The 56,370-nt window shown below is 42.3% G+C and overlaps 2 protein-coding genes across 3 annotated transcripts; both read left to right on the forward strand.

The window, feature by feature from the left end:
• Positions 1-6,328: 6,328 nt before the first annotated feature.
• On the forward strand, positions 6,329-28,360 carry LOC116971017 (very low-density lipoprotein receptor-like). Of its 2 annotated transcripts, XM_033017802.1 has the most exons (19): positions 6,329-6,630; positions 13,350-13,469; positions 16,220-16,342; positions 17,454-17,576; positions 19,222-19,593; positions 20,412-20,534; positions 20,606-20,728; positions 21,754-21,873; positions 21,957-22,082; positions 22,690-22,861; positions 23,782-24,003; positions 24,127-24,245; positions 24,321-24,460; positions 24,904-25,045; positions 25,432-25,581; positions 26,298-26,396; positions 26,885-26,962; positions 27,222-27,391; positions 27,916-28,360. In XM_033017802.1, the coding sequence occupies exons 1-19, from the start codon at positions 6,564-6,566 to the stop codon at positions 27,949-27,951; spliced, it is 2,625 nt and encodes an 874-aa protein (XP_032873693.1). In that variant the 5' UTR covers positions 6,329-6,563; the 3' UTR covers positions 27,952-28,360. The 2 variants fall into 2 exon arrangements, with proteins under 2 accessions (XP_032873693.1, XP_032873694.1); XM_033017803.1 differs by lacking the exon at positions 26,298-26,396.
• An 18,684-nt stretch (positions 28,361-47,044) lies between these two features.
• On the forward strand, positions 47,045-53,508 carry kcnv2 (potassium voltage-gated channel modifier subfamily V member 2). Its single transcript, XM_033018790.1, has 2 exons — positions 47,045-48,355; positions 53,233-53,508. Exons 1-2 carry the CDS (start codon positions 47,045-47,047, stop codon positions 53,506-53,508), a joined length of 1,587 nt encoding a protein of 528 aa, XP_032874681.1.
• The last annotated feature ends 2,862 nt before the right edge of the window (positions 53,509-56,370 follow it).

Genomic DNA, 56,370 nt, shown 5'->3' on the forward strand with positions numbered 1-56,370 from the left:
GCACAACAGAACATAGTAGGCATTTACTACAAAACAGATCAGTGTGTCCATATACCATAATATAAATATATACACACATGAATAAATAAACTGATAAAGTGCAAATAACAGATAATGAGTTATTAATAATCAGAGTTTTGTCCGAGCCATTGGTGTTAATGATTCCCCAATGGCTCCCACCATCTGATCTCTTGGAGTCTTGATCCCTCGATGACCAACTCCCTAAATCCCCAAGGCTGTGGTCTACTGATGGGAGAGAGGCCGCAGCAAGGATTTGCAAGATTATGTCCTGGGATGGTGACTTTGTTGAATAAAGAGAAATTATGCAAACTGGGCTGAAACATTCTTGAGTAAAGAAGGCAATCTCATTGAGAGGCGCAAATTAGGTTTTGCCTGTCAGGTTTATGCTAAATGGGCATTTGGACTAGTAAGAAAATACAGGCATGTGGTGCCAGATTTTCTATCCATTTACCAATACTTTAGTCTCAGAAGTCCATATAAATATAAATAGACTGGTGATATTCTTGATGCACAGTTTCTGTCTGGCTGACAGAGCAACCCTCTCCCTGAAATTTATTGCTAGCTTATGGTATAAGTATTACTTGCTACGTTACCACCAGCCTCCCCCACACATCCACGTCTGCTGCCAGGGCAGCACCTGATTCACAAGCACTGCTACTATACCGAAACCAACGTTGCATTTCCTCTGTTTATTCAGTCCAACTCTGTATCCTTTTCTTCCACCCACTTTAAAAGTTATCACAACCCGAGTCAAAATATGAGGATAGTTTGGTTTTGAAAGCTTTCCTATTAGCCAACCCATTATCTCTCTCATTCGTGGTGCATGTCCTAGCCTCATTAGTGCTCCCAAAATGGAAGCTCCCTCAGCATCCGATGGGCCTATACCAACAGTTACTGTTGCAGATGTCAGATCTGCCTTCCTGAGAGAGAACCTGTGGAAAGTAACTGGTCCGGATGGAGTTGCAGGCCGTGTTCTCATGACCTGTGTGGACCAGCTGGCTGTGGTATCCACTGTAGTGGCCTGGACGAGGTCAGGAAAAGGCCAGACGCCAGGCAGGTTCAGAATTTGTTTAACGAATCCACGCAAACAGATAGAACCGGGAAACCCTGTGGGCAGACAATCGTCCCTGTCCCTCAAGAGCTGAGGGGAATGACCCAAGGAGTGGCCTAATCCCCAGGGACCACCACAGGACCCTCCCCCCCCCCCCCCCCCCCCCAAGAGCGGGAGGCACGAAACGGACAGGAGGGCCGATGGCCACCAAGGCTGTCCATTCAGAGAATCCGAGCTGCCCGCTCAGACTCGCTAAGGCCAAATCGCCTGACGAGCAGGGTCTTGAGGCCCTCATATTTGTTAGCTGCCGGGAGGGCGCTGAGGTAAGGTTTAACTCGCCTCGCAGTCGCTTGGTCAAGAGCGCTGACCACGTAAAAATACTTAGTTTCATCGACCGTCACCCCTCACAGAGCAAACTGTGCCTCTGCCTGCTGGAACCAGATCAGGCTCTTCGGTCCACAAAGTCGGGAGCTTCAGCGCAATGGCGTTGTTTTCCATCACGATGCGCGATGAACGACGGGGTCACCAGTTGTAGTGGCCTGGACGAGGTCAGGTAAAGGCCAGACGCCAGGCAGATTCAGAAGTAGTTTAATGAATCCAGGCAAACATACAGAACGCCCCTTGCTAGCTACCGGGAAACCCCCTGGGCAGACAATCGTCCCTGTCCCTCAAGAGCCGAGGGGAATGACCAAAGGAGTGGCCTAATCCCCAGGGACCACCACACCACAAACATTTTTAACCGCTCGCTTCTTCTTTCTGAGGTTCCCATTTGCTTTAAGAAGAAACTTTCATATCAATAGAGTGACATGCATCCTGTGGTCAGAGCAAACAGGTTGTGGGTGCCGACTTTCCTGTCGACAAATATAGTTATGAAGAAGCAGTTCCTCAGAGCTGGACAGCATTCCTTGTGGGTCGCAAGCTTTTACAGCACTGATGTAACTGCAAGATTCTCTACTGAGATGTTAAAGCGTTCTGTTAAAGGGCACAGCCTCTGGCAAGTGAGTTCATTGGAACATGAAGATCAAGGTCAAAACAATTTATACCTCATGCTGCCTAGGCAAGGCCAGCAGCATAATCAAGGATGAGTTGCCCCCTGGCCACTCCCTCTTCTCCCCTCTCTCATCAGGCAAAAGGTATAGAAATGTGCAACCCCACACATCCAGATTCAAGGACAGTTGAATCATCCTACAACATCCTGAGAGCACCTCTTTGGTGACCCTCGGACTATCCTTGATCGGACATTGCTGGCTTTACCTTGCACTAAACGTTATTCCCTTATCATGCATTTATACCTTGTAAATGGCTCGATTGTAATCATGTATTGTCTTTCTGCTGACTGGTTAGCATGCAACAAAAGCTTTTCACTGTACCTCGGTACACGTGACAATAAACTAAACTGAACTGAACTGAAAATGAAACAAATTGACCCAATGCCTAAATAAAAGGCCACGGCCCAACACACACCTCAAATATTGAGACAAATGATCGCAAAAAAGTTAGGGTGGACAGCTTTGTCTGCTATTTGTGGGCCTGTAGGAATGTGCTCTGTTCTAACTTAAGCATAGCTGCAGGATTATTCACGTGATGCTCTCATAATAGAATGCCGCATAGAGGACAGGCTTATGATACAATTACGCACCCATTCAGAAATCTCAAGAACAAATCTGAAGCCGAGAGGTAAAAGTGTTGGCGTTAAATTGACTATGCTTTCAGCCATTCCTTGGTTTTTCTTTCCAATTTTTGTTTCTGTTGATTTTAGTACCGAATACCCAGAAAGAAGTAGTTCAGACTATTTACAATAAGCATGCGATATCTGACAAAGTAAACTCAACAACTGGAAAACTTGGCCAAGACGTCTCCACTGGTTGCTGTTGATCCTCCTGTTGCCTCTACTGACAAATGAATTTGCATTTTATGTACGCAGTGCAATGCCAATACTAACCTTGAATTGGTTTCAAAGCTGCGTTATCATTGACCTTCTGTGAAATCAGTCCAAATGAATTTAGCAAGTTTACATTGGGACTTGTCCTGTATGCGTTAGACCTTTGGTGCTGATATCCAGTGATACAAACATCTCTCGACGATCATTATAAAGACAGTTTAAAACTTACCCGTGAGTGAATGTGAATAAAGAGGTGATAATGATGACTTTCTGAGAGTCCAGAACATATTGAAATGTGGATAATGCTCCTTTTTACGCCTCACATCACCCCTAAAACTCTTCCCCCTAATCTTACATTTCTAATTGATCTTATTTTATTCACCTTTAATATAGTCATACAGTGTGGAAACAGGTCCTTAATTGTATCAAAACTCACCCACAATGGCCAACAATGTCCCAGCTACCCTAGTCCCACTTGCCTGCGTTTGGTCCATATCCCTCCAAACCTGTCCTATCCATGTACCTGACTAACTGTTTCTTAAATGATGGGATAGTCCCAGCCTCAACTACCTCCACTGGCAGCTTGTTCCATACACCCACCACCCTTAGTGTGAAAAAATTACTCCTCGGATTCCTATTAAATCTTTTCCCCTTCAAGTTGAACCTATGTTCTCTGGTCCTCGATTTCCCTCCTCTGGGCAAAAGACTATGCATCTACCTTCTCTCAGCCACGACTACCACTGTGTACATTATTCTATCTCGCCTGGTCCACATCACGTCAGAGACATTTCTTGTGTTCCCTTTACCCTCCCTCAATTTGGAACTTAAAACATATTTCTCTTGAAATATGTTGAATCCATCAACATGAGAGGTTAACTCCATTTCTCTCTCCACGGACAACACCTGACCTGCTGAGTATTTCCAGCATTTGGTGCTTTTAGTTCAGATATCCAGCACCTGTAATTTCTTGTGCATTTCAGTTGCAATTTAACGGAAACCGAGAAAAACATACATAGAAATGTGTCACGCTACAGTAATTGCGGGGCACATTTGAGCATGGAAGGTAATATGAACAGAAGTCACAATGCTGTATTCATGATGTGTGGTTTTTAAGAAATATTATCAAAACCTAAGCCTTTCTTTTTGGAAAGGAGATGGCTGATATTATGAGATCCATGAGATCTTCAAGAGAGTGGATAAAGTAAATTTGGAATATTTCTAGGTAAAGACAAAAAAAACAAGCAAATACACAATGGGCAAGTGAAGTATATTTAGGGATGTTGCCATGAAGTATTTCTTCACTACATCAATAATCACAGCATGCAAGATATATCCAGATATCATTAATTCTGGCTGAAGAACGGCTGCCATAACAAATTATAAATTATGTATTACAGTCTTGAAGTTTTATGTCTCTTCGTGAAGGGTTTTTTGTCAGGTTTTCAAAATTAAGTGTATTACACCAGATTTTATAGAAGTTACACCCCAGAACTTCGGTAGACATTAAAAGCATGCATCAAAATGGCATTGTTTGGGGGATCTTTGCCAATTTCTTCTTGTGCTGATCATGCATGATTTTCAATTGCACTTTGTGCAAACATGTGTACTTTGGAGATGCTGATACTTTCCACATTTTGCTTGTTAAATGCAGGAGTCTGTTCCGAGAAGTTTTCCTACCGAAATTGACCATCACTGACGAGCAGTGATTGCAGTCTTGCTCTAAGACAGACTACAAAAACTCAGCAATGTAGAACACAAAACACATGGAGGCCATGGATAGGCGATGTTACGATGTCCTTCAGCGTTGTCCTTTAGAGAAGCTGCTTGTCCTGCTGAGTTACTCCAGCACTTTGCGTTCATCACCAAATTCCAGCATCGGCAGTTCCTTATGTCTCCAACAACTCACTAATGTTTCTTCACATAACCCACATGTTCTACCACCTGGGCCAGAATAAGAGGGCGACTCCCTTTTCTCCCCTCTCCCATTGGGCAAAACATATACAAGTGTGAAACCCCACACCTCCAGATTCAGGGGCAGTTTCTTCACAACTTTTATCAGGCACCTGAACCATCCTACCAACAACTAGAGAGCAGTCCCGAGCTACTATCTACCTCATTGGAGATCCTCGGACTATCTTTGATCAAACTTTACTGGACTTTATCTTGCACTAAACATTATTCACGTTATTCCCTTAAGGGGTTGGACAGGCTAGATGCAGGAAGATAGCTCCCGATGTTGGGGAAGTCCAGGACAAGGGGTCACAGCTTAAGGATAAGAGGGAAATCCTTTAAAACCGAGATGAGAAGAACTTTTTTCACACAGAGAGTGGTGAATCTCTGGAACTCTCTGCCACAGAGGGTAGTCGAGGCCAGTTCATTGGCTATATTTAAGAGGGAGTTAGATGTGGCCCTTGTGGCTAAGGGGATCAGAGGGTATGGAGAGAAGGCAGGTACGGGATACTGAGTTGGATGATCAGCCATGATCATATTGAATGGCGGTGCAGGCTCGAAGGGCCGAATGGCCTACTCCTGCACCTAATTTCTATGTTTCTATCATGTATCTGCACACTGTGGATGGCTCGATTGTGAACATATATTGTCCTTCCACTGACTGGTTAGCACCTAACAAATGCTTTTCACTGTACCTCGATGCACGTGGCAATAAGCTAAACTCAAACTCAAGAGGAACAGAACTCTTCATAATTTCAGTCTCTAGCTTGTTCATACATCCCTTCTGAGTAAAACACAATCGTGACTTAGAAATTCATTGCTGTTCCTCCATCATCAGTGTTTCAAAATACAGGACTTTTGCTATGGAATGGCCATCATCACACACACACACACACACACTGCAGCAGATCAAGAAGATGAGTCCTCCCCCCTCCCTCCTCATCAATATAATGTTCATAAGTGATAGGAGTAGAACTAGGCCATTCGGCCCATCAAGTCTACTCCGCCATTCAATCATGGCTAATCTATCTCTCCTTCTCAACCCCATTCTCCTGCCTTCTCCCCATAACCCCTGCCACCCGCACTATGGACAATGAACAACACAATACTGCTTTGTTCATGATGGATACACCCTGGGTAACTCTTGACTTATTATAAAGAGGCGGGTTCCTCTTGGTCTAACCTATAAATATTGGAATACGAATTAACTTTTCACTTGCACCTACCTGCCCGCTATGGAAAATCAGAACCGCAAGGTAAAACTGTACATTGAAACTCCTTCGCAAATACGGTACAAATTGGCAGTAAGAGCGATTAACCAACAAGGGGGGAGTGTTCAGCGAAATCAATCATAATTAGTCGGTTTCCAGGCAGCAGTATCGACAGGTTTGGATTTGCCATGCAGTTATTTAACAATGTAATTAGATTAGGAGGCACACACCGACCAACCAGTTGTTTCAGAGAGCAGAGGGAATGCATTCGGGCTGATAAAAGAGCACGTCCCTGCGTCATTCTGGCGTGTCCGTCTATCTTCGGTTTGCTGAGAGCGAGAGAGAGCGAGAGCGAGCAGGGGCAGAGGGAAAAAAAAAAGCCCACCTAATATTTTCCCCTTACGATACGAGAACAAGGATTAGCTTTCGCCAGCGGGAAGGCGGCGAGATGAGTCCTATCCGTGTGATCCTGTTGCTGCTAGCAGCATGTTTCTATCGTGGCAGACATGTAAATGGTTAGTAATGTGACTCCATTATCTTGAGCGGAGCTGATGGTTACTGTAAAAAAGCAGGTGGCAATGTAAGATCTACAGACGAAGGGAAGAATGCAATCTTTAGAAATTGGCATGAAACGAGTGATTTTGAGCCGCTGCTGTTTCCTGCTATTATTTTTTGTTTTATTCACCCTTTAGACGCTGTAACGTTGAGTGATCTGTGATTCGTGCCGGACTGCATGTCTGAAATGGGCTTTGTTGTGACAATCTTGAGGGCTTGTACTCATTTCCTTGTGATCGTTCGCTCTTGGCAAGCAGTCGGCTGATACTTTCTAAAGCTGCAATTAATTGTGTGTGTAGGGGGGGGGGGGTCTAAATCCTTCAGTTTAAAACTGCCCTATTAAAATAGGCAGTGGAAAAGCCAATATTAAATGTTTATTTTTACAAACTTGTAAAACTCTTTAGTGAATGCTGGAAGTCAGCGAATTTTAAGATGCCCGAATTTAAATGTGCACTTGTCAGCAGTATGCAGTTGGCTTTTGATTTTCTCTTTTAATTTGGGCTAGGATTGTGTATCCTGGTAATTCAGGAAACTCATTCAGCCCCTGAGGTGTGTCTGCTCCATTAACTGAGCAGCGTGATGCAAGTCCTCGGCAGCGTTGCGATGACCAATGAATAGATTGGGTTCCGAATTAGTCGCAGGTATAAGACGTGAATGAATCAGTCCACATGTTCGAAGGACAGTGAACTTGATGCAAGTGTTCCTACTAGTCATGTTTCAAATTTGCCTGCAGCATAGGGGGCAAATAAATTAATTGATTTATTTTAAAGTTAATTTGGCCCTCTATTTGCCTCGATTCAGCCACTTCTGATTGTAGCTGGACTTGGGAAATGGCACAATTGGGGTGTTAGACTTTAACCATTTGTCCAGAATTTGGAGCTTATCTTGTATTTGACCTTGGCATGGTAGTTTCAAGTCCGCGGGGTCTATCTATTTAAAAGGGTCGAGGCCCCACATTTGTTGGCTTGTGCGCATTTGTTGAATGTGGGTCAACATGGCATCGCCCGCAAGGCTGGAGATGGGAGCGGCGGCTGTGCCGTGCTGCCCCAGTCGGCGGCGGCGGCGGCGCTCGCTGCACCGTGAAGGTTACAGCGTTGGACTCGTGTCCTGCTCCTGTTATTTGATACCTTGAACCACGGACCCGCCTCGGCAAGACATTGGCCAGAGGCTTGTACCAACTCTCCAATGCCAACCCTCGTCGCCGCGCTTCCTCCATGGAGTCTTATTGCATTGTGATCAGTGCATTCACTTCAGATAGACGCAAAGCTGGAGTAACTCCGCCGGTCAGACAGCCTCTCTGGAGAGGTGATGCTTCGGGTCGCGACCCTTTTTCAGACTAGAGTCGGGGGCTGACACGATTTAAACCAGCATCTGCAGTCTTTCCTATGCATTAATTTCAGATATGCGTTACCATTTTTCGCCCTTCATGTGAAACGCACAGCACGGACACGGGCCCTTTGGCCTCCCTAGTTCACGCTGACCAGGATACACCATCTATGCTTAATCTCCCTTGCTCATTTTGATCCGCGTCCCTCAACACATTCCCTATCCGTGTGCCAGTTCAACTGTCTTAAATGTTATTGCACCTGCCTCAATTACCTCCTCTGGCAGCTTGTTCCATCTACCACCACCCTCTGGGGGGGGGGGGGGGGGATCTTACCCCTTGGGTTCCTGTTACAAGGTGACCTAAATTGTTTACAATACTGCAGTCTTGCCAATGCCTGTGCATCTGTAACATAACTTCCCAACATTTATACTCTGTTACCTGACTGAAGGCTAGTGTGCCAACACCCATCCACTGCCTTATTTACCTTTGACACGATGTACTTGTAGATCCCTGTACTCTACAACCCTCCCATGTTCTACTGTCCATGGAGGTCCTGCCACTGTTTGACCTCCCCAGAATGCATTACCTTGCACATGTCTAATTTAAACCCCATTTGCCATATCTCACTCACAGCTGACTAAGGTCCCACTAATTCCTGATAACCATTTTCACTGTCTATTCTACCACCTACTTTATTGCCACCTGCAAACTTACTAAACATGCCTTGTATAACCTCATCCAAACTGATATAGATGTTAAACAGCAATGGGCCCAGCATTATCCCTGAGGCACACCATTAGTCATAGGCCTCCTTCAGTCAAACCACACTTGGAAATGTTGCATTGTAATGATGGTTAATCACCCTCTAACATACTTGCATTTTTAGTACAAATCTTGTACAGTTTTGTTGCAAAATACAATGGCCCATACTTGAGTCGCGGTAAAGTACGTCATTCATTCCTAGTTCAGTGCTTGTTATAAGGAGTAGGTTTTTGACCCAGGCCACTTATGGTTTTTTTGGTGGTCATCTTGTGGCATTAACCAGATTCCATTGTGATCGACAAAAGACAAAACCTGGCTATTTGAAACTGAATTAAATCCTAATGACTGTTCAAAAACGTTGCTTTTATTGGAACCGTGCCAACAGCTCAATGGGATAAGGATTAGCAAAAGACAACTGGACGCTTTTCCTTGCTTGTGGATAAAATGGGTAATAACTTTGTAGGATCTGATTTTCCATGTACTATATTGGAATACAAGTGAGATGCTGGTTCACCTGCCAGAAATGTTTTCCATCCCCAGGTGTAAAAGGGTGGATTGCATGTTGCAGTGGGAGTGACAGTAGGAAGATGCGAGTCAAACGTTGTAGAGGTAATGGTCACATGTAATGTTGGGATAGGGGCAATAGTTTCTAGTTTAGAGATAGTGGGCTGAAGGGTCCCTTTTCCACACTGACCAATGGTCACCTGTACACTCGTTCTATCCTACACACCAGGAACAATTTGGAAGCCAATTTATCTACAAACCTGAAGGTACACAAAATTGCTGGAGGAACTCAGCGGGTGCAGCAGCATCTATGGAGCGGAGGAAATAGGCGACGTTTCGGGCCGAAACCCTTCTTCAGACTGATGGGGTTATCTACAAACCTGCATGTCTTTGGAATGTGGGAGGAAACCAGATCTTCCAGGAAATAAACCCACAGTTATAGTGAAAACATACAAACTTCCTACAGACAGCACATGAAGTCTGTATCGAACTCTGGTCTCTGCTTTAAGTATCTAGTGTTAATTTCTGACTTCCATCTATGTTTTATCTCTGTTCCAGTTCTTTTGTAGCTCTTGATAATTGATACAACCTTCACTAATCTGCAACAATCATCTACTAATTCATTTTCCTTCCATCAGCGTAAAGGGCTTGAACCTGAGGCACCTATTTGCAGTCTGGCCTGGTCATGTGGGGCTTGGCTGTTGCCATGTTTTGTTTTTGCAGGATGCTGGCAGTGGCACACTTTGGGAGCTGCTAGCTGCAAAGCCCTGTCAGTCTTGCTCGTGCAGCAATTTTGAAATTGAGTAACTAGCGAGCTATGACCAAGCTGGTAATGATGGCAAACTAACCCCACTGTCCTGATGGCTTGCTATTTCCATTATTTGTCTTGATTGTCAGAGCTATACAGCATGGAAACTGGCCTTCTGGTCTGCCTTCTCTATGCTTACCAAGTTGGCATTCTAGTCTAGTCCCATTTAGGTCACATCTCTCGTCTCTCCCTATCCATATCTGTCCAAATGTCTTTTGAAAGTTGTAACTGTATCCGTTTAGTTTGTTATTGTCACATACTGAAGTACAGTGAAGAGCTTTTTGCAAGTTATCATTGTCAGCAGAAAGACTATAAATGATTACAATCAAGCTGTCCAGAGGGTACAGACACAGGAAAAAGGGAATAACATTTATTGCAAGATGGTCTGATAAAATATAGCCCAAGGGTCTCCAATGACAAGAGATGGTAGGTCAGGGTAGTTCTGTAGTTGGCGATGGGATGGTTCAGTTGTCTGATAACAGCTGGGAAGAAACTCTGAATCTGATGGTGTGCATTTTCAAACTTCTGTGCTGTTGGCCTTGCCAAGACAGTGTGAAGTGTAGATGTCAATGGAAGGAAGGTTCGTTTGTGTGACAGTCTATAGACAATAAGTGCAGGAGTAGGCCATTTGGCCCTTTGAGCCAGCACTGCCATCACTGAGATCATGGCTAATCATCCACACTCCATACCCTGTTCCTGCCTTTTCCCCCATATCCCCTGACTCTGCTATCATTAAGAGCTCTATCCAACTCTTCAAAGCATGCAGAGAATTGGCCTCCACTGCCTTCAGAGGCAGAGAATTCCACAGATTCACAACCCTCTGTGGAAAACGTTTTTCCTCATCTCCGTTCTAAATGGCTTGCACCTTATTCTTAAACTGTGACCCCTGGTTTTGGACTCCCCCAACATCGGAAACATGTTTCTAGCGTGTCCAACCCCTTAATCTTGTGTTTCAATAAGATCCCCTCATCCTAAATTCCAGAGTATACAGGCCCAGCCGCTCCATTCTACCAACATATGACAGTCCCGCCATCCTGGGAATTAACCTCGTGAACCTACACTGCACTCCCTCAATAGCAAGAATGTCCTTCCTCAAATTTGGAGACAAACTGCACACAATACTACAGATGTGGTCTCACTAGGGCCCTGTACAACAGTAGAAGGACCTCTTTGCTCCTATACTGAAATTCTCTTGTTATGAAGGCTAACATGCCATCAGCATTCTTCACTGCCTGCTGTACCTGCATGCTTACTTTCAGTGACTGATATACAAGGACCCCTAAATCTCATTGTACTTCCCTTTTTCCCAGCTTGACACTATTCAGATAATAACCTGCCTTCCTGTTTTTGCCACTAAAGTGGATAACCTCACATTTATCCACATTAAACTGCATTGCCCAACCTGTCCAAGTCACCCTGCATCGTCATAGCATCCTCCTCACAGTTCACATTGCCACCCAGCTTTGTGTCATCTGCAAATTTGCTAATTATACTTTTAATCCTTTCATCTAAATCATTAATGTATTTTGCAAATAGCTGTGGTCCTAGTACTGAGCCTTGCAGTACCCCACTAGTCACTGTCTGCCATTCTGAAAGGGACCTGTTAATCCCCACTCTGTTTTCCATCTGGCAACCAATTTTCTATTCATGTCAGTACCCTACCCCCAATACAATGTGCTCTAATTTTGCCCACTAATCTCCTATGTGGGACCTAATTAAATATGTTCTGTAAGTCCAGGTATACTACAACGACTGGCTCTCCCTTGTCCATTTTCCTAGTTACATCTTCAAAAAATTCCAGAAGATTAGTCTAGCATGATTTCCCTTTTGTAATTTGGCGTTTCATAATTCCCTACAATTTCTTATGGTCTTGGATGGAGCAGCTCACAAATAATATTGTGATGCATCCTGATAAATGCTTTCTACAGTATCTGTAGAGGTTGGTGAGAGTTCTAACTCTAGTTTCCTCTGGCTCTCATTGTAGCTACAGATTATCTTCTAAGTAGAAATTGTTGCCCCTGAGGTCCCACTTAAATTTCTCCCCTTGCCTTGTGCCTTTGCCGTATAGTCTTAATTCTGTACCATAGGAAAAAATAGCACTTTCTTTATCCATGCCCTCATGAATTTATATACTTCAGCCTCTTGCACTAATGTCTCAGTGTATTGTGCTTCTCTCTGACTTGAGCCCACAAGTCAAGTTAACATCCTGATGAATCTCTTTTGTACCTTTCCACCTTGACATCTGTCCTATAGTTAGGAAACCAGAGCAGCACGTAGCACTCCAAGTGTGGACTCACCAACAACTTGTACAGCTGCATCATGATGTTCCAAGTTTTGCACTTGATACCCTTCCCAACAAAGACAAACATGCCAAATGTCGTCTTCGCAACCCTGTCAACCAGGCTTGCTGTACTTGGATCTGTTCTGCTACAATCTCCAAGGCTCTACCATTCACTAAGTGGTGCCCTTGCTTGACATATCGAAGTGCAACAACTCTAGTCAGAGGTGAAGCCATTTGCCATACCTCAACTTGTTTTCCTAAATTATCTAGCTCCTGTTGTATACTTGGATATCTGTACGCACTGTCCACTGTACCAAAATATTTGATATAATCTGCATTTTTTTTCTGTTATCTATTAGTAACAATTGAGTTGACAAACAGTGGATTTAACACTAACCCATGCAGGACATCAATGCTATTAGGAACAAGTGGAAGCTGGTTTAAAATTAAATTCATTACTACTTGTTAAAATGGCTTTAAAGTTGAATTCATTCAAATGGAGACTCTGCTAATGACATGGATCATGGATGACCTGCAGGGTAAAGAATGGAGTGCAAGTGTTGCTATACCCTTGGTGTACTGAACTGATGCCGAATCCATTGGCAGATCTGCAGTTTGGATGTATTGAATAACTGGTGTAATATGTGCACTCAGTAACTGAGGCTATTAGCTGTCAGCATGTTCTGGCTCAATCTTAATCAAAACTCCAGTTGATCTACATTGCCCATTTGTACCCAGCTACTGTATTTCATGGGACTCATTTTGTTTTCTCTGCTTGCATTTGAATAGTTTGCTTCAGCATGCCCAAATGGGAATGAACTCTTGGAACAAGATTTGTACCCACAACCTTGCAAATAAACCTACTTGTTATGAACCAATCTTGGAGACTGAGAAAGTTACAGAAGCTATTAAATGGAATGCTACACAAACTAATGCCAAGATCAGCACTTTTCAACTTTGGTTATTACATTTAACTTCAACATTTCTTTCTTCCAAGGCTCTAGAGTATCTTGTGAGGCGTCGCAATTTCAGTGCAGAAATGGCCGTTGCATCCCAACTTTGTGGAAATGTGATGGTGATGATGATTGTTCTGATGGAAGTGATGAAAGTTCCTGTGGTAAGTCTTTTGAACAAGTGGTTCACTGTTTAGTACTGGCAGTAGTGTTGCACATTTCAGTAGTTAACTTGTATTATTTGAAACCTATTTAATTGCTTTTGTGTCATTTTTACCCATGGAATAAAGTGTAAACTGACCCATTACTGTAATACTTCCTTAACAAACTGCTTGCAGAACCCAAATGGGATTGTACTGCAGATTGCTTAATGTTGATTTTAAACCTCGTGGTTGGTTGCACTAATTGTTGAATTGATCAATTAAAAATGTAGATTCTGCAGCCAGGAGTTAGTGAATTTCAACCAGAACTGAAGGTGGCTCTAAAGCTATTGGAGTCAAGAGTGTTTTATTGCCATATGTACTGAAACATCATGAAATTTCCACTTGCAGCAGCACAACTGTAATAAGCATAGTTCTGTCAACACCATAAACAAAGTTCAAAATATAAAAAATAAACAATAGCACTACAATGATAACGCTAACTTGTTACAGTGAAGGATAATATGAAGTTGTAGAAATTGTTTTATAGCATGAAATGTGGTAAACTGATCAAATGACCCATGTTTGTTGACCGGGAAGAGCAAATTGGTTTGTTTCAAGTAGGTGACCATGCCTGTTACTATAACGGCCCCATCTGTATGTCCAAGTTTACCTCTGCCCAGTATAGCAGAACTAAAACTTAGTGTTAACTAGTTTAACTTCTCCATGCTTCATTTCACTTGCTGAGTTTGAAAAATTGACCAGGATTAGATATCCAATCTCCCACAAATCTTTTCAGAACTTTATCTTTAATCTCATGAATGCAACCATGATTATTTAGAATTAGCGGTTTGATTGCAGACTACAACATGAGTGCTAGTATTCATCTGTTAAACTTGGGTTGTAATGACCCAAAATCAATGCATATTTTTCTGGCCAAACACTGTAATGCCTTGTGATGGATGCAGTTCATTAAGACACATGTAGACAGTTAACTGTATTGCATTGGAAACTAACTCTCCTTAAATGTGGTTGTAGTGAGCTGACATCATATTTGGATAAGATCTAAATGACTAGTTTACTTTTCTTTAACTTTTTACTTTCCCTTAACTTCTCTTTCGACTCCTCTCACTTCCCCCAAATCCAAGGCGTAGCTATGGGTCCCAGCTGTGCCTGCCTCTTTGTAGGGTACGTCAAAGAATCACTGTTCCAGGCATACACTGGCCCTATCCTCGAACTCTGCCTCCGCTATGTTAACGACTGCATCGGTGCTACCTCCTGCACACGTGCAGATTTCACTGACCATTAACTTCATGACTAATTTCCACCCTGCACGCAAATTCACTTGGACCAACTCTGACATCTTACTATTTCTAGAGATCTCACCATCTCCATCACAGGAGACAGACTGTCAACTGACCTATTTTAAACCTACTGACTCTCATATCTATCTAGACGACACTTCTTTCCACCCCCCCCTCCTTGCTTCCTGTAAAGACTATTTCCCCCCCCCCCCCCCCCCCCCCCCCCCCCCCATTCATAACAAGGACAGAGTTCCCCTTGTCCTCGCCTTCCACCCCATCAGCCATCGCATACAGCACATAATCCTCCAACATTTTCACCATCTCCGACGGGAACCCACTACTAGCCACATCTTCCCATCTCGACCGCTTTCCACTGAGACCATTCCCTCCGCAACTACCTGGTCAACTTGTCCCTTTCCACTCAAACCACCCCCTCCCCAGGAACTTTCCCCAACAACTGCAGGAGATGCAGCACCTGTCCCTATACTCCCCCCTCAACTCCAAGGACCCCAACATTCTTTTCAGGTGAGGTTGAGGTTCACTTGCACTTCCTCCAACCTCATCTGCTGTATCTACTGTGCCAGGTGTGGACTCCTGTATATTGGCGAGACCAAGCGCAGGCTCGGCGATCGTTTTGCTGAACACCTCTGTTCAGTCAGCCTAAACCTACCTACCTGATCTCCCGGTTGTTAAACACTAACTCCCCCTCCCATTCCCACACTGACCTCTCTGTGGAGGGACAGCACCTCATATTTTGCTTGGGTAGCTTACACCCCAATGGTATGAATGTTGACTTCTCTAACATCAAGTAGCCCTTGCTTTCCCTCCCTCTCCATCCCCTTCCCAGTTCTCTGACCAGTCTTGCTGTATCCAACTACATTTATCTCTACTGCCCCCTCCCCTGACAGTCTGGTCTCGCCTCAAAACGTCACCCATTCCTTCTCTCCAGAGAGGCTGCCTGTCCCGCTGAGTTACTCCAGCTTTTTGTGTCTATCTTCGATTTAAACCTGCATCTGCAGTTCTTTCCTACACAGTTACATTTCTTGTTCCATACTTAGTCGAGATACTTTGGTGGAATGTCACTTATTGTTACCACTGGGGCTGTAGTGAGCGGAGTTTTTAAATGTGGAAATTGACTGCAATGAAATAATTTCAAGCTATCTACTGGTCTTCACAGTTCTCCTTTCCACATTGTGTAGGGGAACCTAATGAAATGCTCCTAGTGAAGATGTTTGTGCATTTATAAATGGACAGGTCAATATAAATCACAAAAGATTAACTGGAGCACATTTATGACTTTAGCTTCTTGCAAACCTGAAGAATTGAGTTTGACCAAGCTTCAATAGATTTTCTAGTGTACACATCTAAGTGACTGTGGCATAACTTGACTTAATTGCTTGAAAAAAAATTGCCATTTTAATCTACCCAGAGTGTTGCACTAATCTAATAAATTGGCACTTATTTTCTCAGCTCAAAAAACATGTGGTGATACTGACTTTACTTGCCATGATGGTCATTGTGTGCCTGGAAGGTGGCAATGTGATGGAGATGCTGACTGTGAAGATGCTTCAGACGAAAGCCCAGAAGTTTGTCGTAAGTATCATTAAGTTTGAGCTCAATGTTATTAAGATATATCTGGATGTATTCATAATCAAATCCAAAGCTGTTGTTGGCGCAACATACTATTTGTTTTGAAACCTGAACTGCATCAGATGACATTTCTGCTTCAAGTTGAAGACGAGTTTAAATGCTAATTGGGAATTCTCAATTGGAATTGGTTGGTTGCAGTAGCCTGTGTTTTGACAATGCAATGTCTTCTACTTGCACATCTATCTTTATGGGAACTTGCAGTTGGATAAGTGGGCTTCTGCAGCAAGGCTAATGGCTGGCTTCTGTATACTATTATCCTGAGGTTTTTAAATTACCCAGATCTCATTAAATTACTTCCACCCACATGAAGGGGAAATGCCCTGTATTGCAGTCCTGAAAACTTTCAGCACTGCCAATGAAAATAGAAACTTAGCAGCCGCAAACTGAACAGATCAAGCAGCACATGGGACATTAACTTTTCAGATCAGATGGTGGCACAACTATCAACCAGTGATCAGTCAGACCTCTGTGCAGAGTTTTCACAAACATGTGATCACATTTCTCCCTTGATCTCAATATGATTTGGGAGTTTAATTATTCATTAAATTGTTCATGTCAGGAACAGAATTGGGCCATTCAGCCCATCAAGTCTACTCTGCCATTCAATCATGGCTAATCTACCTCTCCCTCTCAAACTCGGTCTCCTGCCTCATCCCCATAACCCCTGACATCCATACTAATCAAGAATCTGTTAATATCCACCTTGAATCTATCCAGTGAATAGCCTCCACAGCTGTCAGTGGCAATGAATTCCTGTGCTGTGTATACAAGTGTACAGCCCAGGGAGAGAATAGAAATGTGTGGAGAATGAAGTGAAGCAGGATTAGTATAGAAATGCCTGCCTGATGATAGACATGGGCTGACAACTGTAATGGGCTCTATAGGATCCTGTACCCGAGATGACAAAAATCCTTTAATTATACCTGACAATGTTCAGATTTTTTTAATGAGAATTTTTTTAATGAGATTTTCTTTTTTAATGAGAATTCTGTTGTAGTGCATTAATATTTTTTCTTTCCCATTAAATGTCTTAACTTGTCTTTTTATCCCCCAGACATGAAAACCTGCCGTGTCAATGAAGTCAGCTGCAGCCCTGCATCAACTCAGTGCATCCCTGTGACCTGGAGATGTGATGGTGAACGTGACTGTGATAATGGTGAAGATGAGGAAAACTGTGGTAGGTTAAGTTACCATTGGCCCACTTGGTCAAAATGCCTGAGGTGGTGGAGCAACTTGTGCTGTTGCCTTGCTGCTCCACAGGGCAGCATGGTGGTGCAGCAGTAGAGATTCTGCCTCGCAGTGCCAGAGATTCAGGTTCAATTCTGACTATGGGTGCTATCAGTGCAGTGTTTGTACGATCTCGTGTAACCTATGTGGATTTTCTCCAGAAGCTCAGATTTCCTCCCACACTCAAGACTTGCAGGTTTGTAGATTAATTGGCTTTAGTTAAATTATCCCCAGTGTGTAGGATAATATTAATATGCAAGGATCGCTAGTTGGCGTGGACTCAGTGGGCCAAAGGACATGTTTCTGTGCTGATCTCAAACTAAAGCTGAAAAACAAAGCAATGGGAGTCATCCTGATCCAGATGCTTGTGTCGAGGTTCCACATCCCATCTGGCCATGTGGCATTTCACCCATGCTCCAGTCTTGTAGATTCATTGGCTACTGTAACCTACCCTTAACAGCAAATGCAATTGAAGAGTTGATAGGTATGTGAGAATAAGTTGCAGAATCCTAAGAAATGGGTTGGATCCCTTGGGACACAACAAGGTCTGAGATCTCTGTTATGTTGGTACTGACCAATTGGTGCCTTGTGGTGATACTGACACAAGCCAGATGCAAATGTCTATTCTACGCATATCATTTGAAACTTTTACCAGCTTCTGTGTACCAGGTTAACATCTTGGACAAATGTATGGTTTCTACTGGCTATTTCTTGGATTGTCTAATGACATTTTTTACTTTTGTTTACCTATAAAGTTAAAAGGGGTGATGTTTGTCAGAGATGGAATCTTCCACTTGAAATATGATCCAGGTCTTTTCATTAATGATAACGCTCAATGTATTAGGCAAACGTTTGAAGTAGAAGGCTTTAATTGTTGCCCAAAACCCAGATATCATTGGACTTGTCATTGATCCAAAGGCTTGTGAAATGGGCCTTTCAAATGTAGCTCGAGTTTGGGCAGCAAGAATTGCTTGTATCAGCCATTCATTTGATAGTTTTGAATGTGTTGCATCAAGTAGGGGTGGTGGAGGGAGAGGAGTTGAAGGGAAGCCTTGTTTCTCCTATTATACTGCAGCGAAGCTTGTTACTATGGCACTTTTAATTGTTCAGAAAGATCAACTTTCACATGGGTTAATTGAATTGATCCTAATCCACAAAATACAGCAGTCTAAATTAAATTGTCATGAAGAATTTGGTCTCTAATCTTGGTGTTCACATAGAAACATAGAAAATAGGTGCAGGAGTAGGCCATTCAAGCCTGCACCGCCATTCAATATGATCATGGCTGATCATCCAACTCGGTATCCTGTACCTGCCTTCTCTCCATACCCCCTGATCCCTTTAGCCACAAGGGCCACATCTAACTCCCTCTTAAATATAGCCAATTAACTGGCCTCGACTACCTTCTGTGGCAGAGAATTCCAGAGATTCACCACTCTCTGTGTGAAAAATGTTTTTCTCATCTCGGCCCTAAAGGATTCCCCTTTATCCTTGCGCTTGATACTGCTTGAAATAATACATATTTAAAGTTGCTATATGACGACCATGACTTGAAAGCAATCTTTTGATGGTTTAATATTGTAACTCTTTTTCAGGCGCTCTGACTTGCAGTGTCCAGGAATTTACTTGCTCCAGTGGTCGATGCATTTCCAAGACGTTTGTGTGCAATGGTGAAGATGACTGTGGTGATGGAAGTGATGAAAGGGATTGTGCTCCACCTACATGTGGCTCGCACGAGTTTCAGTGCAATAGTTCCGAATGTATCCCCTTCCAGTGGGTTTGTGACAGTGATGTTGACTGTGCTGATCACTCTGATGAATCGACAGAACGCTGCGGCCGTACTCTTCCTCCCCTCGTGAAATGCTCCGCTGCCGAAATCCAGTGTGACTCTGGTGAATGCATTCACCGCAGGTGGTACTGTGATGGTGATGCTGACTGCAGGGATGGAAGCGATGAAACCAACTGTCGTGAGTATAATTTTAGAATTGGCATTTGAATTATAATTTCACCAATTCCAAGAACATCTAATTGTACGAAACTTCACATTGGGCTGCAGCTTGGATTCATCCCCCTCCCTATGGTTACTTGAATTTGCTTAAATAGGTTGCATCAAAGTTGACTAAAGACTCCATACTTGCCTGGATGCCTGTCCTGATATTAGGCCAATCTATTTCTCTTCCCCACCCACCAAATCCAGACTTTTCCATGTTGCAGAAATAGTTATACGTAAAAAAACCTTGCAAAAGACCTTCTTTCTCCCCTAAATATTCCCAGATTAGCCACACTTGTTCAGTTTAGAGATACTGCATAGAAACGGGCCCTTTAGCCCATGTCCATGCCAGCCTGCAATCACCCCATGCACTAGGAACTATCAGTTACAATTTTACCATTGCCAATTAACCTACAAACCTGTATGTCTTTGGAGGGTAGAAGGAACCAGAGCACCTGGTGAACATACAAACTCGAAACAGACAGCACCCATAGTCTGGATCAAACCCAGGTCTCTGGCGCTCCAAGGCAGCAACTCTACCACTGCACCGCTACATTTCAGGCTTGGCTTTTGTAGATAAACCTACAATTAAGTTACAAACCTTTACATCTCGGGAGTGGGGGAAATCAGAGCACCCAGGGGGAAACCCACACAGCCATGGGAGAACATACAAACTCTGTACAGACAGCACCCTAGTTGTAACTCATAAATATTAAAGCAACTTCCAGTTTGCTTCAACTGAACCATTAATAGCAAATGGTGCTCTTGCCTCCAATGTACACTTTGGTTTTTCAGCTCCTCACACTTGCAGACCAGACAACTTCAGATGTGGTGATGGCAACTGTATCCACGGAAGCAGACAATGTAATGGGTTCAGAGACTGTCCTGATGGCACTGATGAGCTTAACTGCAGGAATGGTAAGTAATTGAATTATTTGACTACAATACCAATTTGGCAAATGTAATAAGCTTAATATTTGCCATTACAGTTTCAGATTGTACAGGCCCCACCAATTTCAAGTGCCACAGTGGAGAATGCATTGACATGATTCAAGTGTGTAATCAACAGCAGAATTGCATAGACTGGAGTGATGAACCCCTGAAAGAATGTGGTAAGTAATGCCAAAGATCTAACCGATCCTCACACGGCTGTTTACTTTGAGCTGGATATTGTCATTCTTCAATGTCTATATTGCAGATCCTTGTTATTGTGGGCTTCAATCTCATTGGGTCACCATGCTTTTATTTCAAACTATGAAAAACCATGGTACAATAACTTGTGGAACAAATCCATAAATGTTCTTGCAATTCTTGTGTTGTATCCACTAAATCAAGGGTTCCCAACCAGGGGTAACCCAGGGATAAATTTCACCTACCTAGGGGGTAAATGTGTTGATTTTTCTCACATTTTTCTCATTGACTGACTGTGCTTGGTTCTTGTATATTGGTACCTGTTCATCATTAGTTCATAAATAAGTGAAATAACATTGTTATGTGCTATTAAAGGTTGGGAACCCCTGCACTAAATAAACAAGTGACTTCACTTTAGGTCAGTTGGATTTTCCTGAAAGACTACATCCATTAAACTGGCCTACTAGCACATAGAAACATGCAGGAGTAGGCCATTCAGCCATTCGAGCCTGCACTGCCATTCAATATGATCATGGCTAATCATCCAACTCTGTGTCCTGTACCTGCCTTCTCTCCATACCCCATGATCCCTTTAGCCACAAGGGCCACATCTAACTCCCTCTTAAATATAGCCAATGAACTGGCCTCAACTATCTTCTGTGGCAGAGAATTCCACAGATTTGCCACCGCTGCCTCATTTTGACTTGCTATTTAAATTTTGCGGTGGCACTACTTATGTCAAACCTACCTGGTAATTGTGACACAAGATTTGACTTGCTAAACTATGGCAATATATTTTAAGTGAAACCATCTTTTTTTCAACTGATCTGTGTTTAGAAGTCTGATTTCTAACTTGGCCTTTGAAACACTGAACATGTTGCAACCTGTTGGTTGATTCACCGCATTAATAGCTTTAAGACTCTTGAAGCAACAACACCCTTGCCATCATATGTTAACATTTAAGATACATGATTGTTAAAGTAATGAAGTTTTCACTTTTACTTAGGTTTGAATGAATGCTTGGTGAACAACGGTGGCTGCTCTCATATCTGTAGAGATCTTGTAATTCACTATGAATGCGATTGCCCTCCTGGCTTCATGTTGGTCGACCAAAAAACATGTGGTGGTAAGTGACTACTCTGTTTGTAAAAGTGTACTAGTCTTATTACTGTCTATCACTAATTTGTCCCCTCCTTCCCACCCTTGCAGATGTTGATGAATGCCAGAACCCTGGGATATGTAGTCAAATCTGTATTAACTTGAAAGGAGGCTATAAATGTGAATGTTATAATGGCTATCAAATGGATCCAGCTAATGGAGTCTGCAAGGCAATAGGTAAGAGACTTGGAGGCTAGTTTCCTCCCAATAACATTCTCCAATTGGAGGTATAATCTAAGGTCCAAGTTAGATTTCAGTATCATGTTTTAAATTGTCAGACTGCCCAGCATTTGAGTTCAGCTAACCTTTAGCACTGAATATACCAGTAACATTGATCCGTTCTGTATCTAGCCATTTTTTGGCAACATTTAAAGGTATGAGTTAAAGTCTATATCCCTACAAAGGCAAGGTTTTAAGGTGTGCAGGACAAACTTTATTTAGTGATGGGTGCCTGAAACATTCTTGGGGTTTGCAGATAGAGTAGTAGCTTTTAAGACATTTGTAGCTTGGTACATGGGTATGGTTCACATGCAAGTGGAGGAGATTGGTTTATACTTGGCATCCTGTTTGGCATAGACATTGTGGGTTGAAGTGCATGTTCTATTCTATGGACTGTGCTTGCTATCTGAACAAATGATGTTTGAAATTGCATTGTGAATAAAGTAGTTAAGAAGTTTAAGACTCGAATCAATTACAGTCAATGAAGCATTTTTTTATGTTGCCATGCAATTACCTTAAAATGGATGTTGAGTTCATTGCTAATTGCAAATTATTTTAAACCTAGGTAAAGAGCCTCATTTATTGTTCACTAATCGCCGTGATATCAGAAGAATAGGTTTGGAACACAAAGAGTATACCCAAGTAGCTGAACAGCTGAGAAATGTTATTGCGCTGGACACTGATTTTGCAGAACAGAGACTCTTCTGGGCTGATGTGGGCCAGCGGGCAATCTTCAGGTAACTGTGGTTCTTTGGAATGAACCTGTGTAAGCTTGACATTCTCAATATGTTCATGTGTTAAAGTAGTGATTCAGGTGGCCTTTTCAGTTGATTCGTTGCAAGACTAAAACGGGAATAAACAAGTCTAGGTGAATGGATAATTAGCTTTTTTTTGGTCAATTCTACAACGAGTAGCATGGTCAGTGAGCATTCAGCCACCAATCTAGCTCTCTCCATCCATGTAGGCCTCTATTATGCCAGATCCCAACATGGGAGCATCTGTAAAAGTGGGGCAGGAGTGTTGATATCTTGGTGAGTGACAATTTAAAAGGGATTTTGCAGAAGTGTAAATTAAATGTGGAAACATACACAATGTTTGTAGGAGCATCCAAAATGACAAAGATATTGCAGTGTCGTGCACTAGGGCAACAAGCCCATCCAGTGGGCTGAGGATGGAAGGAACTGGTTGCCAACCTGATAGTAAGAATCCAGGTGTACATAGTCCTACAACCATTTGAAGACAATGGTCAGCTTTTGAATGAGAACCATTAAGTTTTTGATGCACATTATAGTATCCTTTGACACCAGAAAATAGAAAAGAGCAATAGCTGCAGAACAATGTTGTATTTGGAAATTGTGTTGAATGTTCAAGTCTTTTTGGCCTGAACTGATCGCTCTCCCAGCTAGACATCTGGAGTAATTGATATGTAATGTTGATTGTGCAGTCTCAAAGGATGAAGATGACTCCTGACCAACTAATCAGAAGCTTGACTCTTAAAGCCTTAAATATTTAACGCCCTAAATAGCACTACATCAACTTTATTAGACAACTGAGATTGGGTAGCCATTGCTAGCTAGGCTGGCAATAATAAATCAGTTTAGATGGGTTTTGGTTGTATTTCTTGTTCTCTATTGATTTAAACCAAATTGTCTTTCAGCACTTTAATGGACCAGCCAAGCTCATCTGGCTATTACAGAATTATAAATGATGTGCAAATCCCTGTGGGAATTGCTGTGGACTGGATTTACAAGAACCTCTACTGGACGGATCTGGGTTTCAAAACTCTTTCTGTGGCAAACTTCAATGGAACCAAAAAGATAACACTATTTGACACTGATCTAAAGGAACCTGCTTCAATAGCTGTTGATCCACTTGCTGGGTACTTCATTTTGTATTCTTGGATACATCCAATAGACCTCTATCTTAAACATTGAACACAGTTGCTGTATTGCCAAACGTGTAGCTGCCATCAACCTAAATATTTCTAAAACTTTCTCTGCAGATTTGTCTATTGGTCAGATTGGGGTGAGCCAGCAAAGATAGAGAAAGCGGGAATGAATGGTGTTGATCGGCAGCTCTTGGTTACCAAAGATATTCAATGGCCAAATGGAATTGCAATTGGTATGCATCGCAACATTCTTCCTTAGCTTTTGTTTGCCATTTGGAGCCAGCCTGACTGTTTCTCTCTGTTCACAGATCTTGTGAAAAAACGCCTCTATTGGGTTGATTCAAAAATGCACACCTTGTCCAGTGTAGACCTAAGTGGACAAGACAGAAGGAGAGTGCTCTTGTCAACAGAATTCCTTGCTCATCCTTTTGCTGTTGCTGTATTTGAAGTAAGTATTTTGTATTTTAAAGGCCTCCTTTAAATTTGGAGATACAGATGTGAGTGTGTTAATCCAAGCAAAGGAACAGTGTTTAATTTGTGCCTGTCAATGCTGCTTGAATTTTTAATTGACTGATTAGCAGCTTGTATAGCTTGGTCTGTTAATAGCTTGTCAAAATGGACAAACAAGATGTATATTCAAGATTCTGAAGATATTCTGCAGATTGGACAGCATCTGTGTAGGGAAGTGGACACGCAATACTTTGGGTTTGGATTCTTCAGACTGAAGGTCCTGAAGGGTCCATTTCCTTCAGATGCTCCTGATCCACTGAGTTCCTCCAGCAGTTTTTACTTGAAATTGCAGCATCTGCAGTCTTGTCTCCAAGGAAGATGCATAACCTGACCACTTTCAGGGATTGTTCTGATGCAAGTGACTCTGGCAACTCCTTTCAGGACCGTGTATTCTGGACTGATGGAGAGAATGAGGCTATCTACGCAGCCAACAAGTTTACAGGAGTAGATGTGGTCCTATTGGCTTCAAACCTCAATGAACCTCAGGACGTCATAGTCTTTCATGAACTTGTACAGCCTTCAGGTATGAACTTTAATCTTGGCACACAGTTCCTTTAGCAACTGCACACTGTATTTTAGTGCATTGCAATACCAACAATGGTTGACTTGTTACAATGAACAATGAGTGCATCACAATCTACACTTTAGACATTATCTCCACTGGCTCATTATTTGACTACATCTTGACCATGTACTACATTTAAAAAACAAAAAACAAATGCAAGCTATATAGCACCTGCACCTTTTGCAATGCCAATTTCCTAATTTCTCAATAAAAATGTATACTAGAATTGCACCCAATGTTTAACTGTATTTTGGTTGTACTTTCGAGCCCCTGCCCCAGAAGTATGGGTTTGTGACATTACTTTTCAGACCATTGACTCTAATGCCATAACTTTAAATCTTCAGGGAAAAACTGGTGCAGTGGGCAACTGACGAATGGAGGCTGTGAATACATGTGTCTGCCTGCTCCTCAAATTAACAGCCACTCTCCAAAATACACATGCATGTGTCCACCTGCAATGGAGCTAGCACAAAATGGCCGTCAATGCAAGACGAGTAAGTATAACTGGCGGCAAATCTTGCCCTTCCCTCATTTGTGTAGATTTGAAAGCAAAGATGCTAATGACCTGACACTTGACTACTTCAGCTTGTATTTGATCAGGACTTGCATGCACTTTGCACCAATGCAATATACCTTTTACTACAGCCTTGCATTTATTAATCCAGATTAATCCTAATTAAGGTGGAGTTTGCATGCTCTCTCTACAACTAAGTCACCAGTGCTTGTCTGCTCCATCCCAAAGACGTGCAGGTTGGTGGGTTAATTGGTCACTAACATTACTTTCTAGTGTCGAATCTGGGAATTTCGGACTGACATTAAGATACTAGAAATATTTGGGTGGAGGGATGGGGAAAGAATAGGAATAAATCAGTATAAACTTGATATGTGACAGGTCAAATTCCTGAGTGTCAACAGAATACTTGTATCAAGTCTAAATACACTTGTATTTGACTTTAAACCAACCTGATTTTTTTTTGATTTTTTAATTAAAATTTTTTTTTTTGTTGTTCAAGTTACTGATGATTTGAGATGGGCTATTTTGGTGCCCTTATGAATACCTGGAACAACTCTAACTTGTAATCTCTACTTTTGGGAGGGATTAAATTGTTGCCCATAATGCAGGCACTTGGTAGCCATTACTTTACTCTAACATTGCATTGCTGAAGTGTTGTATGTCCTTGAGTGTCTTGAAATTGTACTTTTCTTAAAGGAACTGAAACTGCTGGAAATGCTCGCTTTCATCCTTCTGCATCTCAGGCACTTTATTCTCCCCATGTAACAATACCAACACTCTTGCCTGGCTCTAGAGGTAATTTAATTTTTGTGGTTCACTTGAATATAACATTTAGCTCAACTTTTTTTGCTCTGGGGTTGTCACTTCAAGCAGGAATGAAGGCCAAACAGAACTCTTCTACTCTGAAGGTTCCCAACGCGAAACATCCCATTGGTGTTCTCCACGGATACTGCTTGGCCTGCTGGGTTACTCCAGTGCTCTTTTGTAATCTGAACAGCATCAGCAAGTCGCTTTTCTCTAGTGTTTCAAAATTTACAGACAAAGCATTTCAAACGTCAAAAGTTGAATTTATTTTACAAAGTTGAAACAACTCTAGAATTTGTGCATCAATATCAACGTGATTTCCACCTACAGGAAATTTGAAATGTATATAAAACTTTTGAAATGGTAGTTACTGCAAAGAACTTTGACTTGAGTCTTTAAATTTTCATAATGTTATAAGTTTGCTTTTCTAATCCAAGGATGAGTCTTGGTTGATTTGAATTAACCTTTTGTACTTTCAGGTAAAAATGAAAGCATTCCACTCCTATTGAACCAGTTTGCAAAAGGATCAACAGCTGTTTGGATAATCCTTCCAATCTGTAAGTGCCTATTCTGAAAATCAAGATCACAAATATTTGGTAGTTGTAAGCAATTAGCCTGACAATAGCTGAATGTCTAAAGTTGCCTATTTTTAAGCAAATTTTCTTCCCCTCTACCTCTAGACTTCATTTGTAGTTGGGATTATTAGATCACAAGTCATTGGACTTGTGTGGTAATTTGGAGACATTGTGTAGCAGTGTAGTCTGGTGCATTGGAAACAAATGTTAAACTGTTTATTTTGAACCACTTTAATTTCAGTGCTTCTGGCAATAGCTGGTCTTGCTGGATATATTGGACTGCGTAACTGGCAGAACAAGAACACCAAAAGTATGAACTTTGATAATCCAGTCTACTTGAAAACAACTGAAGATGACTTGAACATTGACGTCAACAGACAAAGTCAATCAGTTGGCCATACATATCCTGCAGTAAGTATTTTCTCAATTTGGAGGTGGGGTACTACCTGCAAGCCTTTTGACAAATCCTTATCCAAGCAATTGAATCAGTTACATTTTGAAGCAAGCTGGTCTGATGCTGTAACATGAATGGAATTTGCCATTACCTTCCAACATTGAGAGTAGGGAAGATTCAAACAAGAGGACATGACTTGAGAATTAAGGGACAGATGTTTAGGGGTATTACGAGGGGAACTTCTTTACTCAGAGTGGTAGCTGTGTGGAATGAGCTTCCAGTGGAGGTGGTGGAGGCAGGTTCGATTTTATCATTTAAAAATAAATTGGATAGGTATATGGATGGGAAAGGAATGGAGGGTTATGGTCTGAGTGCAGGTAGATGGGACTAGGGGAAAATAAGTGTTCAGCACGGACATGAAAGGCCGAGATGGCCTGTTTCCGTGCTGTAATTGTTATATGGTTATATGCAACGTGCTCATCTTTGGGTGTTTTGTAGGTTATTTTGGGAGCACATTTGTAACTGCAGTTTTACTTTTTAGATTTCAATTGTCAAGACAGAAGATGATACAACTTGATCTTCAAGATTTATTTTAATTCCTTCAAACAGCCGCCAGCTCGGTGACATAGTGGTTTGCAAATGTTTTCTACATGTAAATATTTATTTAAGGTAAAATGTCAGATTTTGGTACAATTCCTCAATCTTGAGGTATATAGATTAACTATGTAAGTACTGGCACAAGGCCATGAAAACGCAGATAATCTAAAATTGCTTGTATAACTGTAAATAAGTCATTTGAAAGCTCTGTAAATAACAAATATACAGTAACACTTTTTTTCAAATGGTTGAAGGACAAGATAAACACAACTGCCAGGATTTGTATGAATTTTTGTGCCAAATGTAAATTTTTGACTGGATTGTTTACAGAATTACCCATGTTTGGGGAAAGCAATACTAAATGCAATAAATTTCATAATTGCATTTGACTTCAAGCTGTCTGATTTCTTATCTCTGAACTACTCACTTGGTTCTATTTTCTATAAGCAGACCCTATATTAAACTAGATGGTGGCTGAAGCCATAGTCCTCCAACCCACTTTAGACTTCCAGTTTAGCATGCTCTATGCCTAACTGGCATAACTCTGCATAACATTGATTATTTTGACTTGAGCATTTACCAGCGATTTAAACCCATGACCATGCTTAGATCTTTTGTTTCATGGCCATACTTAATGTCTATTCTCATGAAACCCCAATTTAAGATCAACTATTCAAAACTTTACCCCAAAGCTTTAAATGCCTTTGCCTGTCATTACACTGGTTTTGTGCTTGCAGCTTTTGTTTAACTAATTGCATGGAGATTGTCACACCAGGTTCCAGCTTTGGTTCAGTTGTCATCCTGTGAAGGATTATTCAAATTGTGCTGTTTCTTAGTCTTAGATGTTCCAACATTCATTTAAACTAGCATCAACTTTCTTACTCTAAGTCTGTACGCTAGCAATGCTGTTCCATTTAATCTCTATCTCCATCTTTCTGCCAATTGGGCAGTATTGTTTAATCATGCTGATTTGCTAAATCAAAAATTAGACACCTATTCTGTAATTGGAGTGTTGAATCTTTGCCTGCTGCTTATTTGCATTTTAAAGTGACATGCATTAACACTGGTTCAGTAGTGGATTTTTGGTGCTTGTCTGAAGTGCCTAACTAAAACTATAAATTCAAAGATGGTGGATATCCTTCACCCTGGGAAGGGATTCTAATATATTGCACAAGGTCGGTAAGTAGCCGTTGGATAATGTTTAGAAAAATTAGCCTTTTGTAATGGAGCGGCAGGAGGGCAGGCATCTGCTTTGCACATTTGCTGAACTTTAAAGAGGCTGTCCCATTAATCCGTGAGTTCTGGCGAGTTTTTGTCCTCGACTTGTACTCGCAGCATGGTCGACACGAGGTCCAAGGAGGCCTTTGTGACTCTCCTTCATGCTCGAGCGCAGTCCCTGCGTACTTGAGGCCTCAGCTAGGTCACGCCGTATTTTTCAACATGCAACTCAGCAAGTTAAAGGTCGCCATGGAAAAAATCGATATTTGTTTTTACTTGTAGGTTTAGTCAAAGTAGTATGACCTAGGTCAGCATGTTATTGTAGGTAATCAAGGGTAGTCGAAGTTAGTCTTCTACATAGTCAAAGGAGGTCTTCCACATTACTTTTTTTTTTCACTCGCCAATTAGGTCGCCGCAGTGGTACAGCCCCTTAAGACCGCAAACAATAAAGTAAATGTGCTCTGTTAAACTTGCTTGGACAGGCCATCTGGAATCATGATTTTTTAAATTTTTTTTAGCTGATATGTAGTGGCTATTTGAAATGGGACTGAGCCACTGAAGGTGCAACAAAACTGTACCTCCAATCCTTTCACATAACTGCATTAAAAACCTTTAGATTTTAAAGGTTAAATTTTCAATTATGGTAGAACTGGAAACCTTTCCCACTAAACTGGTTCCGCCTAACCACTCATAGAATTGGCTGCGATGGTAAAAAATAAATAGCTTGAATGTGAGAGGATCCACTGCTATTTATCCCAGATTTTTTTTAAATGCAAAAGCAGCTAATTGTGGAAATGATCAGACTGGGTGTGGATCTGGTGTTTCCCGTTCTACCAAAATTTGAGATTTAGCCTTAAATCTAACCTTGAGGTGTTTGATACAGTCATTTGTGAAGGGATTGAAAGAGTACAATTTTGCTGCACCCGCTGTTTCAGTCTCAATGATCCCCTTGTCTCCTAGTCAGCAAGTAGCCATTGGTTAAAGCTTCTTCAATCTCTGGCACTGGTTTGAGCAGATTCAAACAATTCTTTCAAGATCAAGGTTGCGCTGGATTAAGGACTAAGATATCCACAACATCTCTTGGAAATATTTTTATCAAGCACATTTTTTTTCTCTCTTCTCTCTTGCCACTTGGACCAGACCAAAATCTGCAACATTAGACTGGTTTTGTACCCTCCCAAGGATAGCATTTATATGCGGGAACAGGCCACAACTAGTGTGCTATGCATGTCCAGGGAAATCGTGGTATGGGGTAATTTATGTTAATATACTCTTATGTTCATTTTATAGAATATTTTGTAATTGTATAAAATTGAACATTCCAATTTTTGTCTACCTGATACTGGGTTTGTGTTAACTATATACAGTTCAAGGTGATCCTTTAATGATGCAGGGCAATTTGACTATAAAGTGAGCTAGTGCCAGAAAGGTGTGGTCACTTTAAATTTAAAATGTGGTCCATAGCAAGGCTTTGTAAAAGCTTACTTGCCAAGAATTTTCTGCCAACAGTATCCCATCCATGTTCTTTGACATGCCAGGCAGGTGTACCTTTTGCAGCTTCCCCTCAAAACACAATTCCTGCTATTCAAACAGTTTGAAATTGTGTTTTCTTTTCAATTCCTGCATTATAAATGCAAGCATAATACCTTTATCTGCTATCCCTCCATGACGCTGTTCCCTTCCATTAAAATGAATGGGGTTTCTGTTCTAGTTTGCAAATTTACAAGAAGATTGCCCAGAATAATTTGGGCCTGCAAGTCTGTGCTTGACTGCTTGGCTCCACGATGACTCTCAGTCCTGGCCTTGTGTTCTGACAATTGAGGAAATGCTGGCAGATTCACAGAATACTTCTGCATTTCCCCAATGAGCTCTGACCCATTGCTTTTACATAGCAGACATTTTGGACCGCTCGCTAATGACATTTTAGATTTCACTAGACCAAGTGGGACTCGTTGGGTCCTGTCACATGGAAGGGCTGGTCCCCGAACGCAATATTCCACCACTCGCCCAAATCCCCCAACTGTGCAGGCGTGGCTGACTGGTTCCCGTTGTGACTCGAGTCACGGCAACCCCCTCCCAACTGCGCCTCGCCATCCCTCTTACCCCTATTCCCCCGGAACTCCCTCCCCTCTTGACCCTCCCTCTTCTTACCCTTCTCCCCTCCCCATCCTCTCCCTCTCCTTTCCCCTACCCTGTCACTCCCCTCCATAACTCCCTCCTCTCCCTCTATCTCCCTGCTCCCCCATGCGGCTGACAGGTACCCGCTATGACACCAGAGATCCCCCGTTGTGGAGCAATTCACGGCAACCCTCCCCAAGTACGCCTCGTCATCCCTCTTCCTATCCCTATCCTCCTCCATTCCCCCTCATCCCCAGCACTTCCTCCCCCTCTTCACCCTCCCTCTTTTTTCCCTTCTCCTCCTCCCTCCCTTTCCCCTTGATGTCATTGTGAGGTGGAAGCTGCTGTATTTTAAAACAGATTTTTTAAAATGTAAATGAGATCTCATTGTGGGGTGGAACGCTGCTGACAGGCAGTTTATGTCAATGAGATCCCATTGTGACGTCATATCCCATTGTGATGTCATACGCTGCTAACTGTCGGGCAGATGGATGAAAAATTTTCAAAGTGGGGATTTGTAAAAAATTTAAATGTCAATAACCTGTAAAATACACCATCAATCGGAACAAAACTTTGATACACCACACCACGTGACAATGGTGAGTAAGGTGGGCCAAAAATTGCAGCGTTATGTACAGTTTTGGCGTAATTTGACGACATCACCGAATCGGAGATCGCAGACACGTACACAGTCATAGAAACAAACAAGATGAGAGTTTTAGTTGTATATTTATATAGGTATTTGGACAGACGATTCACATATCACATTTGTGGCAGTGACTATCAAGATCATGTTGCAAAAGTTACAATAGTTTAGTCATTTTATTAGTGGTAATAGACAATAGGTACAGGAGTAGGCCATATAACCATACAACATTACAGCACGGAAACAGGCCATCTCGGCCCTACAAGTCCGTGCCGAACAACTTTTTTCCCTTTTGGCACTTCGAGCCAGCACGAGCCAGAAATCTTATCTACAAATATTGGGCAGACTCAACTAGAGATTTTATTGCCACAGCTTCTGAAAGGCAATCAGCTGGTCAAAGGAATACGTTGTTAGCAAGTTACAGAATACTTTAACTTTAAATATACTTGCCACACTGCAGATTAAAGATTAACAGTTTATTTTCTCAAGGAGGACGGATGTCTGCATGTTGGGACCAGGGAATTTGGGAGGGGTCTAATTTGAGAACATGATGGTTTGAGAAGTGTACAAATTGCAGAATGGAACTTTTAAAACTTATTGACATTGGGATCATTATCAAAAGTTTGGCTGTAGAGAGGTTAGCTTGGTTATTTTTTGAGAACTGTACCCTCTAGTGGTTCATAACGGAGATGTCTTTAAATGCAGCTGAACCCATTGATTTGGAAGGCTGAAAGGTAAGTGTAATGTAGGTGTTCTTACCTTACAAACAACTAATTGCCTAGGTATTAAAACGACTGTCAATGTTTTTCCAGTGTCTTTCAATTCCCATGAGGTCCAGAAGTACTTTAAAACAAATGAAGTGTTTTGAAATGTAATCGCGGTTATAAAAATAAAATTCAAAGGTTAAATTACATTATCACCAGGTCCTATAATAGCAATGAAATACTGACCTTTACATTCACCTGAAAGGCCAGGCAGCACTTTGCTTTAATATTTCACTTAAAAGAGATGAGATGGCCTAATCCTTTGCATTTGAGTTTGTGGACTCCCTTAAAACCAGAACTTTTGATTTGAGCAGGATTGTAACAAAGTGAACCATAATGCAGCCAGAAGGAATTCTTGTCTTTAGTTGTTCAATGAACTGAATAACGGGTGCTGAATGAGTAGTAGGAAGGCTTGTAAATTGACTCTGCAAACATTTTTGAAATCTGCTCAACAAGGTCTTGTTTTAGGAGTAGAATTAGGCCATTCAGCCCATCATCTACTCTGCAATTCAATCATAGCTGATCTCTCCCCCCCCCCCCCCCCCCTCCCCCACTAATGAAGTATCTATCTCTGCCTTAAAATATAATTGCAATAAATATAATTGCAATAGGCATAAATACAGCTGAGCCAGAACCTTTTCCCCAGGATGGAAAAATCTAACACAAGAGGCCCCATAACTTTAAAGTGAGAGGTCAAAGTTTAAAGGAGGTATGGGAGGCAACTTTTTTTTACACCGGGTGGCGAGTGCCTGGAACGCACTGCCAGGGTCCATGATTGAGGCAGATTGCGATATTTAAGAAGCTTTTGAATTGGCATTATAAATTGAATTGTTCAAAATTAAGAATCAACTTTTTGTCCAAGCTTTTTTCACTTGCGGTTTGGAAATCATCATACGTTTGCAATAAAACAGCATGCATTCAATGTAAACTACATTAAAATAGTGCATTTTAATGCAACAAAATGCCTTGGGAATATTATTAAACTTTGACACTCAATTCCAAAGAGACAATAATTGGGTTGGACGGAAACATTTTAAAGGAAATAAATACAGACGTTTCAGTATGTGTAATGTACAGGTTAAACAGGCTTTTCAGCTAAAATGTAGTTATCAGCTAAAAGCACCATAAGCCCAGCAAGCAAGCTCATTTAGAAAAACAAATAGATGTTTGGGAAAATGCTTTGGTCAATTAGAAGAACCTGTAAATTATGGGGCCACCTGCAAGGTCACCAGTAATACAGATAAGATAAACAGTTCATTTGAGACTAGCTCAGTGATTGATTTAATAAATAGCCTTTTTATTTTGACTAAGCAGAACAGCTAGTTTTAAAATTTCATAGTTAACTTTTGTTTTGTAGATTAGAATAAAAGCGCATGCTTATTGAATATGCTTCGAGCAAGTTTATGTGAACTTCACCTTTGGTGGGGGGGGAGGAAGATAGAGAGACTAACTTGGTCCGTGATGCATGTCAGCTCCAGTCTATTCGAGTTCTCTAGACCAGCCATTGCAGACAGAAATCGCTGATGTGCAGATGGCATGAGAATTGTTCCCTTAATAATGATTTTCCTGTATTTTACAATAATAAAAATTGATATTTGTAAACCAATGTTCTCCATTCAATGATCCAAATCCTTGATATCTGTTTATATTTTGTTACAAGAAAGGATTTGGAAGCTTGAATCATAGGTAGCTGAGGGGTTCACTGAATTTGTTGTGATTAAAATCTGGAACCTGCTGCGGTGGATGTTATGTTAACTTTTATGTAGTTGTGTGCCTTGTGGCTTTTTTTTCTGGTATGACTGTGGTAAATCACATTTCACTGTACCTTAAATAATACATGTGACAATAAAGGACCATTGATGTAGTGCAGAGGTCCTGGACTATGAATACAGAGTGAGAATCGTGGTTATGAATTTTAATATCATTGGGATGCTGATCCAGTTTCAAAGATGAACAATAATGTTAGTTGTATTCAATTGTTGCTGTTGTGTAACCTGGGTGATTAGCAAAATAATACAATAATCAAGGCACTTGGATAATAAAGGCACACCTGAGAGTTCCTAACTGAGATGCGGCAGGGATGAGTGTCACAGAACTAGAACAAGGCATGACAATTGCTTTATTCTTTCCAATACATTGCAATTTCTTTGTATCTGAACTACTTGTCGGGCGAAAACCACGGCCCCTCTGAATGAGTGAAGAGGTTAGGAGTGGCGGTCGTGATGTCATGTCCAAGTTGAATGCTATTGGTTTATTATTGTCACGCATACCAAGATACAGTGAAAACCTTTTGTTTGCGTGCTATCGTCAAATCAAATAATACAATTTCAAATAAATTCAAACAAAAGATCATAGACATAGGGACAGGAGGAGGCCATTCGGCCCTTCGATCCAGCACCGCCATGGCTGATCGTCTCCAATCAATAACTCGTGCCTGCGTTCTCCCCATATCCCTTGATTCCACTAGCCCTTAGAGCTCTATCTAACTCTCTCTTAAATCCATCCAGTGACTTGGCCTCCACTGCCCTCTGTGGCAGGGAATTCCACAAATTCACAACTCTCTGGGTGAAAAAGTTTTTTCTCGCCTCAGTCTTAAATGGCCTCCCCTTTATTCTAAGACTGTGGCCCTTGGTTCGGGACTCGCCCAACATTGGGAACAGCTGAGAGTTCCTGAGTTCCTTCCTCAGTCCGAGGATGGGTCTCGACCCGAAACGTCGCCCGTTCCTTCTCTCCAGTGATGCTGCCTGTCCTGCTGAGTGGCTCCAGCATTTTGTGTCTATCTTTGGTTTAAACCTGCATTTCCTTCATACACAAATCAAATTATACTATACATAAATACAATCTATGCACATGCACAGCAGGTAGTTTACATAGAATATAGAACAGTACAGTGCAGGAACAGGCCCTTTGGCCACAATGTCTGTGCCAAAATATATAATATTCCCTTTGTGACACTGGGGGTAACTGTAATGAACACATTAGAATTAAAAGTTCCTCAGGTTCAAAATCATGATCATTTTAATCTGCATTCTCCTTGATTTTCAACTTACAAGGGAATAGAAGGATATGGGATATGAGTATAGAAGTTTGGAGGTCATTTTGCAGTTATATAAGACATTGATGAGGCCACATTTAGAGTATTGTGTTCAGTTTTAGTCAACATGTTATAGGAAAGATGTCAAGCTTGAAAGGATTTACCAGGATGTTTCATCAAAATTTAAAGAGATTTACCAGGATGTTGCCAGGACTCGTGGGACTGAGCTATAGGGAGATGTTGAGCAGGCTACGGCTTTATTCCTTGGAGCGCAGGTGGATGAGGGGTCTTCTTTCGTGTGGCGTGCACAGCCTAAAGTTGTTGGACAACTTGTTCTATTTGATCTTCCGTTTGTGCACGTCGAGTTGATTGCATTAGTCGAAACAGGGCGGACCACGTGAAGGTTGCAATCTTCCACCCCGGATGAGGGGTGATCTTATAATGGTGTACAAAATCATGAGAGGAATAGATCAGGTAAACCAGAGTAGGGGAATCGAGAACCAAAGAACATGGGTTTAAGTGGAGGGGGGAAAGATTTATTGGGAACCTGAGGGGTAACGTTTTCACACAAAGGGTGGTGGGTGTATGGAACAAGCTACCAGAGGAGTTAGCTAAGGCAGGAACTAGGGCAACATTTAAGACACATTTAGACAGATATGTGGATAGGGTAGTTTTAGAGGGATATGAGCCAAATGCAGGCAGGTGGGACTAGTTTAGATGGGGCATGTTGGGCCAAAGGGCTTGTTTCCACGCTATGACTCTATGTGCAGGGAGATAGGATTTGGTCGGCATCCAGTTCGGCATGGGCAAGAACATAGACCAGTTCATGCTCTATATTCTATGTCCTATCCAACTTTATTCTTTGCTGAGTCACTATATCTTCTCTGTCTATATTCCTGCTTGTATAAGAAAACATGCTTTTTGGAGTTCCCATGCCTTGCCCCCAGCACTATTTGTTTTATTCCAGCACTACTTTAGGGATGCTCCCACTCCATGCTTAAAGTTCATCCAGATTCTTTGGTGTGAACCTGCAACCCTGTCTATTCATTGACTGCAGCGCCATGAATGAATCAACAGTGCCGTTCTGATCTCTGGCTACCAGGAGTAAATCTCCAGCTGCACGATGTCTAGCTGATAGGAACAAGGTAATTTAAAACCACAGTTCACCCAAGCGATGGAAATAACATTTAAAAAAGTAAATCAGGAAAAATGAAATAAGACCTTTAAGCCGCTTCAGCAGCTTCCTCCTTGTTGATTAAAAATCAAAAATAGCAAGTCCACAAAAGGCAATTTTTCATCAAAATTGACTGGAAGGAAATTGAATAGCTGCAGATAAATTGAATTGTATCTGATATAAAAAATCATTCTTGTGCAAGTATTTCACTGATTTAATCTGATTTGAGAAAGGGGATGTTTTGTGTATTTTGCTGGGCCTTTGTACAATTGCCCACACCTTGTGGTGAAGATAAGGGAGATGGGGCAATATTTCTCGTTTTGCATTTAAGAAGGGAAAATGATTTGGAAAGGTTAAGATTTAGAATACAAAACATAAGGCTACATACGTCCAAATATTCTGTACATCCTGTGTACTCACTGGCAACATATGTCACTGGGGAAGTCGGTGGTGAATGGATCAGACTTTGGAGTCTGGATCAGCTGTTACTTGTGGGCGGAGCACCCAGGTTTCCTAATTTGAGGAAGGACTTTATTGCTATTGAGGGAGTACAGCGTAAATTCACCAGGTTAATTCCTGGGATTGCAGGAAAGACATGATGAAAGAATGGGTCGACTGGGTTTGTATTCACTGGAATTTAGAATAGACAATAGGTGCAGGAGTAGGCCATTCGAGCCAGCACCGCCATTCACTATGATCATGGCTGATCCTTCACATTCAGTACCCCGTTCCTGCCTTTTTCACACAGAGAGTTGTGAGTCTATGGAATTCTCTGTCTCTGAGGGTGGTTGAGGCCGGTTCTCTGGATACTTTCAAGAGAGAGCTAGATAGGGCACTTAAAGATAGTAGTCATGGGGAGATGGCAGGATATGGGGAGAAGGCAGGAACGGGGTACTGATTGGGGATGATCAGCCATGATCACATTGAATGGCGGTGCTGGCTCGAAGGGCCGAATGGCCTACTCCTGCACCTATTGTCTATTGCCTTCTCACCATATCACCTGACTCCGCTATCTTCAAGAGCTCTATCTAACTTTCTTTTGAAAGCATCCAGAAAATTGGCCTCCACTGCCTTCTGAGGCAGAGAATTCCACAGATTCACAACTCTCTGGGTCAAATTGTTTTTCCTCATCTCCATTCTAAATGGTCTACCCCTTATTCTTAAACTGTGGCCCCTGGTCCTGGACTCCCCCAACATCGGAAACATGTTTCCTGCATCTTCAATCCCTTAATATTCTTATATAAGATACCCTCTCATCCTTCTAAATTCCAGAGTATACAAGCCCAGCCACTCCATTCTATCAACATATGACAGTCCCGCCATCCCGGGAATGAACCTACGCTGCACTCCCTCAATAGCAAGAAGGATGAGAGGGAATCTTATTTAGGAATATATAAAATTCTGAAAGGATTGTTTAGTTTGGAGATACAGAGCAGAAACAAGCCCTTCGGCCCACCGGGTCCGCGCTGACCTGCAATCCCCCCATATTTACACTATCCTACACACACACATTTACCAAGCCAATTAACCTGCATACCTGTACGTCTTTGGAGTGTGGGAGGAAACCGAAGATCACAGAGAAAACCCACGCAGGTCACGGGGAGTGTGTACAAACTCCGTACAGATCGAACCCGTGTCTGTGGCGCTGCATTCGCTGCAAGGCAGCAACTCTACCATTGCGCCTCAGTGCCGCAAATAGATGAAAGGAAAAATGTTCCCAATGTTGGGGGAGACCAGAACCAGGGGTCACAGTTTAAGAATAAGGGATAGGCCATTTAGGACTGAGATGAGGAAAAACGTTTTCACCCAGAGAGTTGTGAATCTGTGGAATTCTCTTCTGCAGGAGGCAGTGGAGGCCAATTCACTGGATGTTTTCAAGAGAGAGTTCGATTTAGCTCTTAGGCCAAAAGAATCAAGGGATATGGGGAAAAAGCCAGAAAGGAGTACTGATTTTAGATGATCAGCCATGATCATATTGAATGGCAGTGCTGACTCGAAGGGCCGAATGGGCACTTATTTTTCTATGTTTCTATGTTCTAACCATGCGTCTATCTAAAAGCCTGTAAAAGGCCACTATCGTATCTGACGTCCACCACCACACTTGGGAGCACGTTCCAATTCCCCCCCACTACTCTGTAAAAATATGTGCCTCGCACATCTACTTTAAAATTTGCTCCCTTCACCTTGTTTAAATATTCCATATCCCAGCATATAAAACCCTTTTCCAACCTGTCAATGTTGATTATTATATATATATTCTAGGCTAAGACGGCATTGGTGCAATAGCTTATATATATTTTAGGCTAATATGCAATTTTTTTATGTATCTTTGTAATTCTTTGTACTGTTTGATGTGTTATATGGACCTGTGTCTGAAATAAAGCTTTAATAATATAGGAAATTAAATAAATAAATGGGGAGAAAACAATAGACTTTTTGACAAGATTATTTGAAGTACAGGGGAGGGGAGGGGGGTTGAGACCAGTTGAGCTGATTATCATTTTCAGTGATATATATTCTATATATGGGAATTCGTGGCAATGGTTTCCTATCCACAATTATTTTGTGTTTTTTTTGTGTACGCTTGTAGATCTTACAACACCAAATTAAAGGAAATTGTAAAACCACAATGCATGAAACAAAAGCACAAGCTGGCATCAGCAACGGAAACCTAATATTTAAAAAATTATCTAAAGGGAGAGGGAATTACAAAAGAACAGCAGATAGCGTAAAGGTAATCTGAGTAAAGTCAGAGGAATTGGGTGCAGTTCTAAATAAATGCTTTGCATTCACTTTCATAAGTGAAAGAGGGGCTCGATGCAAAGAAAGGAGAATGCAATATTGAATACGACTAACATATGACCAACAAGAGGGGACATTAAATGCAATAATTCAGCAAAATTGCGATGGAGGTCAGGAACGCTCTGCCTAAAAGGTCATGGAGACGAGGACCTTCATCCTATTTAGAAACTTGGACAGAAAGCAGGATGTGGGAATAGTCTACATAGGTCTTCGTCTCTTTTAAGGTGAGAGGAACAAAGTTTAAAGGAGATGTGTAGGACAAGTTTTTAACACAGAGGATGGTTGGTGCCAGGAACGTGCTGCCAGGGGTGGTGATGGAGGCGAAGGTGACAGTGGTGTTTAAGAAGCGTTCAGAAAGGCACATGTCTGTGCAGGAAATGGAAGGATATGGGTCACGTGTAGGCAAATGGGAGGGATTTATCTTGGCATCATGTTTGACATGAACATTGTGGGCTGAAGTTCCTTTTTTTTTTTATTTTGTTTATTTTATTAGAAGTTAATACAATACAAAACAATACAGTGGCACCTAATTTTAGGTGCCAACTATGTCATACCGTAATCCATTCTATGTACAACCTCTAGTTTTATGTTATGAGTAGGCAAGACAAGAAAAAAAAGAAAACAATAGAAAGGGGAAAGAGTGGAAAAATAGATGGTAGAGAGTAGAAAAATGTGAAGTGTGGATATAAAAAATAAAAATAAAAAAATAAAATAAAAAAGAAAAGGTGGAAAGTAGAAATAGAAGAAAAGGCCCCTTAAAAGAGAATTTTTCAAATCTATATTCGGAGATGTAGATCTATCCACGTCATGAACTGAAATCAGCAATCCTTATGGTACCGCTGCATCACATGATGTGGGCTGAAGTTCCTGTGCTGTACTATATTGTTTGTCTGGCACAAGCACAATAGGACAAATGGCCTCCCGTCCACATCTATTGTCTTTCTCCAAATATTGACCCAGTTCCGTGAAGGATACAGGCCACTTTTATGATGCATCAATGTCACACGGAACGTTCCAACGTTCAGTCAACATACTGAATGTCTATCTGTGTGTTATCCATTGTGCCTGGAGACAGTGAACCAAATACATTCTAATTCAAGGCCGCACAACTAAATGAGTTTGGCCGGATCTGTGGTCTATCTCATTAAATTCACTCATTGAAGCAGAATGCTTCCTACTCTAGCTCTAACCATTTTTAGTCACAGGAAAGCAGCTTTTACAAATCACTCTCCCCTGGGGCACCAATTTATTTCTGCACAGATCAGTCAAACAATAAGAGGTTTAACTTTTGTAGTCTTGGGATTTAGCTTCTATTTTTAACATTCAAATTGGAAATCCATTGAAATTCTAATCATTTAGCAAAACAACACAATAAAATTCTGATTACAGTTGTTTACCTTTACAAGAGTACAACACACCTTTCATTTTCACCATTTCATGTAAAATTGTTCCAATATGATGATAATTATGAGGTGCAGATCAAAGCTTTGTAAGCAACGAATTAAAATCAATTGCTGATCAGTTGCAAAATTCCCTTATGATCCATATATAGAAACACTTCTGTGGTTCATATTATGACAATACCCTCATTAGTATCAGGATTAATAATAGGAGCTCAAAAATCTCATTAGCATTCATATTGCATTCCTCTTCTGCAAATTGTTTTGGATTAAATTTAGATCTACAACACACAGAGACAAACACACTCTCTCTCTCTCTTTCTCTCTCACTCACTCTTTCTCTCTCTCTCTCTCTCTCTCTCTCTCTCTCTAATTTTAGTCACCAGTCTCCCGTGCGGGATCTTATCAAAGGCTTTCTGAAAGTCTAGATACACTACATCCACTGGCACCCCTTCATCCATCTTACTTGCCCTGTATGTTCTCATCCAAATCATTGATGTAGATGACAAACAGTACCGGGCCCAACACCGAACCCTGTGGAATACCTCTAGTCACAGGCCTCCAGTCTGTGAAGCAACCTTCCACCGTCACCCACAGCTTCCTTCCATGGAGCAAATTTGCTATCCATTCAGCTATCTCTCCTTGGATCCCATGAGATCTAACCTTCCAGAGCAGCCTACCATGCGGCACCTTGTTGAACGCCTTACTAAAGTCCATGTACACAACACCGACAGTGCCCGCATCAACCTTTTTTCTCACGCCTTCAATAAAATCCATCAGATTTGTGAGACACAGCCTCCCACGTACAAAACCATGCTGACTGTCCCTAATCAGCCTTGCCCATCCAAATGCCTGTATATCCTATCCCTCAGAATACTCTCCAGTAACTTACCAAGTACAGATGTTAAGCTTACTGGCCTATAGTTCCCAGCATTTTCCCTGTAGCCCTTCTTGAAAAGAGGCACAATATTTGCCACCCTCCAATCCTCTGGCACCTCTCCTATATTTAAAGATGACTCATAAATTTCCTCTCTAGTTTCCCGCAATGTCCTTGGATATATCTGATCAGGCCCCGGAGATTTGTCTACCTTCAAACACGACAGTACCTTCAGTACTTCCTCGACGGTAACCCTGACTGCTCTCAGTGCCTTCCAGTGACTGCTCCAATTTCCTCCATCCTACTGTCTTTCTCCTCGGTAAAAACAGAGGAAAATACTCATTGAGGACCTTGCCCATCTCCTGTGGCTCCACACAGAGGTGACCGCTTTTATTCTTGAGAGGTCCCACTCTTTCTCTAGTTACCCTTTTCCCCCTTATGTATTTATAAAATCTTTGGGAATTGGCTTTTATACTTCCCGCCAGAGCTATCTCCTGGCCCCTTTTTGCCCTTACGTTCTCCATTTTTAGTTTGCTCCTTAGTTCCTGAAGAGGTGGGGGCAGGACAAAGTCTGGCAAGTGATAGGTGGATACAGGAGAGGGGAGAGAGGGTTGATAACCTCTGTCAAGCTGTATGGCGAAGCCCAGCAAGCACATGGGGACTTCAGCTGCTGAATGGTCCCAGTGAGCTGTGTGCTGCTGCTCTTCCATCACAGCCTCTGCAGAGAACCACCTTCTTGTGACTGTCCAAAGGACTGCTCATTTCTCATGTCTGTGCCTGAAAATAGCAACACAAATCTACATGAGATGCCAGGGCACCTGACCGCATCCAATCCCTCAGCTTTACATCAGGGAATATCCTTTTAATATTATTTAAATTTTACATTAGTTTCTGGCACTCAAGCGTGACTTAAGCAAATGTATTCATTTTGGATTTATTTTTAATGACCTGTTCTGGGATACCTCTGATAACTGGAGACCTCCACGAGCTTTTAGGACTGTTTAAAAAAGGTGCCTCCGGATCCAGCACCTGAAGCCTAAGGTCCCTCCCACATTCGACTGTACCCTCCAGGAGGGCAGCTGTAAGAATAATATAGTATATAGGAAGGAAGAAGGGTCTCAACCTGAAACGTCACCCATTCCTTCCTATGCTGCCTGTCCCGCTGAGTTACGCAGCTTTTTGTGTCTATCTTATAGTTTAGTTTAGTTTAGTTTAGAGATACAGTGTGGAAACAGGCCCTTCGGCCCACTGGGTCCGCACCGACCAGCAATACCCGCACATTTACACTATCCTACACACACGGGACAATTTGCACTTATACCAAGCCAATTAACTTACAAACTTGTACGTCTTTGGAGTGTGGGAGAAAACCCGTGGTCACAAGGAGATTGTACAAACTCCATACAGACAGCACCGGATCGAACCTAGGTGTTCGGCGCTGTAAGGCAGCAACATTCCCGCTGTGCTGCCGTGCTGCCCCAATAGTGTGGGGCTGAGCATGGCATCAGGCCACGTCAATACGAATCTGGTCCATTTGCTTTTGATTGCAAGTCCTCTTCCCTTCAACCTCCAGTGTGGCTCTGGTTTTTGACTGCATTTTTGCTGATATTTTTTTTATGTTAGTGCAGCTCCCCCAGTCTTTCTCCTTCCAATTCACCACTTCCTCTGTAATTTAAAAAAAAAACTTCTGCCTTCGTTATTATTCTGCTGAATCCTGCACTGACATTAATGTATGCTAGCAATCCACATCCTGTTAAATCTCCCAACGCATCTCTCATTAATGGCTGGGGGCACAATCAGAGGGCTAATATTGCCAGTGATTAACCTCAATTAAAATTAATTTGCTCTGTTTGAAACTAGATATCATTTCTTAAATGCTAAACTAAGAACAGGGAAGGAGAGAAAGGAAAATTTGTTGATCTGTGGGGAAAGTGGGGTTGGGAGAAATGTCTCAAAGAGGGTAAAACTAGGGGTGCCCATGGGGAGAGAGTGTAACTGGGTTCTCTCATCAATGAGTGAATGGGAGTAATAAGAGTGAGAACATAGACAAAAGAACGTAGGGGGTTGCTCATTGGGGAACCAGAAATGGAGGACTCACCTAAGCTGACCCATTGGGCATGTCTTGCTCAGCATTTTAGGGAAGTCAAAATCTTAACTCTGTTGCTCTTTCCATGGATGCACCCTGACATTTTGAGTATCTCCAACATTTTCAGTTCTTGGCCCAGATGGAGTAGGTGCATGGTGCTCCACGCAAATGGGCCAATTTCCACAAGCAAGGAATCTATCCACCTCTGGCCAACCAAGAGTTTGGAACATTTCTCCCAATTGATCCACGTGGAGGATGCAGACAAAAGCCCCTCTAGCTGTCTGTGCTGATCAACCGGATCAATGACTGCTGGCGTAAGGTGAAAGGGCAGTATAATGCCAAGCAACTCCGGCAACCTCTCAAGATGACAGCACGGCAATCTCTGCGCAGATGAAATATTTACAGATGAAATGAAGAGGTGAGTTTGCTTCTTAAACTGCTGCTTAGTGGTGAATTTTAGGATTTTGGCAAGTGACAATGCAAAAAAATGGCTATAGTCAAGTCTTCCAATACAAACTCTCTGTTTACCTTTGCAAGATTTGTAACTGCCCACAAGCATGGGGAAGAGCCGATTCTGGACTTACCTGGACATTTACCTGTCTACATCTGGACTCCCGCAGCTGCGGCTGCGGAGGGTTGAGGTCCTGACCACGGGGGGAAATGGAGGAGGACTGGCCAAATTTTGTGCCTTCCACCACAGTGATGAATGCTGTGGTGGATGTTTGTGTTAAATTTTTTGTGTGTTTTTGTGTGTTCTTTATCATTTTACCGCTGCCGGCAAATTAATTTCACTTGCACTTTATGTGCAATGTGATAAATAAAACTGATTGATTGATTGATTGATTGATTGATTGATTGATGTGTGAAGTCCCAGACATTTGCTTTCCTGATTGCGGCTGGCAGCATCTCTGCACTCCACTGAAGTCTCTTACATTGGGAAACCTGTTTGACACCTGTTAAAGGACAACAAACCCATTCTTACAGTCACAGTTACAGTTTTGTTTATTGTCACGTGTACTGAGGTACAGTGAAAAGCTTTTGTTGCGTGCAAGCCAGTCAGCAGAAAGACAATACATGATTACAATCGAGCCATTCTTTAAAATGGACCAGACAGCTGCTAGGGAACTCTTTTATGTTTTCACTAGATTTTGCTGATGAAGGTTAGAAGAAGCATAGTTTGTAGAAAAGCACATCTTAGAGATTTCTGTATTAAGCCACATAGGTACTCAAATGTCTTCAAGGACATAGCATGTTCAGGTAAAGGGACTGTAATTCATAAATAGGACATCAGATTAATCATTCATGTGATAACCGTTGGTGCAAACTGCATGTTGCAGACTATCTGTGAAATTGTTATGCTGTTGTGAAGCAGGCATGTCATGTAACTGTTATCTCACAAGAGCGTAATGCAAATACAGAGAATGTTCCCTGCTTAAGGAAACACTGCAAATGTACTAACTTGCTGACAGTTTCACCATCATAAATGCAGTGTGTTCTGAGCCCCAATTATTATCAGTGGGCACAAGACTGGTTTCCAATGAACTCAAGCAACAACATGCTGCAAAAGCACAAAATGTAAATGAAGTGTGCGCATCATGGTTGACGAGCCCTGGGCCTGTGTCGCTTCGTCGGTATGTCCGATCAATTAAGAATGAGCCCTTTGTTGAGGAAGTTGAACTGACTGATGTCAACCCTTCTTATGCAACTATCAAGTATCAGGATGGATATCAGTCAACTGTCTCACTTCGTGACCTTGCACCATGTCCGTCTTCTCCATCAGCTCCATCACTCTTTGATAATATTAATCGAGAACTTCCTCCAACACTCCCATCACCCCTTATGGAAACTTCTATAAGAAATTCTAAAATTGTGAATCTGAATAACAATACGAGTGAAGTTGATGACCAAGAAATATATGTCCCACCAGCTATTGAAACACCATTATCTCCTGAAGCTCCAGTGCTGCGACGGTCATCAAGATGTACTAAACCTCCTGACCGTCTCAACTTATAAATAGGAGTGGAGAATGAAGTGTGCGCATGTGCGGGGTCTCAGGCCATCGAAGCCTGCGGACTCAGCGATAATTTCCAGGCGCTTTGAAGATGTGTATTACAGAAATGAGTTGCTTAAAGCTTAAATTTTAAGTAATTTAGAATTTTTCATTTGCCTCACAACAGTAATGCATTAGAATTCAATATATTCTGTGACTACAGGGCAGGCGGAAAACAGGATCAAGTTTCAATAGCAGTCCTCATCATCCTTAGTTTGTACAGATGGCACAATGCAGATACTATTTCTAACCGGTTGACTGAGGAAAAAAGGACAGTCACTGCTTTTATGATTTTGTAACCATAGCTTCTTCTTGTGTTATTTGTACTAAATGACCTAATTTCAGGATTGTTCTGACAAGGCGTCATATTTACCCTGAAAGTATTGCAGAAAGCCTATTTGAACAATCCAGGTTATTGTATGATCAGTCCTTTGCTGTGGTGTTCTCACAGCATCTTTTATTAAACTTTTATCAATAATCCTAAAATGATCTTGAACCTTGTGTTCAAGTTAATAGCATAAGGTGTCCTAAAACCTAATGATGGTGCAGTTGATAACAGGTCAAGGATGAGAAACATCATTTGGAAGATTATTGATTCTAAAACATTCCTTCCCTATTCACAACCTCCCTCTGCCTCCCACCTCCCGCGTTACAAAATAATTAGATTTGTCAGTGAACAGCCAAGAAAGACGTCAGTGTCAGTGGGTGGAAGCAGATGAAATGGGATAATATCTAAATAGCCACCTAAGCTCTTAGATCCTCACAGTCAGCATATTAAAGGGGTCAGCAGCAATTCTCAAGCACGACTTTAACACTCCTTAGTTTAATAAACAATGCAGTTCAATTCACTCGTCGCTTTGATTGAACAGGCAGGTTCTTTATTAAGCAGGAACAGCAGGCAGAAATGTTAAAATTCAAGCAACGACGTCAGAGTCTGTTTGCAAACTACAAACAAAGGCAGAGTTTAAATGCATTGCAGCACCCGCAGAGTGATTTTGCACTAGTGAAAGAAAGAGCTTTAAAACAATGGAGTTCCATGCAGGACCTTGGGTGTGATTATGAAATTAAATATGATGACGAATCAGACTCTGATCAAGAGTTATCAACTGTCCCTCAGTCCAAACTACGCTCTCCCTTTAAAGACTATAATTTGAATATTAACGTTGGAGGCAGAATGTTCCAGATCAACTACCGCGCTGCTGCTCGATTTCCAAAGACCAGAATTGGAAGATTGGCTACTTACACTGATCCCACGAGGAAACTGGATCTGTGTGATGACTACAGTGTCAAAGACAATGAATATTTCTTCGATCGGGATCCTGCGATCTTTCACCACATCTTTAACTTCTACAAGACAGGAGTCCTGTGGATTAAAAATGAGCTCTGCCCCAGAAACTTTCTTGAAGAGATCCACTATTGGGGAATACGGATCAAACATAGCAACAGGTGCTGCAGAATCTCCTTTGAGGAGAGGCAAGATGAGTTAAATGAGCAGCTAAAGGTGCAGCGAGATCTCCAGGCTGAACTGGAAGTGGAAGAAGATGAAGAACATTTCAGGGACTTGATGTATGGTCGCCAGAGAAGAGTCATCTGGAACTTAGTGGAAAACCCTTTCTCTTCAGTTATAGCCAAACTGATGGCATTGACTTCCAGTATGTTTGTGTTAGTCTCTATCGTAGCCATGGCCTTGAACACAGTTGAAGAAATGCAGTACAAAAGTCCAGCTGGCCAGCTGAGTGGGCACACCTACATGGAGCATGTGGAAACCATTTGCATCATCTTCTTCACTGCAGAGTATGTCCTCAGAGTATTGACCACTCCTGATATTAAGAAATTTGCACGAAGTACTCTCAATGGCGTTGACCTCATTGCGATCCTCCCCTTCTATCTCCAGATCACCCTGGAATGTTTTGAGGATGATGACTACGGGAAGCATGGTCAGGATATAGAGAGGGTGGGCAGAGTGGGGAAAGTTGGCCAAGTGCTGAGGATCATGAGGCTTATGAGAATTTTTCGCATTTTAAAGCTGGCCCGCCATTCGACTGGACTGAGGGCATTTGGCTTCACGTTGAAGCAATGTTACCAGCAGGTTGGCTGCCTTTTCCTCTTTATAGCAATGGGCATATTTTCCTTTTCTGCTCTGGTCTTTTCTGTTGAACATGATGTTCCCGGAACTAACTTCACATCCATACCCCACGCTTGGTGGTGGGCTGCGGTGAGTACGACATGAGCATCTTAAATGACTGGACTACAGTCATTTGTTTGCATAGTGTTTATACTCAGACCTCAAGGTTAGTGTGAGGGGTGTTATGAGGAAGAGGTATCATTGTAAGAACGAGGGGTAAAAGTATCCTTTATGAACCAACTGTGATTGGGTCAATGGCACCTCTGTAATACCCTCAAAATATGAGTGTTTTATAAGCAATGAGTACTGCAGATCTGACCCTTCTTAAGCTAATATGGATTACGTTGAACCAAGTGTGACCTTTCCCCTTGGTACACCCTTGATCTGCACCAACAACTTGGAGTGAATTTAAATTTGATACTATTCCGTTTTGAAATGATGAAACAGTCCAACATTTGGATTGTTTTCAGCCATGTCCTTGTTAACGGTAGTGAGAGGGGCTGTCACCATTAGTCCACAACATGTGAAGACTACAATGGCAAGGGAAGCAAACCAGCAAATAAGAGAAATTATGAAAAATGAATACTGAAAAAGACTGCGTAATTATTTTTAATTTAGTTTTGTTATGATGTGAGTTTTATACAAATAAACTCCCTATATTCCACTTGAAATAATCTGTCATGATATAAACTCTTGGTAATCTTACTCATCTTGACCATTTTCTCCACATCTTTGAAATGAATATATTCATTTTTTTTCATCCTAGTTCAGGTTTTGTTCTTGTAAACTATCTCTAAATCTATTCCAATGATTCTACATCAATCGTTGTCTAAAAGGACCAAATCTGAACACAGCAATTTGAAAGGAGTCAAATCAAAGTTTTAATCTTGTTTTAAGATTTTTAATGTGTAATAGATGATTTGGATTGGCTGCCCGACAGCTCCCACTTGCACTACATGCGATCCCCACACATTTAAAATTCTGTCTTTCAGAAGCTATCTCCTCATTTACCAAAGCATAGTTTCTTACATACTTTAAAACAGAAACCTTTTTAAAGAGAACTTTAGAAAGCAGGTAAAGCTGCTGCCTCACAGCACTGGAGACCCGGGTTCAATCCTGATCTTGGGTGCAGACAGCACCTGTTGAGTTTGCATGTTCTCCAGTTTCCTCCCACATCCCAAAGATATGCAACTCTGTAGGTTAAATGGTCTCTGTAAATTGCCCCAAGTGTGTAGGGAGTGGATGAGAAAGTGGAATAACATAGAACTAGTGTGATTGATGGTTAGCATGGACTATGTGGGCAGAAGGGCCTGTTTCCCTGCTGCATCCTTAAACTAAATTAAAGTTGATTACATTGCGTTTCTTGACCTGAAGGCCGAAAACAAGGATCATCAGCAATCTTCGTCTCATGATTCACTGCAATGTAGTTAAAGTTTCCTATAATGTAACAAATCATCTATGTCATTCCAGAGCAGTTAGGTTCTTAATTTGAATAAACGCTTACTTAGCTAAAAAAAATCCATAAACTGAGTTTCTGGTTAAGTTCCAATCAGTCATTCTGTGAGAAAATACTCGTCAGATTGATCTCACTTTGAAAAATATTCCCTCACCCCCACAGAGAGTTTCCCCTCAGATCTATATCTTCATCAGCCAGGTATATCAAAAATGAAAACAAACAGATAATGTTAAAATACATCATATTAAGTTATTTAAAATGGATATTTTTGTAGTTTGATTAATAGTTTGAGAATTGGCTAATTTTAGAAAACTGCATCACAAATCAGATTTTCATTCCACTGACTGGGTAACCTGATTTTAAATTGCTTAAAATCATTGTAAAATATACAAGCGTATTTTCCAAACATATTGCGATGCTACAATCAGAATTTTCATAACCCAAAATAAGGCATTTTAATATCAATGTCCTTGGCCCTCAGACATTTTGGAACATTCTGGAAGGATTATAAAGTATAATTTGTAGAATCTCCCAAGGGTGATAATTCACCTTCAGTGCCGAGCTAGTTTAATGGCTTGGCCTGCTTTCATGTTTTAACCAGCACAAAAGATTAGGAAAATTCAATTGTGGCGAGGGCAAATTGTGCTTAAAATTGTTATCTTCTGCACCAGTTTTGCTGATATCTGCAGAAATATGCTGGAAATGGAGAAATGTCATGCTTTGATCTCTTTTGGCTAAATTGTATTGATTTACCAAATAGCTGAATCTATTTTTCTTTATTTTCAATTCCACTTTTCATTCTACAATCTAATTCCTTAATACCAGATGTATTTCCATTTTCTACTTAGGTTCCATTGTTTTATATCGGTTTTGTTTATTTTTATCCAGTTCATTTTTATCTCACTCTGTTTTATCTTTAATTCTCTCTATTGTAAAATAATTCTCCACCAGGTCCTGTTTGGGGTTTTCCTTGCTTTCATTACCCAGGATTAGCACAAGTCTGCCTCTGCAGTTCCTATTTATATATTAATCATTTTGCACTCAATGTTCCCACTTGTCTTTCACTGCTGTTTAATTCTCTCAGCACTATTTCATCAGTAACCTATATTTTTAAGCCCAGCTGCCCATGTGCAGTCAGATGCTGGCATGTTGCTGCAGTAACAAAGAAATCACAAAATAAGTGTCCTAGCTCCCAGGTATTTTCCACACACCTAAACACCAGGCTCCATTTGTCTAGGAATGGTATGTGAAATCCCACGTCTTTTTAAACTTAAACTCACCCCTGACCCGTGATACAGAAAATAGGCATATCTTCCATATTCCCTGTATAATGTCTATTCATTGAACTAAACTGTGCTCACTTCTGGCTCAACCAAGCATATCATGGCGGGCCTAAAGTAACCCACTCAGCTGGTCCAAATGTAATCAAATGGTATTTTTGATATTATCACAATATATTAATATTATAAACAGCTCTATAGGATTTTGGTTAGGCCACATTTGGAGTTTTGCGTGCAGTTCTGGGCGCCCCATTGCAGTAAAGATGTGGAGGCTTTGGAGAGGCTGCAAAGGAAGTTTACCAGAAAGCTGCCTGGATTCGAGAGTTTCAGCTACAGGGATAGACTTGGATAGACTTGGATTGTTTTCTCTGGAACATCGGAGGTTGTGGGGAGACTTGATTGATGTAATAAAATGATGAGAGGCATAGATGGGGTAGACAGTCAGAACCTTTTTTCCAGGGTAGAAATGTCCAACACTAGAGGGCATAACTATATGGTGAGAGGGGGAAAGTTTAATGGAGATGCACAGGGCAAGTTTATCTTACACAGAGTGTGGTGGGTCCTGGAACACATTGCCTGGGGTGGTGGTGGAAGCAGATACGATAGGCTTTTGGATAGGCACAGGGAAATGCAGGGAATAGCGGGATATGAATCATGTACAGGCTGATGAGATCAATTTAACTTGGCATCATGTTCGGCACAAACATTATGGGCCGAAGAGCCTGTTCCTGTGCTGTGTGGCTCTATATTCTAATATGTTACTGCTTTAATCTGTATCCTTTCTGTCATTGCTTAGCCTAGCATAACAAAAGGAGAAAAACCTGAAACCACCACAATCTTTCCCGTGCCTCTCATCCTCTCCAAATGCTGAGAGAATGGAGCGGCTGGGCTTGTAAATTTGAGGAAGGACATTCTTGCTATAGAGGGAGTGCAGTGTAGGTTCACGAGGTTAATTTCCAGGATGGCGGGACTGTCATATGTTGATAGAATGGAGCGGCTGGGCCTGTATACTCTGGAATTTAGGATGAGAGGGGATCTTAATGCAACATATAAGATTATTAAGGGTTTGGACACGGTAGAGGCAGGAAACATGTTCCCGATGTTGGGGGAGTCCAGAACCAGGGGCCACAGTTTAAGAATAAGGGGTAAGGCATTTAGAACGGAGATGAGGAAACACTTTTTCACACAGAGAGTTGTGAGTGTGGAATTCTCTGCCTCAGGCCAGTGGAGGCCAGTTCTCTGGATACTTTCTAGAGAGAGCTTGATAGGGCTCTTAAAGATAGCAGAGTCAGGGGATATGGGGAGAAGGCAGGAATGGGGTACTGATTGTGGATGATCAGCCATGATCACATTGAATGGCGGTGCTGGCTCGAAGGGCCGAATGGCCTACTCCTGCACGTATTGTCTATTGTCAAACTGCATGAAGAGCTAGGGTTGGTCTCATAGCAGAGAAGATTTGAATAGAGGCTATATAAAGGTGTTCTAAATCATGAATTCTTTTGATTGTGAAAATAATATTTTACAGTGATTAAAGGGCTGGTAACTTTATAGTGATTGGTAAAACAAAACAGTTGTAACATAAATATTATATTACGCAGCAATTTTTGTCATCTGTAATTCACAACTTGAAAGCCAATTCAATAGAGAATTTCAACAAGATGTCTATTGAAGGGAAATAAATAGAGGCTGGAGGTAAAGTGTGTCCTAGGACTAATTAGCTAGCTCAATGCAAAAGCGAACATAGAATGGCCTTCTTGCATGCTGCTCTTTTTTTAATGCTACCTCAGGCACTTTTACCTTCTTGTCTCTTCAAGATTCAAGAGAGTTTATTGTCATGTGTCCCAGATAGGACAATTAAATTCTTGCTTTGCTTCAACATAACAGAATATGGTAGGCATGAATACAGAACAGAATAGTGTGTCCATATATCATTATATAAATATATACACACATGAATAATTAAACAGATAAAGTGCAAATAAACAGATAATGGGCTATTAATGTTCAGAGTTTTGTTTGAATTGCGTTTAATAGCCTGATGGCTGTGGGGAAGTAGCTATTCCTGAACCTGGACGTTGCACTTTTACCTTCTTGTCTCTTTCGTTGTTTCATGTAAATTCAAAGCAAGCCGTCTATCTCTTGTCACAGAATATAATTCTCTTCTGGCACAAGTGTGTTAAAAATAACCATTGTCAACGCCGATTATAAATGAGGATTTAATTTGATTACAGGTCAGCATTTCCACGGTGGGCTACGGAGATGTGGTCCCAGAGACAGCGCTCGGAAAGACTTTCGGTTTCGGCTGCATTGCTTTTGGGATCATTTTAAATGGTATGCCGATCTCCATCCTCTACAATAAATTCTCAGACTATTATTCACAACTCAAAAGTTATGAATATGCAACTCCATCAAAGCAGAGAGGGGAAATTAATTTTTCGGGAAGAGCACGGAGGATGGCGCAGTGCTGCGTAGGGGTCTCGCACCACCACTTGCCCAGAGAGCAATAAATTGCGGAAAGCAGCCCCACTGTGACATCTGCTTTCCTTCTCTCTCTTTAGAAGATTAACATAGGTTTGAAGAAATATTTCACCGCCACAATGCAGGGAGCAAATTAAAACAATCTCAGAATAGTGAAGGATAAAATACAACTGGAGGTATTGTGTATTCAACGTACAGTGAAACTATTCTCAATTTTTTATTGGACCAGTTTTTCCATCTACAAAGCACTGTCTGGATGAAACATTTATTCTGCAGCACCACATGGGTAAAGCATCATTTTGTAAACGTAAAGGCACGATAAATGAGATTCATGGTGTAAATCAGGGAATGCGTATTCGGAGAGTAGATTGAAAAGTACTCGAATGTAGAAAGAAGAGGAGAGAGCATGAAGAAGGGTCCAGACCCGAAATGTCATCTATCCACATTCTCCAGAGATGCTGTCTGACTCACTGAGTTATCAAGCACTGTTGTGTGTCCTTTTTTTTAAACTCTAATGTAGGGTTAGGACAAAGGAAGGTTTTGAGGACTGTCAGGAAAAGAGAAGCGGTTTGGATTTGCACTGAGACCACTGGATTTCGGAATGGGAGACATGGAAATTGGCAGATGATATCAAATAGGGCCTATAGTTAATTATTTGGAAATGTAAGAATACTAACAAGCTTGCTGAGCTGCAAATACGAAATTAAATTAAATATTATTAGAGGGGGGGGGGGGGGGGGGGGGATAGAGGGGGGGGGGGAATAGAGGGGGGGGGAATAGAGGGGGGGGGGATAGAGGGGGGGGGATAGAGGGGGGGGGGGATAGAGGGGGGGGGATGATAGAGGGGGGGGGATGATAGAGGGGGGGGGATGATAGAGGGGGGGGATGATAGAGGGGGGGGGTAGAGGGGGGGGGATAGAGGGGGGGGATAGAGGGGGGGGGGATAGAGGGGGGGGATAGAGGGGGGGGGATAGAGGGGGGGGATAGAGGGGGGGGATGATAGAGGGGGGGGGATAGAGGGGGGGGGGATGATAGAGGGGGGGGGATGATAGAGGGGGGGGGATAGAGGGGGGGGGATAGAGGGGGGGGGGATAGAGGGGGGGGGATAGAGGGGGGGGGATAGAGGTGGGGGGGATAGAGGGGGGGGGATAGAGGGGGGGGGGATAGAGGGGGGGGGATAGAGGGGGGGGGATAGAGGGGGGGGGATAGAGGGGGGGGGGATAGAGGGGGGGGGGATAGAGGGGGGGGGATAGAGGGGGGGGGATAGAGGGGGGGGGGATAGAGGGGGGGGGATAGAGGGGGGGGGGATAGAGGGGGGGGGGAGGATAGAGGGGGGGGGATAGAGGGGGGGGGGATAGAGGGGGGGGATAGAGGGGGGGGGATAGAGGGGGGGGAGGGGATAGAGGGGGGGATAGAGGGGGGTGAGAGAAAGGGGGGGAAGGGACAGAGAGTGGGAGGATTTGAACTCGGTGAGTGGGGCAGACGGTGAGCGGGCGTTAGCCAAAGGACTGCGAGTCGGGGGGGGGGGGGGGTGACGTCATTCACAGTGCGTGGAACACAGCGCAGGCCGCGCGGTGCAGACCCATTGTGACGTCATCAGCGAGACCATCTCGTTTGGATTCAAAGTTTTTTCAGATTTTTGAACATTTTCATTAATAACTCGTGAACTAAAGCATGCATTTTTTAGATAAGGTGATTTTGGACACCACGGAAAAAATCTCTACCGGAATATGTAAAAAAATTTCCGTTAGCGCGTCATTTTTTCGAGAAGATGTGATCACACACAAACAAATAAACACACACACACATCCAAGATTAGACTTTTAATAGTTACTATACCAAGTGGGACCCGTTGGGTCCTGTCCCCTCAACGCACGGTTGTGGGTTGTGGGGAGGAGGGGGTGGGCGGCCTGTGGCATCACACACACTAACCACCTCCCACACACAGATTAAACCACACACACAAACCACCCCCCTTGATATTATATTAATATTATTCATTGGCTCCTTTTACCCCCTCCCTGCCCTATCCACTGACTCATAGCCCCCAACTTGCAGGCCCGTAGAGGGCGGGGGGAGGGGGGGAGAGGGAGGAGTGAAAGAGAGGCCGGGGGGAGGGGGGGTGGAAGAGGGACTGGGGGGGGATGGGTGGTGGAAGAGAGGCCGGGGGAGAAGAGAGAGGCCGGGGGGGGGGGAAGAGAGAGACCGGGGGAGGGAGAGAGAGGAGCCGACCGAGGATCCGAGAGAAAGCAACCCCCGAGTATCTTTTGAATAACGGGGGGGGGGGGGGGGGGAGGAGGGGGAGAGGAGGGGGGGAGAAGAGGAGGGGGGGGGTGAGAGGAGGGTGGGGTGAGAGGAGGGGTGTGTGAGAGGAGGGGGGTAGAGGAGGGGGGATGAGGAGGAGGGGAAGAGGAGGGGGGAGAGGAGGGGGAGGTGGGGGGGGGGGGCGCGAGGGCTGCATCTTTTGAATAACGGTGGAGAGGAGAGGTGGTTGGGGACATCACTCGCAACGCGCAGATCCAAGACGGCAGCACGCAGACCCATTGTGACATCATCAGCGAAAGCCAGACGTTATTTTTTCCCAAAGTTGTTTTCAGATTTTTGAACATTTTCATTAATAACTTGAGAAATAAAGCATTAATTTTTCAGGTAAGGCAATTTTGGACTCCACGGGACAAAATCTACCAGAATATGGAAACATTTTCCTGTTAGCGCGTCGCTTTTCGAGAAGATGTGATTATACACACGCACGTTCAAGATCAGAGTTTTAATAGGTAACTAGACTAAGTGAGACCCGTTGGGTCCTATGTTCACAAGGAAGGGCTGGTCCCCCAAAGCAATATTCCTCCTCTCCACCAATTCCAATATTGGTGGCCAGTGGGCGGGGGGGG

Source organism: Amblyraja radiata, chromosome 3 (genome assembly GCF_010909765.2).
Source record: "Amblyraja radiata isolate CabotCenter1 chromosome 3, sAmbRad1.1.pri, whole genome shotgun sequence".
In the NCBI taxonomy this organism is placed as follows: domain Eukaryota; kingdom Metazoa; phylum Chordata; class Chondrichthyes; order Rajiformes; family Rajidae; genus Amblyraja; species Amblyraja radiata.

Coding starts and splice junctions, on each gene's coding strand:
- kcnv2 (XM_033018790.1), top strand. CDS start 47,045: ATGTTAAAATTCAAGCAACGACGTCAGAGTCTGTTTGCAAACTACAAA. Junction 48,356..53,232: donor ACGCTTGGTGGTGGGCTGCG/GTGAGTACGACA, acceptor ATTTGATTACAG/GTCAGCATTTCCACGGTGGG.
- LOC116971017 (XM_033017802.1), top strand. CDS start 6,564: ATGAGTCCTATCCGTGTGATCCTGTTGCTGCTAGCAGCATGTTTCTAT. Junction 24,246..24,320: donor GCCAAATGGAATTGCAATTG/GTATGCATCGCA, acceptor CTCTGTTCACAG/ATCTTGTGAAAAAACGCCTC. Junction 27,392..27,915: donor TTGGCCATACATATCCTGCA/GTAAGTATTTTC, acceptor TTTACTTTTTAG/ATTTCAATTGTCAAGACAGA.